General features: G+C 37.4%; 5 protein-coding genes and 1 long non-coding RNA gene across 6 annotated transcripts in view; 2 read left to right on the top strand and 4 right to left on the bottom strand.

Moving 5' to 3' along the window:
- LOC145030431 (O-fucosyltransferase 19-like) overlaps positions 1-1,639 on the top strand; it is a 3,046-nt gene extending 1,407 nt beyond the window's left edge. The window contains exons 7-8 of the mRNA XM_078978800.1: positions 1-411; positions 1,149-1,639. The exon at positions 1-411 is cut by the window's left edge and continues 66 nt beyond it. Of these exons, the coding sequence (XP_078834926.1) occupies positions 1-411; positions 1,149-1,350 (613 nt within the window). The 3' untranslated portion in view covers positions 1,351-1,639. The remainder of the gene's footprint in view (positions 412-1,148) is intronic.
- Positions 1,640-2,667: 1,028 nt separating this feature from the next.
- On the top strand, positions 2,668-3,929 carry LOC145032965 (uncharacterized). Its single transcript, XM_078981931.1, has 2 exons — positions 2,668-2,822; positions 3,455-3,929. The coding sequence occupies exon 2, from the start codon at positions 3,458-3,460 to the stop codon at positions 3,689-3,691; it is 234 nt and encodes a 77-aa protein (XP_078838057.1). The 5' UTR covers positions 2,668-2,822; positions 3,455-3,457; the 3' UTR covers positions 3,692-3,929.
- Positions 3,930-4,019: 90 nt separating this feature from the next.
- LOC145032964 (proline transporter 3-like) lies at positions 4,020-7,633 on the bottom strand. Its single transcript, XM_078981930.1, has 7 exons — positions 7,017-7,633; positions 6,588-6,812; positions 6,404-6,498; positions 6,125-6,314; positions 5,809-5,933; positions 5,516-5,731; positions 4,020-4,427 (listed from the first exon to the last, which is right to left on the bottom strand). The coding sequence occupies exons 1-7, from the start codon at positions 7,120-7,122 to the stop codon at positions 4,050-4,052; spliced, it is 1,335 nt and encodes a 444-aa protein (XP_078838056.1). The 5' UTR covers positions 7,123-7,633; the 3' UTR covers positions 4,020-4,049.
- A 16,895-nt stretch (positions 7,634-24,528) lies between these two features.
- LOC145030430 (uncharacterized) lies at positions 24,529-29,330 on the bottom strand. Its single transcript, XM_078978799.1, has 8 exons — positions 29,312-29,330; positions 29,002-29,148; positions 27,194-27,206; positions 26,755-27,042; positions 25,928-26,654; positions 25,788-25,839; positions 24,921-25,547; positions 24,529-24,833 (listed from the first exon to the last, which is right to left on the bottom strand). The coding sequence occupies exons 1-8, from the start codon at positions 29,328-29,330 to the stop codon at positions 24,529-24,531; spliced, it is 2,178 nt and encodes a 725-aa protein (XP_078834925.1).
- Positions 29,331-31,371: 2,041 nt separating this feature from the next.
- On the bottom strand, positions 31,372-32,547 carry LOC145030428 (putative L-type lectin-domain containing receptor kinase S.7). The gene has a single exon (XM_078978798.1). The coding sequence runs from the start codon at positions 32,545-32,547 to the stop codon at positions 31,372-31,374; it is 1,176 nt and encodes a 391-aa protein (XP_078834924.1).
- A 20,176-nt stretch (positions 32,548-52,723) lies between these two features.
- Positions 52,724-55,683, bottom strand: LOC145032963 (uncharacterized). The gene is made up of 3 exons (XR_013677246.1): positions 55,344-55,683; positions 53,091-53,267; positions 52,724-52,981 (listed from the first exon to the last, which is right to left on the bottom strand). It is a non-coding gene; the product is annotated as an uncharacterized LOC145032963 (long non-coding RNA).
- Positions 55,684-72,089: the final 16,406 nt, after the last annotated feature.

The raw sequence follows: 72,089 nt of genomic DNA, 5'->3' as shown, positions 1-72,089 counted from the left end.
GCTTAAAGCATTGAGGTACGGAGTAAAGCATTGGAAGGTTAAGAATATCAAAAGCATGAAAAAACGACAACAAGGGAATTGCCCTTTGACGCCTCGTGAGTCTGCTATTTTTCTCCAGGCTATGGGATTTCCCTCAAGTACGAAGATATATATTGTGGCGGGTGAGATCTATGGAGAACGTGGACTCGATGATTTTAAGGAAAAGTATCCTAATGTATCAACTCACTCCACCTTAGCAACGGAAGATGAGCTAAAGCCTTTTAAAGACATGCATAATCAGCTTGCTGCATTGGATTATACACTGGCACTTGCGAGCGATGTTTTTGTGTACACATATGATGGAAATATGGCTAAGGCTATCCGTGGACATCGTATGTTCAAAGGGTTCGAGAAAACAATTTATCCCGATAAGTAAGTTTCGGTAATACTCAAAACTACTTTTGACTGTTATACACAATTGATTTTCTCTTATAAATATATAGAGATTACAGAGACTGTTGTTTAGCCGATGTCGTACTCTCACATACAGTGAGGTGTTGCTCATCTCCATATATCTAACCAAGGCAGTAGTGACAATTGATATATAGTTTGTTAGATAGATCGAGTCCTTGATTCTCGTGTGAATATGAAAGCATAGGTTTTTCAAACATATTTTGAACCTAGAGAGATGAAAAATTACCCTTTAAATATAAAAAATTCATTAACTTTTGTATAATAAGAAAGAAAATTATTTATACTAGTTTCTAAATATAACATTTTCAATTACAAAAATTCATATAATGTTTTATCCAAATTAGAAATGCAACTAAAAAGAAGTAAAAAGGTCCTCTTAATTAATAAAGTGCTCCAAGAGATAATGATGTGTGATCTATAATTTATTGAACTCTATAAATTTTAATTACTTCTTCGCATCAATATTTTACTTTTTTTAGATGTATACAATTCTTTAACTATATGAAAGTTCAATGGAGCATATTTTCACAAAAAAAAAAAAAAAAATCAGGTGTTGGATCAACTTAATTCTAATATAACACCCCATTATGTTTGAATCTAATGTATTGGATAATATATAGAAGTGGATGAGATTAGGTTTAATTGATGTGGGATTCAAACATTGACATTTAATTTATATTTGTTATTTGGTGCAGAAGGAACTTTGTGAAGGTGTTGGATCAACTAGACGAAGGACGTTTGAGTTGGGAAGACTTTTCATTACAGGTTAAGAAGTTGCATGCAAATAGAACAAGCAGTCCGCAACGTAGAGTAGCTGGAGTGAAACCGAAAAGAGAAGAGAACTTCTATGCAAATCCATTCCCTGGTTGCATTTGTGACACTAGATATATAGATTAGATCACATAAACTAACAAGATGAGATCCAAGATGAACCAGGGAGAGGATCATTTAATCGGCATGGAGACCGAAAAGGAAAATGGATCAAACAAAAGGGCTACAAGTGCAAACGGTTCTTTGACTCTTCGTAATTATATCATTTATATGAGCCAATGGAATTCTAGAATAGATGAAAAGTGGAGCTGCAATTAAGGGTTGAATATGCTGCAATTAAGGGTTGAATATTGTAGAGGTTTTCATCGTTAATACATTTTGATATAAAGGAGCAAACTAACGAATTTTATTTAAACATTAGAGTCTAGAATCTGGATTTACTTTTAAATATAAGATTATAGATTTATACTTTTGTCATTTTTTTCCATTTGTTTTATTTAAGAATTATTGTCACAAACTCTCTCCAAAAGATCGGTGGTCTCAAGTTCATATATTTAAACCATCACCTAGCTAGTGGATCACGTGATAAAGAGGTAAGGGAGTTTGAAGTTCTTCTAATCATTGGGGCCTCCAATCATATGCAGTGTCATTCGCAAAAGCAAAGGTAGACGTTTCCGTATTTTTTCAGTAAAATGACGAACCAACGAATGCAAGGCAAAACTAGAGGCGACAAAAATTGACACGAGATACTGATCCAAGACAAACTTGACACAAAATAAATGGATTTTGGTAAGAGATTTCAACTCATTTAATTAAACGAGTTGACACGACATGACACATGTATTAAACGAGTAAAGTTAGAGTTGATAATTTCAATTTGATTATAACTCGAAAATGACACATTTATTATATGTAGAAACGATTTAACTGTCTATGTCAAGATTGTATTTTTCATTTTTTTATGTTTTCTCATGACCTCGCCTCTTTCCTCAACCTGTTTGATATTCCTCATTCCAAACTCCTACTCTTTCACATTTCTTTCGAATATTACTATGAATTTCACATTTTCACTTTCAAACTCTTATTCTTTCCGGTTTTCACCTTGTTTAGTGTTTCCACCGGACATGAAATAACACATTTGCTAGTTCTAAAACATATCCCACAATCCGATATGAATTCTACATGAAAATAAACAGAGTGACTCAACACGACATTGATAATTAAACAAGTCGACTTAAGTCACGCTTTCTCAACTTGTTTGATGTTTCAACACAAACGACACAACACGGTCTAGGCAAGACATCTTCATGTCTTCACCAAAATGGAAGGTGAACCCTCTCAGGGTGAGTTTACTCTAAGCGAGATTATCTTAAAATAAGTTTTATCTATTTATTTATTTGCAATATTCCCTCAAACATCAGGGATGCGGATTCTTAAATGCCAAACACTGGAGGACTAGAATGCAAATTACCATTAAAGGTGTAACCCTCTTTCAAAGATTCATTTCTTTGTCATCCGCCTGTACGCGATACACATCAGATCGATCTCTGTTCGTCTCCCCGATTCCACTCTCCTGATCTTCCGATTCCTTAACCCAGGTGAGTTCTTATTCTTCCTAACCAATCTGTGTTTTAGGGTTTATATTACCTCATGGCAAGGTTCAGTTTCTTTATCAACTACAGAAATCATTGTGAATCACATTTAGAAGTTTGATCAATTAGGATAGGGTTTAAATAGACAACGAGAAAGCAAAAATGTTCGTGCAATTTCTCCTAATTTCTTCTACTTCCACAGAACTGAACTCGGTTATGGAAGAAATTGCTCTACTTAATTGACCTTCTCAAATTTTAATAACAAAATCGAGCTATATGTTTGCCTGGATGCATTTGTTGTATCTATAATTGGACGTAAATCAACAGATATAAAATTCCTTCAGATATGATACGGAAGTTACTTGCTATCATATAACGTTTTCCCATCTAACAGAGAAATGCCTTCTGATTTAGCACTAACAGTTCATATTGTTTTGTGATTTGGGTCTGTTATACGACAGTTTATAACTTCAACTTTGGTACAATATCTGTAAATGAAGGAAAAGATAAGTTTTTGAAGTGGACTAACCTATATATATATATATATATATATATATATATATATATATATATATATATATATATATATATATATATATATATATATATATATATATATATATATATATATTATACAGGATATGGGTCTTTGGACGCTATTAGAGGGATGTTTGCTTATAGCAAATGCACTAGCAGTATTAAATGAGGATCGGTTTCTTGCACCTAGAGGATGGAGCTTTCAAGAGTACTCAGGGGTGAAAAGAAATTCCTTCAAAGGACAGATCATTGGTCTCATTTATGCAACCCAATACTTAAGAGTTATATTGATAATGCTCAACTCCCTTTGCATTGTGGTAAAGCTAGTTTCTGGATAATTATCCAAAGTAAGTCATTCTTCAAGGCTTGACCTAGTCACCGAAAACTCAAGTGGATTTCGTTGAAAATCAAATAAGCTTTTCTGTGTAATAGTTGCTTTTGATCCATATTTCAGTTAGTGTATTGAATTTGCTGTAGCATTTGTTTAATTGTGTTAAATCTTCTTCTTTTTTTTTGTTATTGTTAGGTGACTATCCACATTTTTTGGTGAAGCAAGAAATTGTGGTTTTTGTTGTATTGATTTGTGTCAGTGTCACAGTCCAATGCATGGTAAACACAGAACAATAAATGAAAAAGCATTTCTAGGCAATATAGTAATGTATGGAATAGAATAAAGTCTAGAATAAATTTAAAAGATTACATATCAGCAAAAAGGTGATAAGTATTGGAGTGAATAGCAATAAGCCTAAAAGCAGCAGTAGCAGCTGCAACAGCCATGATACCAAAGAAACAAACATTGACCCAATGCCATGACTTTTGTAAAGCAGTGAGTGAGTTTGTTTTGGCCACTAAATACATGTGATTAGCGAGAATAAATGTAAGTGGGAAAGTGCTTATCGCTCCTGTTAAACTCATGAAGTCTCCAAGAAATGGAAATGCTGCTGATACCAAGGTTGTAATGCCAATGTAACCCCCTCGAACAATGATTCTGAAACACAATTTTTTAAGACCCACCACACTTCCTTTTATTCCGTATTTAGTGTCCAAATACTCGTACATTGGACTTGCAAATATCTGAAGAAAACAACACATGAAAAACTATGTTACACAACAAGACATGACAAAACATGTACTAATCAATTGTGTAAAAGGCGAAAATACCACTAAAAAGATTGTACAACACATGAGAAAATAGATTCTATTATGTTTGAAATGCATTGGATTAGAACACAAAGCGGGAAAGTTCATCTCTAGTCTTTGCAAAAGACAGATACCCCTAGAAAGCCTGTGCAAAACATGGTAGAATAGGTTGTACTGTTTTTGACATGCATTATACTATTGCAAAAGTTGGGAAAGGGTAAAGACTAAAGAGTCACTCTTGATTTCTTCTATGCAAAAGACGAAAATACCACTAGAAAGCTTGTACAAAATATGACAGTCTTCTCTTGATATGCTAATGGACTAGGAGAAAAGGTGGGACATGACAATCAAAGAGTCACTCTTGATATTTTTGTCTATAAAAAAGACAAAAATGCACCTGGAAAGCTTGTACAAAATTTTCAAGAAAAAGTTGTATTGCTTTTACTAATTAGCAAAGTACTAATACATCTATCTACTTACTCTCTAACTAAGAGAATGATGTACTCGATTGGGAATTTGGGATTGGAGGTGGGACAAGAACTCGTCTCGGTTTCTTATTTGTGCAAAAGACGTAAATGCCCTTGAAAAGCTTGTCCAATCCTATTCAGTCTTGTTATAAAACTAGAAAGGGTAAAAACACGAGTAAATTACACGAATAGGCCTTATGGTTTGGGGTAATTTGGTCCCTAACTGTTTGTTTTTGTTGCGCGCTTGGTCCTTGTCTTACCTAAAAAAAGACTATTTTGCCCTTAATTTTTTTAATTTATTTAAATAAACACACCCCAACCCCGCTTCCACCTCACATTACCTTACCTTACCTATCCTACCTTATTTAAATAAATTAAAAAATCAAGGGCAAAATAGTCATTTTAGGTAAGACAGTGACCAAGCGCGCAACAAAAATAAACTGCAGGGACTTCCCGAGTTTAAAAAATAAGTTAGCGACCAAACGTGCAAATTACCCCAAACGATAAGGACCATTCGTTTAATTTACTCTAAAAACAATAGATAGAGAAGATTACATGCAAAGCTATAACGGATTGAAAAAAGGCAGATAAGTTGGCAAATGTTTTGACCCAAACTGGGCCATGAACATTGTTAAGCAGATAGGAAGATGCTCCATTGCCATAAGCCCAATACCCCATGAACACAACGGCATAAAGTGGCAAAACTCCTACAGAAAACTGAAAGTAGAGCGCCTTCATCATGTTACTAACAACAGGTGGTCTCACAGTCGCCTACACAATTAAAAAACACAAAAAACATCATTTAAACGTAACAAAAAAAAAAATCACAAATTTCTGAATTTTCTTACCTGTATTTCCGGGAGCATTCCTGTGTTGAAAGCAAAGACAAGACTTGCAGAAGCACCGATGGTTGTAAAGATCTTGCCAGTGTCTGTACCTGGAATGCTATAATCCCTTGGTGGAGCTTCGATTCCTATAAGTCAATCAAAGATTGTGTCGTATGGATAAATTGTTGTTCTTTATGTATTAAATCAAAAGGAGAAAAATAAAAAATAAAAAACATATATGACTTACCAGATTAAGTAATCTAGTAAAAAAGAACACCTTAGCGATAGCATATTATTTTACTTTTGATCACAAATAGCAGAGAGTTGGAAATTATACCATCACGAAGAGACAAGGCAACTGCAACCACAATGTATACTAGAGTGAAGAATGTTGAAAATCCAAGCCAAATTCTTAGAGCTGAGAGATGAGGGATAGAAATTGCAAAAATGCCACAAGTCAACCCTGCTATGGCAATGAAGTACGGGAGCCTAATCGCATTGTCATCCCTGAAAACTATATAAATAGCCTGCAAATTAAATCAAATTAACATCAACTAATTAACAACTACAATTCTATTATATTATTGTACATGACACGTAAATCCTAGGAAAGTACCTTAACAGCCTGACCAGCCAACATGATATAACCCACATTAATCATGAAAAGATTGACATATTGCAACACCCATGTAAGAGCATAAGCCTTTGGACCTAAAAAAAACCTCCATTTTTTATGAGTTATGTTTTCAAGAATGTATAAATCTTTGTTTGGTGAATGGTGAATGGTGATTAGTGATTACCATACACAAAGCCTGCAAGGTCTCTGTATCTGATATGTCTCTTCCCGCCAAATTCATGGAGCCTTGCGATTAGGACATTTGCGTATAGTGATATGATTGTGGCTAAAATTAAACCTGCAACTCCACCTGTCCAACCGAGAGGAACCATGACTGCACCTGAGTACCCCAGCACATAAGCACTGTTGATACCAGTCGTAAGAACAAATCCCGCTTGAAACCACGAGTCTACATCATAAACCCAAAACCGATCAGTCTCATTGAAGACCCTCTTCGAATCAATGGCAATGTTTACCAAAATGAATTCTAATTTCTGTAACTTGTTATAGAATTATAGCCATCAATATCTAATTAGGTGAAGTTGAAACAGTCAGAAATTTAACATATACTGTCATTAATCAATTGAAACGGGAAAAGTGAAAAGAAGAATACCGCTGCTGATCTTATGGGCTGTTTCAGGAATTTCAATGGCTAAATGATCGTCGGAGTGAATCTTCCATGTGTCACTGGGAACAGCGTCGTCTCGTTGGACGTCCATTCATATCACACAAGAATCCGCTGTTTTCTTCTTCGATTAACGCCGTCGACGGATTCTTCTTCTTCCTCTTCCAATTTCACTACGTTTTCACTCGAAACTACAGATTTGATACGTTTCCGATTGAAGAAACTGTGTGCGATTGAAACAAGATCTGAACAGAAAACCGAATGAAATGGAGATTATGGAGATCCGATTAGCGCCACCGTGGACTGTGTGAAAGCACACACATACACTGAAGCAAGGTGTAGTCAGAGAAATACAGACTACAGAATTTTATGGATATGCATGCAATAAGTTTGTTTGTGTGCGTTTATTCATGGAAATGGAATTGTGATTCAGAAAACGAACTTGAGAGAGTTGAGAGCGATGCAGGCGCCTCAAAAATCGTAACAGCTGATCATTTCTTCTTTCCTATTTTTATCTCTATGTGTTTGGTTTATTTTATTTATTGGATTCAATCATTTCAAACATCTGATAATGATTCACATTAAAATTAAAATTTCTAAGTTCTCTCAAGTCTCAATCCATGCACGTAAAGGTCAGATAACTCATAAGCATCGTACGTCTAGATTTACGTGAACAAGTTAAATATAACGTCAGAAGCACTGTTACATATTAAAGAACATGTCAGAATACACCAGACTCAAAGACACAGACGTATGGATTTTGGATCCGAAATCAGTTATGTTTGGTATAGATTTACGTGATCAATGTTTATATGTTGAGAAATTAAATATCTTATTTTTTTTTCCTACAAATCCTCGTACTAAATTAAATGGTGGACATACATAACATTTAATATATGGTGGAGATACATAACATTTAATGTTTAATGTTTATTTAATGAAACATATTGTATATGTATTTCTTCGGTAGTGTATGGACTATGGTGTAAGTGTATCTCATGTAACTGTTTTATGTGTTTGTTATAAATTGGTTTAGTAACATTCAACTGGTTATAGTCATCCCGAATTAATCTAAAATAAAGAGTTTTTGTGAAATATTGGTATGTTTTATTGTTTTTAATTATTATTAATGTTTATTCAAATTGTAATGATGCATGATTCAAGTGATAACTAAAATAATAATATAAAAGAAAAAAAATTATATATTTTGGCTCTTAATAAAAAGTCACTTTTGATTTTTTTTTTTAATTTAATTATTGAAACCGATAAACACTTGCCAAATAATCTTTATAAGGGTTAAATTGCAAAAAAAAAAAAAAAAAAAAAAGACAAAATTGCAAAATTGATCCCTGTGGTATGCATTTTTTTGGGGTTTTAGTCCAAACCTCGACTTTTTTGGATTGATGGTCATTTTGAGCTAGTTTAGATGCAGTTTTGATCCCTGTCCAAACTAAAAATACTATTATACCCTTAATGAATTTAATTTTTATTTTTCTCTCACTTTTTAAAATTATTATTATTAAATATAAAACTGGACCCACCTCCCTACCACTCTCTCTCTCTCTCTCTCTCTCTCTCTCTCTCTCTTCGTCCTCCCCCAGATCACCATAAAGAATCTACACACATATACATACACACACTCGACATATACAAGCAGTCGCCACTTGTTAGCCTTCAATGACTCCGCTCGATCCTCCCACCATCGATTTCATTCAACAACGCATCAAAAGGAAGCTCGAAGATTTCAGACGATGATCGCTCCTCCTTCGACTCAGTCTGCGCCAGGATGAGAAGAAACGATCCTAACCCCACCTTCTCTTCTTCTTCTACCTGATCCGACGGTGGAAGGGCAACGATAGGTGGCTGTGGGCAGCCTTGCTGCTTAAATTCTGTTGGTGGATGCTCGATGAGGGACCAAGACGAAGCAGAAACGACGATGGCGTTTGGTGGTGGTGGGTTACGACAAGATGGAGGCGTTTGGTGGGTTTTGCCAACAGTCACAACGGTAGTGGGTGTTGTAGTAGGTTTTACCAACGGTGGTTGGTGATGGAGTTGTCGTGGCAGCTTCACTACCTTTGTTTCCTTTCTTTTCAGAAGAGCTCGATGAGAGAGAGGGCTGGGAGGAGCAAGGTTATGGTCCGGAGGTATTTTGGAAGGGTGTTTGCTGGTGGTGGGTCACGACATAGGGAGGTGGAAGAGGTGTTCGAAAAATTAAGTGGGTTAAGATGGTGGTGGTTGTTTCCTCTGATCAGTAGCAAGAAGGGGGAAGAACATGGTGGTGTAGGGTGGTGTCTGGCAGCTTGCTCAACAGAAACAGTAAGGAATGGTGGTGGGGCTCAACCAAGACAAACGAGGATGGTTTTTGGTGGGGTTGTGGTGGTCTATGGCGACAATCGTGGTTGTGAGCAGCCTAGACCGGTGTTACAATCACCGGTGCTTTCTTTCTTCAAATGGTGAGATACGAGAGAGAGAGAGAGAGAGAGAGAGAGAGAAAGAGAGAGAGAAAGAGAGAGAGAGAGAGAGAGAGAGAAAGAAAGAGAGAAAAAGAGAAATAGAGAGATGGGGGGGAGATAGGTGGGTCCCACAATTTTTATTAATAAAACTTTATATTAAATAGAAAAAAGCATAGAAAATGTATCAGAAGGGTATTTTTGTCTTTTTAATTTTACGAGAGACCAAAACCACAAACAAAGTAACTCAAAAGGACTGTCAATCCAAAAAAGTCGGGGTTTAAACCAAAACCCCAAAAAATACATATCACAGGGACTATTTTTGCAGTTTTGTACAAAAAAAAAAAAAACATTGATGACTTTTTTGTTAATAAGATTAAAGTTTAAGAATTTTTCTAGATTTTTTTTATATATAGTAAGCTTATTTGAAGAAAACTTATATTTATTTATTAAAAAACTCAAAATAAAGATAATTTTTTTTATTAAAAAACACAATAATGGTAATTTATATATCATTTTTGGAATTTTTTGCGATTCTCTTTAACAAATATTATTAAAACAATAATAAAGATATCATCGATATATCCTACACGACTTAAGATGATTTTGTTGATTTGTCGCAATAAATGCATTTATAGGTCAAATCAACAAAAGATTATTCCAAAATAGAGCTCCGTTATGCAAACTATGTGACCTAGAAACACATTTCTTACGATAAATCAACAAAAAATCGTTTTTATGTTCGTTAATGTCTCATATTTATCAAAAAAAAATTATTTTAACATTTCATCAGGTTTTATATCTTCTTAGTTGGTCAACACTGCCACAAAGCTATCATATTTACAAACACCACCACCACCACACTTTGTCACCACCACCACCATTTGCTACCAATAACATCATCTTCACCACAAAACACCGGTAGTCCCCATCAACACCATCTCTCACCATATCTGGCCAACCCTCCTGCATTTTTCATCTCCTACCCACCATCATCACCATCGTCCACCTAATGTTCTGTAACGCTCGTAGATTCGGACTAGTCAATTTAGAGACGTTAAGTGTCTAAAATGAATTTTTTATAGAAGATTATTTAGATTGAATAATTTTAACTAAGTTGTAGTATATATTACAAGGATTTCGTACATATAAAGAACGTTGAATCCGAGTTATAACGAAGAAGTTATGACATGTCGAAGTTTCGTGACAGAACCAGCACAACGTTGTGTGACGTAAAAAGTGAATTTACGATAAAATGCTTTTTAGCCTTAGTGATCTAAACGAAAGTTGTAGAGTTCATTAAAACAAGACCATGTATAAAAGGAACGCCCAAATCTGACTTCGTATGAGGAAGTTATGATTTTTCTAAGTTTCAGCTTAGCGGTATGCAGCCCGAAACTCGAATATGAGATCGAGCGATTTCTAGCCGAAACAATCTAAACGAGAATCGAAGGTCTCGTTGATAGTAGTGCAACGGTAAAAAGACAGACGACAACAGACATTAGATGAAGAAGTTATGAATTTATAACGGAGTTTTCCTGTCTCGGCCTACTAAAAATAAATAATAAAAATAAAGTCAAAATTAGCCGACAGAGTCTAAACGAAAGTTGTAGAGCGTAGTCTCACCTACGCGTGGATATAAAGAACGTCAGCGGTTTTTAAATAATTAGTATTTATAAATTTCGATATTATCCGACTTGGGGGGGGGGGGGGGGGGAGTCAGCGGCCTTATCCAAACTACGCCCATCTCTCTCTCTCTCTCTCTCTCTCTCTCTCTCTCTCTCTCTCTCCTGTTTTGCATTGTTTTTCATGCAAGAAATGTCCCGAAGCCCCGATATCAACCCCGAGACCCGAAGCCCGAAGATCCCGAGAAAAATAGTTTTTGAGCCGAAGCTCTGCCCGCGTGAAGCCCGATTTTGGAGGAAAACATCCTGGTTTCATCGGAAAAGAGTATTTCAAGAGACGAGGCGCTGTCCAATCATCTTCTAATCAGGTGAGTGTATAGTCTCTTTCATAACACGATTTTAATACAACTATTGTTTGAATGTATTAAGTATATGTTTTGTGTGAGTATGTAGTCACTTTCTTCTAACACATAAATATGAAGTATTTGTTATGAAATATGTGATATGTGTTTATATATTGTTGTTTATTTGAGATGAGTGTGGAATGGATGTTTTATATAGTTTTTAAATGAGTTAAACTGTATATGTACTTTATGTAACGCCCGGGTTTTCAGGGCTAAGCATTTTTGTCAATGTAATAGTCTAGGTCAACTATTGTAACTCTTTTTGAAGTAATAAATATGAAATATTTGAGTATTATGTGAATTATGTGTGTTTATGTGTTTATTATTTAATTATAAATGTATAATTAATAAAGAATAAAAATGAGCGTCAAAATTAAAGTGTGAGATAATCCCGATATCTATACATAAAGTTGTAGAATATGTCTCAAGGTTTCCGTGCATATAAAGAATGCCGAAATCCGAGCTATAAAGAAGAAGTTATGGTCCGCCGAAGTTTTACGACAAAACCGGCACGACACCGGGAAACGTAAATAGTGAATTTACGATAGAAGACTTTTTAGCCTTAGCAATCTAAACAAAAGTCGTAGAATATGTTAAACTAAGAACATCGATAAAAAGAACGCCCAAATCTGACTTCGTATGAAGAAGTTATGATTTTTCTAAGATTCGGCTTAGCAGTGCACGGCCTGAAACTCGAATTTTAGTTCGAGCGGTTTTTGGCTTACGCAACATAAATGAGAGTTGAAGATCTCATTAATAGGAAATCAACGGTAAAAAGACAGACAAAAACAGAGTCCGTATGTAGAAGTTATTAATTTTACGCAGACGTTTAACAGTATAATCTCCTTGTACTGTTAAATTTAAGATCGGTCGAGAATTAGCTGACGGTGTCAAAATGAAAGTTGTAGATCTTATTATTACCTACGCGTGGATATAAAGAACGTCAAAAACGGAGGTCGTATGTGAAAGTTACGGATTTTAGAAGTCGGAAGTGTGCTGTGCGAAAATGGGTGATGTGGCACAATCTTGGCCATTGCTTTCTCCCCAAGGCTTGCCACCAGATGGTGACATGTGGCACCAAGTTCAGCCACATTTCACCCTATAAATACCACCTCTCCCACCCTCATTTTCTTCACACCTTTCCCATTCTTTCTTCTCTTTACTCTCTCTCTCTCTCTCTAGAACCTCTCTCTAGCCCCGAAATCCCCCGAAAAGCCTAGGGAACCTCCCTAGCACGAGGCGGAAGCCCCGGAGTGCTCGAAGGCTCCGAGAAGAAGAGCTTTTCGGCTCGGGAACGCTGCTCCAAGCAAAGCCCGGTTTTCTATAAAACCCGCTGTAAGTGAGCTACGCCTACGCTATTTTTAATATAACTTTTATTTAATTATAGTAACGTTATTAGGAACTTATAATAAATACTTGGGCTATTATTATGGGTTATATAAGTATTTTTTTTGACGCTTATATAATAATAATAATAGCTAGACTATTAATTAGTCTCGACGAATAATAAACTAAACTCTAGTGGTAATAATACTAGGTTTCGTCGAAGAAAAATTCTTTTTAAGAAGCGAAGCGCTGTCTGAGTTCGGAATCACCACCTTTTCCGGTGAGTGCATAGTTACCTTCAACTTACACATAGATATGAAGTATTTTATATAAATTACGTGCTATGTGTGCATATTATCTGAATACTTGCTATCTATGCTAGATGAACGTTGTTATACATGTTTTCAATGATTTAAACTGTATATGTATTTTATATCTACGAAAATGTTGGGGTAAAACATGGGTAGATGTAATAGGTGATGTGTGATAAAATGATGAGAGGCCTCGATGTTGTTGTTGTTGATCCAGTCATCTAGCGGAGTATAGATGACGACCACGGACTCTTCTAGACAGTCCAGTGGAACACTAGCAGGCTCGCAACCTGTAGGTGTTGTGAACGATGTGTTCACCGGTGTACTCCATCCCCCACATGGTTGCCTATTAGGACATTTATTGCTGAGGAATCCCCTTAGCAGTAGTGTCCGTCCCGATGATGATCCTTAGGCTAGGTCCCTTATGATAGGTGTTTAGGGACGTAAAGTGAGGATAACGGGAACGGGTAATCGGGTTATTGTTGATTGATGAAATTAATAAACTTATTGTGGGTTGAAAACCCTATGTGCTCACCAGGCTCCCAAGCCTGACCCACTCAGTTTTATGCATTACAGGTAGTGGCGCATGAGCATAGGTGTGATGTTTTGGACGAGGGATTACGGATATAGGCCTGTAGATATGAAATAATGTAGTAAGGCTTATATTGTATTGTTTATACTTTTGATCTGTACGAACATGACATCCCGAGTCTTTTAATGAAATACATTTCTATGGAAATGCTTTTGATAAATCTTTATCATATTATCGTTTTGGGACAAATTCCGCAACCCTTTTATTAAAAGATAACTCTGATTTTGAAATAAAGTATAAACAAAACCGGTCTTTTCTGGCCGTGATTTTGGGGATGTCACAGTTGGTATCAGAGCATTAGTTTAAGCGAACTAGGAATTTGTAGGATTTCTAGACTTAAACTTAGAATGCTAAGCGATGATTGTGAGGTGTGAGCACTAGCTTATTTTAGGAATTGTGCCTAAAATGCTTTTATGTGCTAAATGTTTTATGCATGATATGCTGTTATTTTGTTCGGGATCTATGGTCTGTTGCCGACCGGATCTGGAACCTTATGTGTTTAGGATTCTAAACGTACGACTACGATATTAGAACTAGCATGTAAACGTTTCGGAGTGATAAGGACGATTTAAAACATCTCTCCTAAATAAAGATCTAAATCCACCTTATTCGGTATATAGATCAAGATGGTAAGGACCCGTAGCGGAAACGTAAACGCAAATGGGAACGGACACCAACCCCCCGTGATCGAGCAAATACCAGTTGTGGAAGCCGCTGCCGGACCAATAACGATGGCCGGAGTGCAAGCGATGATCCAGGCAATGTTGGATCGTCAAATGGAGGAAACCAGGCGTTTGCTCCAGCAAAATCGAGAGGAAGCGACTATTCAGCTCGAACAGCCCGAGTTGAACGAAGGGCAGACTGAAGAAGGAAACTACAGTGGGACTATTGGTCAAGCCAACCCACCGATAGTTAGGCAAAACCACCAGGATGGAGGAAATGATGGACGTGGATGCAAATACAAGGATTTCATGGCATCCAAGCCACCGAGTCTATCCGGAAGCCCGACGCCGGTGGAAGTCATGAACTGGATCTCTGAGATGGAGACAATGTTTGAGAGTTGCGAGTGTAGCAATAGGCAGAAGACTGCTCTTGCAGTTCCTCTATTGAAATCTGGAGTACTAAGCTGGTGGAAGCTATTAGCTGATTCAATGCCCAAAGGTGAAGCAAGCAAAATGTCGTGGGAGGATTTTCTGGTACAGTTGAAGATGCAATACTGCTCTGAGCAGGATCTTCTGGAGATCAGCAACGAATTCCAGAATCTGAAGAAGGGAAGAATGAGCGTTACTGAATACGCTGCAAGCTTTAATGAGAAAATGAAGCTTGTTCCTCACCTCGTCCCAACTGAACTCTCCAAGGTTAACAAATTTGCCCTCGGATTACCAGCGGACTTCGGCCCAATGGTCAAGCAAACTACCACTTTGAAAGCTGCCATCTGGGCTGCTAAGAATGTGGAGACCCAGATACGAGAAAAGGGTCTGGAGAGAGCGGAAGTGGGAGAGAAACGGAAATTTGACGGATCCTCGAGGTCCGGTAAGAAAGGTAGATTCTCGAAGTCTAGTTCGAGAGGAGGAGGATCAGAAGCAAAGTGGTGTGACAAGTGCAAGAAGAAGCACTCTGGGAAGTGTGATGGAGGGGTCACTTGTTACAAATGCGGAAAGCCTGGGCACTATGCCAACGAATGCACTCTTAACCAGAAGGCCTGTTATGGGTGTAATGAAGAAGGGCACATTTTGAAGGACTGCCCGAAGAAGAAGGGGGCAGGAAGACCCAACATACCACCAAAGCCGAAGGCGAGAGCCTTCCAGATGACGCTCGAGGCTGCAAAGGAGGCAGCAGACGTCGCTTCAGGTACCTTTCTTGTAAATGGTTTACCTGCAAATATACTATTTGATTCCGGAGCCAATTACTCCTTTGTATCGCATAAATTTGGTGGAAGATTAGCATTGCCTGTAGAAAAACTAGATAATGCCCTGATTGTAGAAGTTGCCAGTGGCAAATTCGTACCTGTTAGTAATCGTATTAGGAACATCGTCATTAACCTAAACGGAAACGAATTCCATGAGGAACTATTACCCATAGAGTTAAACGGTTTCGACATCGTTTTGGGTATGGATTGGCTTAGCGCCAACGATGCTGAGATATTATGCCGAAAGAAGATAGTTAGGATAAACCCACCCGGAAAGGAATCATTTATGGTGTACGGGGACAAACGCAGAGTGAATTCTGGAATCATCTCCTTGATGAAAGCCAGAAAATGTTTGTCCAAAGGATGTGCATCATACTTGGCATTCGTAATCGATGCTAAGAAGGAAAAGAAAGAGGTGCAGAATATACCGGTTGTGTGCGATTATCCGGAAGTCTTTCCCGAAGATCTTCCTGGATTACCACCTGATAGGCAAGTAGAATTTCGTATAGACTTATTACCAGGAACAACACCGATAGCAAAGGCACCTTACCGATTAGCACCGACGGAGATGAAGGAGCTCATGACGCAACTTCAGGAGCTGTTGGACAGCGGTTTCATTCGACCTAGTTCATCACCCTGGGGAGCTCCGGTGTTATTCGTGAAGAAGAAGGACGGAAGCATGAGGATGTGCATAGACTACCGAGAGCTGAATAAGGCAACGGTGAAGAACAAGTATCCATTGCCGAGGATTGATGACCTATTCGATCAGCTGCAAGGTTCAAGCTACTTCTCAAAGATCGATCTTAGGTCAGGATATCATCAGCTGAAAGTGAGAGAGCAGGATATTGAGAAGACTGCATTCAGAACAAGATATGGACACTACGAGTTCTTGGTTATGTCATTCGGACTAACCAATGCTCCCGCAGCATTCATGGATTTGATGAACAGGGTTTGTAAACCATTCCTCGATAAATCCGTGATAGTGTTCATCGACGACATTCTCATATACTCGAAAAGCCAGGAGGAGCACGACAAGCATCTACGAGAAGTGTTGGAGGTGTTAAAGAAGGAGAAGCTTTTTGCAAAGTTCTCCAAATGCGACTTTTGGATACGGGAAGTCCAATTCTTGGGTCATGTTGTTAACCAAGAGGGAATAATGGTTGATCCCGCCAAGATCGAGGCTGTAATGAAGTGGGAACGTCCGAAGAATCCCACGGAGATTCGAAGCTTTCTAGGATTAGCCGGATATTACCGACGATTTATCCAAGGCTTTTCTTCGATAGCTGCTCCATTAACAGCTTTGACCCATAAAGGAGCTACGTATACATGGAGTGAGAAACACGATGAGGCGTTCGAGAAGCTAAAGAAGAAGTTATGTGAAGCGCCGATACTTTCTCTACCCGATGGAGTCGAAGATTTCGCAGTTTATAGTGATGCATCTGGAGTCGGGTTAGGTTGTGTTCTGACCCAAAGAGAAAAGGTGATAGCATACGCATCTCGACAATTGAAAGAGCACGAAAAGAACTACCCCACTCATGATCTGGAGTTGGCAGCGGTAGTATTCGCCTTAAAGATATGGAGGCATTACCTCTACGGCACGAAGTGCAAGCTCTTCACTGATCATAAGAGTCTCCAGTATCTCTTTAATCAGAAGGAGTTGAACATGAGGCAACGACGCTGGCTAGAACTTCTCAAGGACTACGACTGTGAGATACTTTACCACCCAGGTAAAGCAAATATTGTTGCTGATGCTCTCAGTCGGAAAGTCAATCTTGAAAGAAGAAGGCCGAGAGCGTTAAGAATTGAAGTCGTCTCGACGATTGTGGAAAGTATCAGGAAAGCTCAAGAAGAAGCCTTAGAAAAGAATGACCGAAAGGAAGAACGTTTGGGAAAAACGTTAGTGTTCGGTACGAACAGTCGAGGACTGAAGGTATTCCAAGATCGAATTTGGGTACCTAAGACGGGAGGAATAAGAGATCTTCTAATGGAAGAAGCACACAAGACCATGTACTCGATTCATCCCGGTAGCACTAAAATGTATAGGGACCTAAAACCCTACTACTGGTGGCCGACGATGAAGCTCTATGTTGCGAAGTATGTGGCTGAGTGCGTAACATGTGCGAGGGTTAAGGCACAACATCAGAAACCGTATGGGAGTTTAGAACCCTTACCTGTACCCATGGGTAAATGGGAAGACATCACCATGGATTTTGTGACTAAACTGCCCAGAACGAAGAATGGTCACGACATGATTTGGGTAGTCGTGGATCGTTTCACCAAGAGTGCACACTTCATAGCAGCCAACGAGAAGTGGTCTATGGATAAGCTCGCAAATGCTTACGTGAAGGAAATTGTAAGACTTCACGGTGTCCCTCTTACTATTGTGTCAGATCGTGATAGTCGTTTCACATCGAGGTTTTGGAGGAGTCTACAAGAGGAGTTGGGTACAAAGTTGTGTTTGAGTACTGCTTACCATCCGCAAACTGATGGTCAGAGTGAAAGAACGATTCAGACGTTGGAAGATATGCTGAGAGCATGTACCCTCGAATTCCAAGGGAATTGGGACGAGCACTTACCTCTGGTAGAATTTTCCTACAACAATAGTTTTCACTCGAGCATCAAGATGGCTCCTTATCAAGCCTTGTATGGGCAGAAGTGTCGTACGCCGTCTTGTTGGCTTGAAGCCGGAGAGAAGCAGTTTATGGGCCCCGAGATAGTCCATGAGACTGCTGAGAAATTGAAGGTGATTAGGGAAAGAATGTTAGCAGCTCAGGATCGTCAGAAGAGCTATGCCGACAAGAAAAGACGACCGATAACCTTCGAAGTTGGGGATTCCGTTTTACTTAAAGTCTCACCGTGGAAGGGACTTATACGATTTGGGAAACGAGGAAAGTTGAGTCCAAGGTTTATTGGACCATTCAAAGTTCTTCAGAGGATTGGGAACCAAGCTTACAAGCTGGAATTTCCCGAAGAACTCAATGGTATTCATAACACCTTCCATGTGTGTTATTTGAGGAAATTCATGGGAGATGTTCCCGACATAATTCCAATCTCGGAATTAAGGATGGATGAGAATAAAAGGCTGATCGAAGAGCCTGAGGCAATTATTGACCGTAAGACTAAGAAGTTACGACGCAAGATGGTCGACTTGGTGCTAGTCCGATGGAAACATTCGAATGGGCCGAATCTCACTTGGGAAACAGAGGATGACATGATGAGTCGCTATCCACATCTGTTTGCTGATGCATGATTCCGGGACGGAATCATCCTAAGGGGGTGAGAATTGTAACGCCCGGGTTTTCAGGGCTAAGCATTTTTGTCAATGTAATAGTCTAGGTCAACTATTGTAACTCTTTTTGAAGTAATAAATATGAAATATTTGAGTATTATGTGAATTATGTGTGTTTATGTGTTTATTATTTAATTATAAATGTATAATTAATAAAGAATAAAAATGAGCGTCAAAATTAAAGTGTGAGATAATCCCGATATCTATACATAAAGTTGTAGAATATGTCTCAAGGTTTCCGTGCATATAAAGAATGCCGAAATCCGAGCTATAAAGAAGAAGTTATGGCCCGCCGAAGTTTTACGACAAAACCGGCACGACACCGGGAAACGTAAATAGTGAATTTACGATAGAAGACTTTTTAGCCTTAGCAATCTAAACAAAAGTCGTAGAATATGTTAAACTAAGAACATCGATAAAAAGAACGCCCAAATCTGACTTCGTATGAAGAAGTTATGATTTTTCTAAGATTCGGCTTAGCAGTGCACGGCCTGAAACTCGAATTTTAGTTCGAGCGGTTTTTGGCTTACGCAACATAAATGAGAGTTGAAGATCTCATTAATAGGAAATCAACGGTAAAAAGACAGACAAAAACAGAGTCCGTATGTAGAAGTTATTAATTTTACGCAGACGTTTAACAGTATAATCTCCTTGTACTGTTAAATTTAAGATCGGTCGAGAATTAGCTGACGGTGTCAAAATGAAAGTTGTAGATCTTATTATTACCTACGCGTGGATATAAAGAACGTCAAAAACGGAGGTCGTATGTGAAAGTTACGGATTTTAGAAGTCGGAAGTGTGCTGTGCGAAAATGGGTGATGTGGCACAATCTTGGCCATTGCTTTCTCCCCAAGGCTTGCCACCAGATGGTGACATGTGGCACCAAGTTCAGCCACATTTCACCCTATAAATACCACCTCTCCCACCCTCATTTTCTTCACACCTTTCCCATTCTTTCTTCTCTTTACTCTCTCTCTCTCTCTCTCTAGAACCTCTCTCTAGCCCCGAAATCCCCCGAAAAGCCTAGGGAACCTCCCTAGCACGAGGCGGAAGCCCCGGAGTGCTCGAAGGCTCCGAGAAGAAGAGCTTTTCGGCTCGGGAACGCTGCTCCAAGCAAAGCCCGGTTTTCTATAAAACCCGCTGTAAGTGAGCTACGCCTACGCTATTTTTAATATAACTTTTATTTAATTATAGTAACGTTATTAGGAACTTATAATAAATACTTGGGCTATTATTATGGGTTATATAAGTATTTTTTTTGACGCTTATATAATAATAATAATAGCTAGACTATTAATTAGTCTCGACGAATAATAAACTAAACTCTAGTGGTAATAATACTAGGTTTCGTCGAAGAAAAATTCTTTTTAAGAAGCGAAGCGCTGTCTGAGTTCGGAATCACCACCTTTTCCGGTGAGTGCATAGTTACCTTCAACTTACACATAGATATGAAGTATTTTATATAAATTACGTGCTATGTGTGCATATTATCTGAATACTTGCTATCTATGCTAGATGAACGTTGTTATACATGTTTTCAATGATTTAAACTGTATATGTATTTTATATCTACGAAAATGTTGGGGTAAAACATGGGTAGATGTAATAGGTGATGTGTGATAAAATGATGAGAGGCCTCGATGTTGTTGTTGTTGATCCAGTCATCTAGCGGAGTATAGATGACGACCACGGACTCTTCTAGACAGTCCAGTGGAACACTAGCAGGCTCGCAACCTGTAGGTGTTGTGAACGATGTGTTCACCGGTGTACTCCATCCCCCACATGGTTGCCTATTAGGACATTTATTGCTGAGGAATCCCCTTAGCAGTAGTGTCCGTCCCGATGATGATCCTTAGGCTAGGTCCCTTATGATAGGTGTTTAGGGACGTAAAGTGAGGATAACGGGAACGGGTAATCGGGTTATTGTTGATTGATGAAATTAATAAACTTATTGTGGGTTGAAAACCCTATGTGCTCACCAGGCTCCCAAGCCTGACCCACTCAGTTTTATGCATTACAGGTAGTGGCGCATGAGCATAGGTGTGATGTTTTGGACGAGGGATTACGGATATAGGCCTGTAGATATGAAATAATGTAGTAAGGCTTATATTGTATTGTTTATACTTTTGATCTGTACGAACATGACATCTCGAGTCTTTTAATGAAATACATTTCTATGGAAATGCTTTTGATAAATCTTTATCATATTATTGTTTTGGGACAAATTCCGCAACCCTTTTATTAAAAGATAACTCTGATTTTGAAATAAAGTATAAACAAAACCGGTCTTTTCTGGCCGTGATTTTGGGGATGTCACACTTTATATCTACAAATATGTTAGGTAGAACATGGGTAAATGAGATAGTTGGTGTGTGATAAAAGGATGAGTTGGATAGTGAGATAAGAGATGATATAGATCATGAGATGAGGGTGACAAGTGGAAAATGAGTGAAACCTTTACCCAAACGATGGCCCCCGTCATTCAACAGAGTAGGGACGACAACCACGACCTATTCTAGACAGTCAGTGGAACACTAGCAGGCTCGCAATTTGTAGGTGTTTGTGAACGATTTGTTCGCCGGTGTACTCTAAAAAACCCATTGACATGTATTGCGAGAGGGATCTCGAGAATGATATTGTCAATAAAACAAGATAAACTTGTTATTAGATCCGGGAGTATGGATCAGATCAGGATTTAGGTATAGTAAATTGTCCTTAGTCTGGGAGTATGGGTTGGGCACAATTTTAGATCCGAGAGTATGGATCAGACCAAGAGGTTAGTTTTAGATCCGGGAATATGGATCAGGTGAAGAGATTAGTTTTAGATCTGTGAGTAGGGATCAGGTAAAGAGGAAAATTTTAGATACGAGGGTTTAGATCGTATCGTTGTGAGGATCAATAGGGAGCTGTTTTTATATGGTGAAATTATATAAGTTTGTGAGTTATATATATATATATATATATATATATATATATATATATATATATATATATATATATATATATATATATATATATATATAACATTGTGGGTTGAAAACCCTATATGCTCACCAGTAGTTATGAATAACTGTTATAAGGTCTATTTGTTCTGTTTATGCTTTTGGTTTGTATTGAACATGACATCCCGTGATTTTGTTATATAATAAAAATACATTTCTTTAAAGAAATGCTTTGATAAATTCTTATCATATTTTGTTTTAGGAACAAATTCCCCAACAGTTTTCTTTAAAAGATTACTCTGATTTTAAAAACAAAGCATAAACAAATCGGTCTTTTCTGACCGTAAAATTAGGGATGTCACATGTTCTTTGTCTTCATAACTTGATAAAAAACCCAAAATGGTAATACTTACCTAAATGTAAGGCATTAATGAACACAAATTTGGACTTATAACATAACCACTTATTTCATGTAAATATGAGAGATTTTATGGCAATAACCCTAAATATAAGTTATAATAGTTATAAAAACACATACTAAATAAAATTAGTTGGACTTTTGTTGATTTGTCGTAAGTAGTATGTCTCTAGGTCACATATATTATGAAGCTCTATTTATGAATTTAATTTAGATGATATATTTATTATTGTAGTACTGATATTTATTAAACACAATAAAAAAAATCCCAAAAATGATATATAAATTATCATTATTGTGTTTTTTAATAAAAATATATGAGTTTTTTTAATGAAAATGAATGTAGATGATATCTTTATGTTATGTTATTTAATAACTAAATATAATTTTTCTTCAAATAAATTTAGTATATATAAAAAAAATCTCCAAAAAATTTCTTAAACTTTAACCTTATTAATAAAAAATCATTCATATTTATGTTATTTATTTATTTATTTATTTATTTTTACAATTTAACTCTTAAAACAACCATTAACCGGATACAAGAGTTGTTTTACAAGTGTTTAATGGTTTCCCAGGTTAAATTCCAAAAAAAGAAAAAAAAATCATAAATGACTTTTTTGGTAGTAAAACCAAAATATAATTTCACTAACAACAATGAAAATATATTTTTGTATTTACTTTTACAAAAACATTAGCTATTTATTAGTTACAAAATTAAATGACTATTTGGAAATAATTTATCATAGTTATTGAACATATTTTTGGTAGTTCTTTCTTTCTATTTATTTATTTAATTTATAAATAATTTATTCGAAATCAATTTCTTATAAATAGTTATTTGTTTTACATGTTTTAAGAAAATGTTATTAGCCATTTTTTTATGTAATGATGTAATTATTTAAAAAAATTATGCTCACATTTTTTAAAATAAGGTTTTTGACAACATATTTATGTATCTATCAGTTTACGCCAATTAGGGATGAGAAAAAAAAAAAAAAAACCCTATACATAATGGGGAACCCAAAACTCGCACTCATTTTAATTGGGGAATCTCCAAGTTGACTGGAGATAAGGACGGGGATGGGAAATCATTGAATAAAAAAGTGATGATGGAGATACCCCTAATCCTCGACCATGGACTCGTCCCAAATATATATTAATATATAAAAATAATACAAAACATATATTTCAGTATAATTTACAATACATAAAATTTGATCCAAATAAAATAACTCATTAGCAATTACTTTGTTGAAATTATACTTTTTCTTTTTCTTTTATCTAATTTAAACTCATGTATAATTTTTTTTCTATCTGGTTTATCTATTTTACTTCAAATATCACTTTGATTAAAAAAAAAAAATCGCTTTATTTTTCATGTATTTATTTAATTTTGGTAGAAAATTAGTTTATATTTTTTATGCAATCTATGAATATTTTTATATTTTTGTAAATTCTTTAGACTTATGCTGATAAAATTGAAATTTATAGTTTTATTTGTATAAAAGTTTTCATATTAAAAGAGAAAAAATAAATTTCCGATTCCCCATTAGGATCTCCAGTCCCCGTTGGGGGTGGGGATAGAGGTTTATTTATATTCCCTGATGGAGACGGTGATTGCAATGAAAATTCGAGGATGGAGATGGGGATTGGGGTCCCTTGTATTTCCTCTTCCCCCGACCCGATGGGGATACTTATTCGGTTTTCCAATTCAATAAAAAAAGGTATTTAAGTGGTCTTATTTGTATTGGTTATTTGGATATAATTCTATTTTTTTCTATTGGCAGTAGTTTCAACGTTCAAAAAGGTTAGCATTTTCATGACCAGTGATATTTTTGAACAACTATTTTCAAAAATATGGGAGATGGGTTAATAAAGAGGTAAATGAAATATTTTGTTAGCACAAAAAGAGATATTTTTTTAACACAAAACAAAGGTATGAATAGGTTTTCAATTCATTATCACGTTTCAACCTTTCCTTATTCCACATAACTATCTTATGATATGTTGTTAGTAATGTCATTCTCTATACTCAAGATGAGATGCTCTCGTGGCCACCTACAGGGGCGGACGCAGGAATTAGTAGTAGAGGTTGCATAATTTTTTTTTTCTGGTCAAACATAATATAGAACGTTAACAAAAATCCGGACAAACATAATATAAACCATCTAATACAAATTTTTTTTCTGATTAAACATTATATAACAACTATCTATTATAATTTAAATTTGTCATCTTCGTGCAGACATCTTTTGAAACCGCTCCATTACTTTTTCATCCTCAACTTTCGTAAGTGCTTTCGTCTCGACATTACAAAGCAATGCGTCGTTCAAAAATTCATCGCCAATTTTGTTACGCAAGTCTGTCTTCAAGAGCTTCAACTTTGAAAAACATCTTTCTACACTTGCGGTCGCTACGGGTAATATTAAAGCCAACTTTAAAAGCTTATAAACCAAAGGATAAGACTGATGCTTCCCTGTACTAACCATCATACGAGAAAGGTCGGAAATTCCTTTCAAACTAGTGAAACGCTCATCTTTGATGCAAGAGTGATAAAATATCTCAAGTTGCCCTTCGAGGTCTATCATATCTGAATCATCAAAGTCTTACTTGTATAACTTACCCAACTTCAATAACTTTGATTTGTCAAATTGTGCAAATGAATCACAAGGGCTCAAAGCACCCATGTATTCTAGTAATTGGGTGCTTGTTTCACTAAATCGATCCCGATATTCTGTAAGTTGCATATCTACCACTGTGTTGAAGAGTTCAACCTCAAAATGAAACCTATTAGTCTTTGTAGTCCTACGGTTTCTCGCACCAATATACAACTCTTCCATATCTAAAGTTTTAATTTCGTGTGTTTGACAAAAAGAGGATACTTTTGGAAAAATGCTAGCAAACCCTATGTTTCTAAAAGTCTGCAATGCCTCCATTGTCCCTCTAACCATCGAAGCCGCTTCCAAAATGTCTAGATCTTTTCTTTGAAGTTGCTTTGACAATTTACCCGTGAGGTGTAAAATATCATACATCATATGTAAGTAAAACACGAACTCATATGATTTAAAATATGTTAAGATTCCAGATGCTTGTTGACGGTTTGCCAATGACCCGCCCTCCTTTTTCACAAACTCTAAAACTACAAGAACATCTGCAAACAACTTCATCAAACTTGTGAGTGTGTTGAAATGTGAACCCCATCTTGTTTCTCCCGCTCGAACAAATGTAGTCTCTTGATTTAACCCTCTTCCTGTTTCAAGATCACTACTACACAAGCCTTTTTGCACCCTTTCTCTTGCTTGCTCTCATAGTAAGTCTTTTCTTTTACACGAGGCACAAACAACATTAACCACCAACGAAATTTGCTCAAAAAAGTCACTAACACCATCATGCTTCTTTGCTACAGCCACAACTACTAGTTAAAGTTGGTGTGCAAAGCAATGTACATAAAAAGCCGTGTCATTCTCTTGTAATATCAAAGCTTTCAAACCATTGAATTCTCCTCGCATATTGCTAGCCCCATCGTAACCTTGTCCTCTTATCTATTAAAATTTAAAACAATTAATATATATATATATATATATATATATATATAATTAAATTGAAAAAAAAAAGTAAAGAATAAATTACCTGACTAAAACTCAACTTATTACTTGTAAGTACTTCATTTATGGCGTTTTTGAGGGTCAAAGAAGATGTATCCTTCACGTGCACTATTCCTATGAATCTTTCTTTCACAAAGCCAAGACTATCGACATAACGCAAAACAATAGCCATTTGTTCCTTTTTTGAAACATCACTAGATTCATCAACTAGTAAAGCAAAAACATCTTGACCAATCTCTTCACGAATACTCAAAAGTACTTCTTGTGCAAAACATTGCACAAGTTCTTTTTGAATTTTAGGGGAAATTAGTTGATTGTTTTTAGGAGCATTTTCTAAAGTATTGTTGAAAATCTCTTCACTAGTCTCTCGAATGGCTTTTAACACTTCAATGTAAAGCCCTCTATTTTCCGAGTTAACCGACTCGTCATGACCACGAAACGGTAAACCGGTTTTTAATAAAAGTCTAACAACAATAATAGAAACACGTAATCGAGCTTTATATTTATTGTCCTCCGCTTCGGTTTGCCTCCTCAAAACTACATTAATTGCTTGTTTTTCCCTCATTAAAAACTCACACTTTTCTCTTGCTTTGTTGTGAAAACTATCAACACCACCCACATGAGTTCGAAATGCATCTTTTTTATTCCAAATATCAAAACCTTGGGAAACAAATGCATCTCTCCCTCCTTTTTGTCCCATGAGGTTCCCACACAAATAACAATATAAACAATATGCACAATTCTTTTTCACACTATATTCCAACCAATCAAAGTCATTAAACCATGAAGGAACGAATCTTCTAAATCTATCACCTATTTTTTTTAGGAAAATTATGTGCCCTTACTTGACACGGTCCTTGAAGCAAATATGCTCTTCTTACATCATCTCTTATATTTGAATTGTAACTTGTAATCAATGGCCTATCCGCCGGGTCCTTTGGAAGATCTTTCAAGTCAACGTTATCATTAGGTTGGTTAGAACATGGTGTTTGTGGAGTTGGATTAGAAACCGAAGGGATTGAATGATTGGTGATTGGTGTTTGTGGAGTTGCATTAGGATTACAAACGGAAGGAATTGATTGATTGGTGATTGGTATTTGGGAACATTCTTCACCGCTTTCATTAGGATTAAGTCTTTGTCTTTTGGTAAAAAAAACCACTTAGTTTAACCTACAAAAATATAACAATTACACCTAATCAAACAATAAAACAAGTTGCTTTCACCTAATCAAACAAAAATTCAATAAAAACTTAACAATTACACCTAATCAAACAATGACTTCAACAAAACAAGTTGCTTTCACCTAATCAAACAAAAATTCAATAAAAACTAAACAATTACACCTAATCAAACAATGACTTCAATAAAACAAGTTGTTTTCACCTAATCAAACAAAAATTCAATAAAAACATAACAATTACACCTAATCAAACAATGACTTTAATAAGACAAGTTGCTTTCACCTAATCAAACAATCAATTCAATAAAAAACATATGAATTTCACCTAATCAAACAATCAATTCAATAAAAAAAACATAGCAATATATGAATATAACCTAATCAAACAATATAACTTCAACAAAACAAATCAATTTCACCCAAGTCAATCAATAACTTTAAAAAACACATCAATTTCAAATATCTAAATGAATTGGTAAATGGTAATTGGTAAAACTTACTTGCTTCATTGTAGAAATTGAAAGAACACAGTTAGACTTAGACAGAAGTTGATTGATACTATTGTTGACAACTGCTTCAAGAAATCGATCAAGATTCAAGGCAAACAACAAAATCGATTTTGGGCTGTGATTCACGATCAAGAAGACAGAATTAGGCTGTGACTCGATAGAATATAGAAGTCATCCAGATTCCAGGGGCAATCGACATTGATTAGGCAATCGATTGGAGCCAAGAAGTTGAGTCGACGTCTGGAGATCCACTGGAGGCAACGATCGGGTTTTTTTTTTTTTTTTTTGCTTGTACCGATCATCAATTAGATACTAAAATAATTGGGATGGGCTATCTTTTTTACAAGCAATTAGCAATTAAAATAATTGGGATGGACTATCTTTTTTACAAGCAATTAGCCCAATTGCTAATTTATCCACTTAAGTTTTATTTTGGGCTTTGGGTAATTGGACTATTAGATAATAATCGATTAAAACATTGGATTGTGGGCTCGTTATTATTTTTTTCGTTTGGTAATTCCCGATAGAGTGACAATTTTTTTTATGTAGTTGCACAATTTTTTTAGTAGTTGCACGATTTTTTTACGTAGTGGCATAATAGGTAAAAATTTTAAAAAAATAAAAAAATTTCTACTACGTACGCGGAAGCTAGGTGTTGCCGGTGCCACACCGGGCACCTAGCTAGGACCGCCCCTGGCCACCTGGCATGTTTACCATGACAATGCACACCACCCCAGGGGGTGTTGTGGTGCCATGATCGTTGGCATATGTGGTGTATACAACGCGAGATCACATACCAACAATGGTGTAGAAGTAGATGGTGGTAAGGTGGAGAGAAACCTCACCGCTTGATGTGTCCCCCGTATCAAATGGCCTAATATTCAAAGCAATCTTCTATTAGTTATTTATTTATTTTAGATTAATGTTGATGACTATCTAATTAAATATTTAATTTTCACAAAGCATAAAAAAATATCAAAAGGTAATCAATTGAAATTTCATGCTCACAAAATATTGGTATCTTATAAATAAAAACATGTATTTCGTTACTAGTTTATGGCTTCTGTTTAAATAAGGTGTTTTGTATAAAAATAAATAATTTCTTACTCACCCTAAAGGTTTTGATCTATCGTTATCAGGAGTTAACAAATATGTACAATTCATACTATTGACGAAAGGTGTATATTTAGGACTCGAATAGTTTCTTCTCATTACACTAAGATGGTGTTTGTTTTTTGGCAAAATGTTTTTTTCACCACTTATAATACGGAAAAATGTTTGAGAACAAAAGACATTTTGTAATCCAATTTTGGAAGGCATTTTCGAAGTTGTAATCCAAATGTGATTTCTTTTTCCTCCACCATCACCACTGTCGTTGTCACCATTACCACCATCACTGTTACCTCAACCTTTGTCTTTGTCATCGCCCTCACCTCCAGCACCACCACCTCCACCCTCACATGTGCCCGCACCACCACCTCCACCCTCACATGTGCCCGCACCACCACCTCCACCAACAGCAATTCCACCATCGCCGCCACAACCAGCACCAACGCCTATCCTTTTTATGAAGATTTTAAAAAAGAAATAATTTTTTAAGAAGACTAAAGACATAAAAAAAAATACTCTTATTTCTTAAACATTAAAAAGAAAATCAAAAACATTTTATATCTTCAAAAACGAACTCCAGCTAATCCTTTATTTAATTTCTTTATTTACCACACTTTCCACGTTCCATTGTGTCATTTAGGAACCTCCCTTTTACAGGTTTATTGCAATCAAATCGTTGTTTGCATCCACTTTTTGTAGTGCACACACATTGAAGAATATTTAGCTATTAAGGTTATCTACAATATACAATCGTAAAATATTATTCTGGTCTCAACAACATATAAACCTGTAATACAGATAACGTGATTTGTCAAATTATACTAAATTAAATTCTGTGGCTAAAGTCTAAACCCCACAAGTGAGGAGAGACAAAAAGTGGCAATCTCTACAATGTGGCAAAACTCTGAAGCTGATAAAATGTAGTGTTTCCTAAATCCTTTGTGAATTAATAGCATATACTAATTTGGTGTAGCCACTCTTAATTACACTACAATTTAAAATGATTCTATTTTAACCTTTTGATTAATAATTTTTTTTTCTATTTTCTCATATTTTAACGAATTCAGATTAATTATATCATTGTAAAAATGTCATTGCGATATTTCAGAAGTCTAAATAGAAGAAATAACAATATATTTTCAAAAAAAATTTATGCTTTATACTTTCGAAACATTTACAATCCTTCCTTTATTGATAAATATTTTCAGAAAAAATTTATATACTTGCTTTCAAAATATTTTAATGCACTGTTAATTACACAACAATTTAAAATGTTTCTCCTTTAACCTTTTCATTTTGGTGTAAACGAGCCGAACCCAAATCTAACCATGCTTTGGCTTGTCTCGTTTAATTTTTTTGGGCTCGAGCTCAGCTTTTTGAGCCTTATGGCATGAAGCTCGAGATCAGCTCATGTAGCATAATACAGAATCAGTCTCGGTTTGGGCTCGTATAGGGTATACCTAATTCCTAAAATAGTATTTATTAAATATTTATTTATTTTAATATATAAAAATACATTTAAACTTTATATATATATATATATATATATATATATATATATATATATATATATATATATATATATATATATATGTGTGCTCGTTTAAGCTAGCAAGCCTAATCGGGCTTAGTAACAAAGCTCGAACTCGAGCTCGTTTAATAAACAAACCTAATATTAAGCTCAAGTTCGGCTCAGACTCATTTAAAATCGATTTTGAGTCGAGTTTTTAACAGTCAATCCTAAGTAGCTTGACCTGTTTGCACCCCTACTTTTGATTATTAAAACTGTTTTTTTTTCTCTTCTATATCTATCATACTTTAATGAATTCACATACTGATAAATATTTAACATAAACAATGAAAATATATTTACATCAATTATATCATTGTAAAAATGTCACTGGGATATTTAAATATTTAAAACGGCTACATGAAAAAAATAATAGTAATATATTTTCAAAAAAAAAATTATGTTTATACTATCCAAACATTTACAATCCTCTTCCTTTATTACTAATAACAGTTTTTATTAGGGCATTGCACCTTATACATATTGTGACTAAGAGCAATCTACCATTTTGAATTATAAGAAATATTGCATAAGTTCACATATTTTTATAACATGTCATTATCCACACATGATGTCTAAAATCTAAGTGTAATATTTTCTACAAGTAAAAATAAGAGTAAACTGCAAATTTGGTCCCTGTCTTTAGCAAAAACTTGGAGGTTTATCCCCTTAACCAAAAAATTTGCAAATATCGTTCTTATGGCCATATTTCATTGTGTATTTGGTCCTGGTCCAAAGTAAATTACTCATTTACCCTTCTGATGGCTACCATTGCTTATTAATCCTTAAAGACTTTCTGGAAATTAAAGATATCTGCTTGCACTCATTTTTTTAAAGCAGTTGAACATTTGCTTGCACTCATTTAATCCAGGAAAAAAAAACTACATACTTAAACATGATGTTAAATTGAAATACAAATATCATTAGAGCCCGAACAGTTTACTAATTAAATGGTAAAATGTTCAAAACAGCCAGAAATTCAAATATGTTTGTGGATTCCCAGATGAGCAAAACTTTGAACTCCACATTCAAGATTTACATAATCAGAACCTAACAGAACAACAACGATGAGTTAACATACCAGATCATCATCATCTCTCTACTTCATAGCACTTTCTGAAATGTTGTTGGCTTCAAGAACACCAATCTTTTCATATTTGAAATCAACAGGGTGCACAGAAGGCTCCCCTTGAGCTTTCTGCTTATCAGCAACAAATGCCCACAGGAAGAACAAAGCCAAAGCTGCCAATGCTCCACAACCTGTAGCAACTATGAACCCTGAAAGAAAACTAACTTTTTTCTTATAAGTTTTCACATCATGGTGTTGTGTTGAAGAATCCAGCGGAAAAACCGGAATTGAATGCATCCATTTTGGAATATCTTTAATATCAGAGTTCCATGAGTACACAGTTGTAATCTGCTCAGGTTTTTCGTTAATTGATGCCAGACCTAATAAAACCTCTTCTCCATTCAACATTTCCCCCAAATTTATGTGATGCGAAATCAGTGGCTCAACAGGCCTCGAATCACCTGATTTGCTTACCCTAACATCTAGCTGATTTGATATCGCAAAGTAATTTACCCACGACGTTAAATTCACTCCGCTCTTCAAAACATTATTATTTTTCGAAACGTTGCTAACCCTAGAAGATGAAATTTTACACACATTTACATCAAACTCGATACCGAAGAATCGATTTACATCCTGGAGCCCAGACGACATGTTCCTGGCAAATTTAGAAGGAAAATCAGCGGGAATGATTACCAGCGCAACGCCATTACCGATCTCGAACGTGAAGTTTGAGGAAAACGACGTCGAAGAACTGAATTTGTAAGGCGAGCTGTGTAACATGATACCGAAGCTTAGAGGCGTTGTTCGACTGAGTTGAACAGCATGTCCACCATCGACGAAGTGAGCGTCGCCTAATAGCGAATGTCCGGTTTCGGCTGGTAAGTTGGAACTGAAAAATCGGAGTGAGATCGAGAAAGTAGGAGTTGCATGTAGAATTATTAGACAGACGATTAAAACTGAAAACCAAGTCATCATCAATGGCGATTTTGCAAAGAATCTCTCGGTCTTCTCCTTGTTCCTCTTCTCAAATTGGTAAAGTATACCGAGAAGAGCTGGATTCTTAATTTTGGAGAAAGACGAGTATGTTGTACCCTTCGCATCGAAAAGTGCACTGGGGTTATTCTCGCTATATTTTGTATATTGGTAATTTATTTTAGAACGGCGTGTATGCCAGTATGGGTAATAAAAGAGTATGTTATACATTTTGTTTTGGTCTTGTTCTTATTTTTTTTTTTTTTAATTTTATTAAGGAAAATTCTTTTCATTAAATCTGGTCAGAGAGCTTCTACTAGATAGCTACTACTAGTCGGGTACTTAGCAGGGCTTCGTCGGGATGCTAGAAAACTTAAGGAAAATGGGACACGGGAAGGGAGAACTGAGCGATAGAGGCTGTAGGAACGAAATATGAGGAGCATATACATAATGGAGCTATTTATAGGATTTTTGAAATGCACGTCACGCATATATCAGGTGTGTGTTGCACATCTAATCGGAAGGAGTGACGTATCACTTTCTTATTGTGTCAGATGTGGCGATTTGGGTGGTGTGTCAGTTTCGCATCGCGCTCCTTGTTCATGCGTGCGACAGCATGCGAAAATTTATATTTTCTTCAAAAGTTCATATCTTCTTTGTACGACCTCCGTTTTCAACAGGTTTTATATCTATACGTAGCTATTGACGAGATCTACAACTTTCATTTAAACTTTGTAGGATATTTTTGACTTTATTTTTAAAGTTATATTTTTAACATGTCCGTATAATTCCTAGTTTTCATCAAACTACTCGGTAAGATAAGCTACACTCTTTCTCTTTCAATGTAACTTATATTTATAGTTATAAATCATTATACTGAATGATTTACTTACGGGGATGATGTCAATGCTGGATTTTATGAGGTATTTAAAGTTTGTTTTCCAAACAGTATACTCTATATACCAAAAAGATCATACCTCCAATATGATCATACATTGTTGTTTCTTACTTGATAGATATTGATGTAGACTTTGGGATTATTAGACTATTAATTAGTCATAAGAAATAATAAACTAACACTTAGTTATAATTAAACCTAAGTCACATCAAAGGAAATGATAAGTGCTAAAGCAAAATGCCACCCAACTTTCTAGTGATCCACTTTAACAAGTGAGTTTATAGTTACTTTCAGCTTACACATAGATATAAAGTATCTACGCGATTAAATTATATGTGTGCATATTATCTGAATTACTTGATATATGTGTTAGATAACTTATACAATTTTACTTGGTTAATCATATATGTATTGTCTTATATATTTGTATAAAATATGTTGGGTAGTAATGGGTGATAAAAATGATGAGAGGACTTGACTAATGATGAACCAGTCGTATAGCAGAGTATAGATGACGACCACAAACTATTCTAGACAGTCCAGTGGAAACACTTGCAGACTTACAACATTTAGGTATTAATGAATTATCTATTCATTTAATGTACTCTATCCATTTGGTTGCCTTATTAACATATATTGCTAAAGGAATCCCCGAAGCAATATTGTCTACTCGTTGATGATGATGATCCTTAGGATAGTTCATTTGAGGTTAGTATTTTAGGATCAGTATGTGAGAATAACGGGAATAGGTAATCAGGTAAATTATTGATGTAAAATATATAAAGAACTTAATTATTGCAACTAAGCCCCAAGTCTGACCCACTCAGTTTTTTTGTAAGGCACAAGGATGTTGAATGATTTATGGATAATTGTAGGCCATAATGTAATAAACTATTGTAAGGTCTGTAATATTTTTGTTATGCTTATGTTTCTATATTGACGATGACATCATGAAGTTATTAATGAAACACATTTCTTCGGAAATGTTTGGTAATGATATTATCACTTTATTGTGAACAAATTCCATGTTATAATTCTTAAAAAGGATACACTAAAATGAAATAAACATAATTAAATCATCTTTTTCTGGCCGTGAAAAAAATTGGGATGTCACATGCGCATCAATTCTCAATATCATATTAACTCTTAACTAACAAGTCTATTTAGAGTTGAGCAACCCAGAAGGTTGAAAAGGAATAAAAAAGGTGGTGGCCGCTAAGAAGGCTTATGGTGGGCGGACAATATGGTCAATTTATTTATTTTATAAATATAATTATTTTAAAATATAAAAAATAATTTTCAAATTAATATGAGTAAATATGATAGATGAACGTTTATGAATGATATATATATATATATATATATATATATATATATATATATATATATATATATATATATATATATATATATATATATATATATATATATATATATATATATATATATATATATATATATATATTAGACTCGTTAAATATGATATTCGTTAAATATGATATTTTTATATTTAAAAGGGATATATATAAAATACTCTTTACGAAAAATTAAATTGCTTTTACCTTTTGTTCCTGCCCATATAAGGTATTGACAAGTAGAATATATTAATTCTTTATTCTAATCATCTCTTTTGATAATTAAGATTTATGAGTGGTTCTAAGTCATTATATTGATTGATTTACTTACGGAAGTGATGTCTAGGCTGGATTTAGTGAAGTGTTTAAAGTGAGATTTCCAAACAGTATACTATGTATACCAAACGGACCCTACATTCGATATGATCTTACCTGATTATTCCTTACTTGATAAATCTTGATATAGATATTGAGATTGTTGAAAAATTTAGACTATCAATATATAGTCCCTAGAATATTGAAACTAGACTAAGTCTTAGTACTTTATACGTTTAGGTCTTTGAAAAATGTTAAGGCGAAGTGCTACCCTTACCCCCAAGTCACATAATTTTGTCATGTGAGTACATAGTTACTTTCAAAAACATAATATCAACTCTTGCATTGATCTAATAAATCTGAAAAAATCTATAGAACAAAAAGTGAAGTGTATTTGCTTTCTCCCTACTTAAGAGATACAAACTTTATTAGAAGAGAAAATGACACAACAACCTTACTATATATTTTGACTTTACCCTTTCACTCCCTAAAGTTTTTTTCATGCCTTTTTATGGAACAAATTGCTACCCTTACTATGTTGGACCCTTCCTGTTTGCCCATTTAGGTTGACGAAGAAGAACAACAACACTGAGTCTTTTGAATTTTTTGACTTTTCAAAGTCAATGATAAGGAAAATGGGTCATGTCTATGTGGCAAATGGGTAACCGGTTTACCTTTTCATTTTGTCCAAAGTGACCAAATCGACCCGGAAAAAACACCTTTTTTCCCTTAGAAGACAAGAAAAAAAACTTTAGAGACTTAACTTCCTCTCATGAAGTCAGATTTGTGTGTTCTATATATGCACGCTCTTGGTTTTACGATCACTACGACTTTAGTTTAGACTACTTATGCTAATAAGTGATCTGTCTTTGATTCACTATTTATGACACTCGAGTTCGCACCGAGTCGAACCCGAAACTTCAACGAGTCGTAACTTCTTCGTTCTACGCCCGATTTGAGCATTCCTTATATCCCAAGAATCCTCATCACGACTACTTAGAATTTCATCAAGGTTATTCGTCCTAATTATTATTCTATTTAAGATGCGTATTTTATTTCTTCTTTTATTATATCGTTTTAAGTACGTATACTACATATAACTACACATAGAACACATAATACGTTATAATTCTCTTTATTTAATTCATATAAAGGTTACAATTGTTGACAATTACAGTATATCATCTTCTTAATGTCTATCAAGAAAACACTAGCATTACAAATCTCTCATTCTTAGGATGATTCCGTCTCAGAATCATGCATCAACAAACAGATATGGGTAGCGACTCATCATGTCACTTTCCCAGACGTATGTTTTCATAACACTAGCACAAAATCAACCATCTTACGCCGTAACCTCTTCGTCTTACGGTCAACAATCGATTCGGGTTCTTCAATTAGCCTCATATTTTCATCGATCCTTAACTCTGTAAGGGGAATTATATCGGGAACTTATCCCGGGAACTTCCTCTAATAAAATACATGAAAAGTGTGATGAATGTCTTCCAATTCTTTTGGAAATTCTAGCTTATAAGCTTGGTTCCCAATTCTATGAAGAACTTTGAATGGTCCAATGAATATTGGACTCTACTTTCCTCGCTTTCCAAATCTGATATGTCCCTTCCATGACGAGAATTTAAGCAACACTTGGTCTCCGATTTCAAAAGTAATCGGTTGTCGCTTTTTGTCAGCATATCTCTTCTGACGAATTTAAGCTGCTAACATCCTTCCCTGATCACTTTCAGTTTCTCATCGGTCTGATGGAAAATCTCAAGACCATAAAGTGTTTATCTCCAGTTTCAAGCCAACAAGACGACATACGACGTTTATGACTGTACGACGCATGATAAGGTGCCATCTTAATGCTCAAATGGTAACTATTATTGAGAGTCTTCTGAAGTTCACACTTGGGTAAAGACGAATTACTTTGGAAACGAAACATGAACCAATTTAAGCGATTCCGGCTTCTTATTGAGCGTAGTGAAATCAAGGTTTATGAGAAAGTCGGCGAAGTTTCTATGATGTTCTACCTTTGCGTAGTCTCGGTCCACAGTGACAGTGGAAGGCTTTGTCGGAAAATTCTACCAAAGGTAGATGCTCATCCCAGATATTGGGAAATTCTATTATATAAGCTCTTTATGTATCCTATAGTGTTTGAATTGTCCTTTCACTCTGACCATCAGTCTGCGGACAATAGGTTGTACCTAAACACAACTTTGTACTTATCTCTTCCTGGAAGCTCTTCCAAAATCTAGAGGTGAAATGACTGTCATTGTCTAACACAATTGTCAAGGGAACACCATGAAGTTTCACTATCTCTTTCACGTAAACATTTGCAAGCTTGTCCATAGACCATCTATCATTAGCCGCTATAAATCGTGCACTCTTTGTGAATCAATCCACGATTACCCTAATCGTGTTGTGCACTCTTTGTGCTGGGTAAATTGCTCACAGAATCCATGGTGATGTCTTCCCATTTACCCATGGGTATATGCAGGTCATGCATTCAACCACATACTTTGCAACGTCGAACTTCATCGTCGGCCACCAATAGTAAGGCTTTAGATCCCTAAACATCTTGCTATTACCAGGATCGAGTACATGGTCTTGTAAGCTTCTTCCATGAGAAGCTTTCTCATTCCTCCCGCCTTGGGCACCCAAATCTTATTTTGGAATACCTTTAATCCTTGACTATTTGTACCGAACACTAATGTTTTCCCTAATCATTCTTCCTTTCGGTTGTCGCCCTCCAAAGCTTCCCCCTGGGATTTCTTGTTACTTTCTACAATCGTTAAGACAATTTAGTTCTTAATGCTCTTGGCCTTTACATTTCCAGGTTCACTTTTCGACTTAGAGCATCAACTACAACATTTGCTTTACCATGGTGGTAAAATATCTCGCAGTCATAATCCTTGAGTAAATCTAGCCAACGTATTTGTCTCATGTTCAATTCCTTCTGATGAAAGAGATACTAGAGACTCTTATGATCAATGAAAAGTTTACTGTAATGACCCGAAAACAATACTAAAATTGTTCATTTAAAAACTATTGATTTCATTCATTGATTGTACCAAAAACCATCAATCATTACAGTATTCCAAAACATCAAAGTAAAAGTATATCAAGTGTAGAAATCATATTGGGAGGATGATGTGCCATCATGCAGGACCATTCCCGTTTGAACTGCAAGTACCTAAGACCATAAACATAAATTGCAAACCTAAATCTTAGTGAGCTTCCCTAAATACCAAATATAGCATACATATAACATAACAACACCTGGCTGTGTTAGGTCCGTATCAACCCAAAATAATAGCAAGTAAATGTGCCAGGTCCGAATCAACCCCCGAGTCCATATCAACCCCAAGTTCATAATGACTACGAGCGCAGACTAGCTCAATACATAAATCATACAATCACATCATACAAAATTATACGACAACATACAATTTTACTCATAAAATACAATGGGTCGGCCTTGGTGAGTTCGGCCCACTTATGGTGGTAAGAAGACTTACCTCATAGACAGACGGAAAACTACAATGACATGTTGCTATAAAAAACATGTTATTGGTCCCCTTTACAATTAACAGTAACCAAAACTCATACTACCATTCAAATGCTTAAAATACCCCAAGGTCAAACCCTAGTCAAAATCCATGTCAAAGTCAATCGAGTCAACCACGTTTACTAAGTCAGTACGCGTGGCGTACTCCTTGTATATGTGGGGGTACTTCGTAGTTGAGAGAGGATCGGGGAGATGACCTTATAGGTGCAGCGTACCCCTCGATACACCCAACATACATGACTGCTCACCACCCCTCTTATTAAGTGCTTAATCCCTTAAGCACTTACATCCAAATTTCAAATCTAGGTAACAAAGGGTGTTCTTAATCATAAAGTTTCCAAGTTTATGGTTTAGCATGGATATTACATGGATATTAAGACCTTAACTCCAAAAACCCTAGAATATTAATCCATTAAGATAATCTAGCACTTGCATGGAGAGAAACTAATGATCAAAAACCCAATTTTATGACTTAACACCTCTAAAAACCTCTGGAAGGACAACTTAAATGCCTTGGAGTACCTTCTCCTCACAAGGACCAAGTTTGGGACAAAAAGGGAACAACTTTGAGCTAAAACTAGATCCATAAGATTTCTACACCAAGGTTGAAGCTTTTTATCTCCACAAGGTGCACAAGGGAACAAGATGTTGGATCTAAAGCCTTAAGTGAAACACCACAACCCTAATGTTCTTCCTTCTACTCCAAAAGCTTCAAATAGAACCAATAATGGCTCTACAAGCTTCACATCGCACCAACACTCTTTAGGGTTTCGAAATGAGAAAGGAGGTTGAAGATAAGAAGGTGTATGTGGCCATAAATGTGTTTAGATAGGGTTTAAACACTAAAATTTAGGGTTTGTGCCCCTGTCTCCGTACGCCCTGTGTACCAGTGTACGCGCATTGTACTAATGCGAACCTGGGTATGCCCTGCATACAAAGGTGTACGCCCAGCATACCCAAGCTGACTCCGGAATTATGAAATTGCCATCGGTGACTAATCTTGCAAATAAAATACAAATCAAGGGTTAAAATGAGTACATGAATAATATATGTTACAAATATCCTCCACTTGAACTAGACTTCGTCCTCGAAGTCTGTTGTTGCAAATAAATCTAGGTAATGCTCTCGCATCTCCGCCTCAGGCTCCCACATCCATTTGGAGCCTTTCCGATGTTGCCACTGGACCTTGACTGTAACACTAGTCAAATTTTGGTCAAAACTAAAATGTTAGATAAACTTGATTTGCATAAATAAAGTGGTAGTGATCATGACGTGGATTCCGAAGTTATAAAGAATACCAAAATCCGAGTTATAACAAAGAAGTTATGGCTTATCGAAGTTTCGCGACAGAACCGACACGACGCACTATGTCGTAAAAAGTGAGTTTACGATAAAATGCTTTTTAGCCTTAAAAATCTGAATGAAAGTTTAAGTATACATTAAACCAAGAATTATTTAATGTATACTTAAACTTAAACTTTCATTCAGTCCATTAAGTCCTTAATGTATACTTAAACTTTCATTAAGTCCTTAATGGACTAATTGAGAAAATACTAATATTTGAGAAATTATCAGGACACACACAAGAATTATTTAATAAGTGAAATATTAAATAATAATCATTGGCAGAAATTTATCTAAGCAATAATGGACTTAATGGATTAAGTCCTTAGTGGGTTAAGCCCTTAATGGGTTAAGTGAGATACACTTAACCCTAATTGTCATGTTATGTGAAACCCTAATGTCACATGGGCCTTAAGTTGGGATTTTCAATTGGGTAATTGGTAATTGGGCCAATAATGGGCCATCCAAGAATGATTATGGACTAGAATATTTAGTTGGGCTATAAGGTAAGGCCCTAATGAAGGATTAGGCCCAATTTGGAAAATTGGGCCATAGATGGGCCATAGTTTGGGCCTATATGGTTGTATGATATTGGGCCCTTAGAATGATACATGTTGGACCGGACTAAGCAATTGGGCCTTAAGGGAAGTCCATGTAGAGGTTTGGGCCCAATTTAGAAAATTGGGTCATATGTTGGGCTTTGATCCCTAGTTGACTTTGGGCCTAGGGTTTGGACCTTGGGCTTGGGTAAGCCAAGCTTGGGGAATATAGTAATTATCCAAAGTATGTAATTATAGTTATGTAGTGGAACCCAATTTTTAATTGGGTGTTATTTTGATGTTGACAGATCGGGAATCTGTCATCTAGCAATTGGGGTTGAGTATGCGGGACTTCAGCAGAGTGGGATTGAACCTGCGGGACTTCAGCAGTGTGAGTTGAGTTTCCTTCCAGTAGGAACGGGTCTAAGGCCACAATGCCGACCCGTTTAATTAGTAGTAGTTTCCGGACCTCGGTCCGATGCAGTAGTTAGAATGTTTGATGCCTTCGTGGCTCATACAGTGTTTATGTGTTATGTGTTCCGGGCTACGACCCGATGCAATATGCAGTTTATGTGTTCATGCTATTTGATATGTTATGCTATGCTATGTTATGCTTAGTTAGTTTCCGAACTTCAGTCCGATGCAGTTAGTTCCGGACTTCGGTCCGATGTAGGGGACAAGGTCCCAGTTAGTTCCGGACTTTAGTCCGATGCAGTTAGTTCCGGACTTCGGTCCGATGCAGGGGACAAGGTCCCAGTCAGTTCCGGACTTCGGTCCGATGCAGTGGGCAAGGCCCAATATGTGTTTATATGTTATGTGGTAGTTTGGGGGAGCTCACTAATCTTCGTGCTTACGGTTTTCCGTTTTGGTTTCAGGTACTCAGTTTTCAAAAGAGGAGCTCGGGAAGATTGCAGCGCACACACCATTTGTTCATCCTTGGATGTTTATACTCTGATATATTTGACAGTTGTTAAGATATTTTGAGATACATTCTTTATGATTCTTATATGACGTTTGATGAATATGGTTTTATTACTAATTTAAAATGAAATTTTCAGACTGTATTTTTGGGATGTTACAAATGGATGCTATTCTCCAAGGTACTGATGAAAAAGGTCAATATGAAAATTGTAGCACCTGGTTCCCGCTATGTAAATCTTATTTGAGTATTTCACATTTTAGCCTTGGACTCGGCGAGTCATAGGTCCGACTCGCCGAGTAGGGACGAGACTCAGGACACGTTTAAGTTGGCGACTCGGCGAGTCCATATCCTGGACTCGGCGAGTCACCGCTGCTGGATGAAACCCTAAATTTCAAGGGTTTGCACCTTATTTAAACCCTCATTTCCACCCCAAACTCGCCCCCATTCACCCTCAGAGCTCCCAACTTCGTTTATACCCTTATTTCCTTGAGAGATTGAAGTGTTTTGGTGTATTCTTGAAGATTTTGAGGAGAAGGAAGAGTAGATCAAGAATAGGAGAAGGAGGCCAGGCATCTTTGTGTCATCTCAACGTTTTCCTTGAGGTATAACTCGTTTCCCCTCTGTTTTCAAGCTTGTAGTCTCTTTTAGCTTCATGGAAGTCCTTCTTGATCTTTTCCCCAAGCTTATTTGTGCATTGTGGGTTGTAATAAGTTGTTAGCCTTTAGATCTAGGCATGATTTAGTCCCTGGAGCTTGGATCTAATGCCTTTATGGGGTCATATTGCATGAAAGCCCTAGATCTACCTCTTTTGGTGCACTTTGAGCCCTAAAATCCATATTGGTGAATATCTACACGTAAAGTTGGAAACTTTACATGTGATTCGTGTCCTAGAAGCCCAGATCTGTGAATGGGATGGAATGGAATCGAGCAAATCGGTGTATTTGATGGATGCATGGCGACGACTCGGCGAGTCGTTTATGTGACTCGGCGATTCTGCTCGCGAGTCACCGAATTGGTCCTTTTATGATGTATCGAGTTTGAGCCGTGAGTCACAGGGGGTGACTCGGTGAGTTGGAAGCTGAACTCACCCATGTTAGGACTCGGCGAGTCAATGCCCTGACTCGGCGAGTCCAAGGCAATCTTCATAGATCAAGAACAGACTCGGCGAGTTGTTCATACAACTCGGCGAGTCTAAGCATGAGTGTTCATCGGATGAAGATGAACTCGACGAGTTGTTCATACAACTCGGCGAGTAGGACGAAGAAATTCAATGTCATTTTAGAAGAAGAACTCGTCGAGTCTTAGCCTAACTCGACGAGTAGAATCAGGGACTCAGGACAATCGTCTGGATAGGAACTCGGCGAGTTGGTGAGCTAACTCGGCGAGTCGGGTCAACTGAAAGTTGACTCTGACTTTGACTTAGGGCTAGACCAGGGGTAAAATGGTTATCTTACCCAAAGGACAGTTAGCAGTGTGTGATTGAGTATGTTGTGGGAATTGCAGTCGGAGGAGTTCCGGGGCAGCAGCAGTGGTCAGTCAGTTCCCGATCAGTTCAGCAACTACTTTGAGGTGAGTTACCTTCCAGTAGCGGTGGGTCTAAGGCCACAATGCCGGCCCACCAGTAGGAGATGTGTGATTAGATGATTGTCTTTGTGATATTCATCTAGGGTTGCTAGACTATGTGATATATGTGTTATGTGGTAGTAGTAGGGGGTGAAATAGTCCCCAGTATCCGGTCGAAATGACCGAAGGGGAGGCCAGCACCCAGATATGCTAGGCAGCATCCGGTCGAAAGGACCGAAGAGGAGGCCAGCACCCATATATGCTAGGCATTATCCGGTCGAAAGGACCGAAGGGGAGGCCAGCACCCAGATATGCTAGGCAGTATCCGGTCGAGAGGACCGAAGGGGTAGGTCGGGCACCCAGATATGCCTGACAAATTTATGTATGTTATGTGATATGTGGTATGTGGTACAGTGAGGGAACTCACTAAGCTTTGTGCTTACGTTTTACAGTTTTGTGTTCAGGTACCTCTTCACCGAAGGGGAAGGAGCTGGCGCGGTAGCGACACATCATACACACACTCTGGTTTCCGCATTTACGAGATTCACTGGGATTTGTACTCTGATATTTTGATGGGTTGTATGGTTTGGCTTTTAAACATGATTTGCGTTGTGTTGTGGTTTGATCAAACAATGTTTTAATTATTAATGTTTTCTAAAGTAATGTTTTAAAACGAAATTTTCGGACGTGAAAATTTGGGTCGTTACAAAAATGAGGGTAATCCTGAACTTGAATTCACTGAGGGTGATTCAAGTAATGTTCTCCCAGAGATAGTGAAGCTGAATCTAGAAAGTATAAGAGACCTACTTGAGGCAGGATATAGCATGGCAGAAATAAAGAGCATGAGGGGGGTACAACTTGAAGTGGATGACATGCCACCAATTGAGATGGTTACTTTCACTGTATCTGCGACAATCGTCAATTTCCGGTCAAGTCAAAATCAAATAAAGTTAACAGGTCAAACTGGTTAACTCATCTAATGTAACGCCCGTGTTTCTGGGATAAGCATTAGTATAGTGATGTAATAGTCAGGTCAACCATTGTAACCTATATTTAAGTAATAAAGATGAATTGTTTGAGTAATACGTGAATTATGTGAATTTATGTGTTTATTACTTGCTTATAATGATATAATAAATAAAGGATAAAAATAAGCGTAAAAAAATAAAGTGTTAGATAAACCTAATATCAATTAAAAAAGTTGTATTGGTCGTGACAAGGATTACGAACATATAAAGAACGCCGAAATCCGAGTTATAACGAAAAAGTTATGACCTGTCGAAGTTTCACAACAAAACCGGTACGACGTTGTGTGACGTATATAGTGAATTTACAATAGAGGACTTTTTGGCCTTAGTAATCTAAACCAAAGTTGTAGTATACATTGAACCGAGAGCATGCATAAAAAGAACGCCCAAATTTGACTTCGTATGAGGAAGTTATGAATTTTCTAAGATTTGGCTTGACAGTGCACAACCCGAAACTCGAATTTTAGATCGATCGGTTTTTAGCCTATGCAACCTAAATGAGAATTAAATATCTCATTAATAGGAACTCAACGGTAAAAAGACAGACCAAAACAGAGTGCGTATGTAGAAGTTATGAATTTTACGCGGACATTTAACAGTATAATCTCCTCGTACTATTAAATTTAAGATCGGTAGAGAATTAGCTGATGGAGTCAAAATGAAAGTTGTAGATCTTCTTTTTATCTACGTGTGGATATAAAGAACATCAAAAACGGAGCTCGTATGTGAAAGTTACGGATTTTAGAAGTCGGAAGTGTATTGTGCGAAAATGGGTGACGTGACACAATCTTGGCCATTACTTTCTCCCCACAGTCTTGCCACCAGATGGTGACATGTGGCACCAAGTTCATCCATTTTCACCCTATAAATAGAACCTCTCCCACCCTCATTTTCTTCACATATTTCTCATTCTTTCTTTCTTTACTCTCTCTAAAACCTCTCTCTTGCCCCGAACACCCCGAAAAGCCTAGGGAACCTCCCTAGCACGAGGCTGAAGCCCCGAAGTGCTCGACGGCTTCGAGAAGAAGAACTTTTTGGCTCGAGAACGCTGCTCCAAGAAAATCCCGGTTTTCTATAAAACTCGTTGTAAGTGAGCTACGCCTACACTGTTTTTAATATAGCTATTATTTAATTATAGTAACGTTATTAGGAACTTATAATAAGTATTTGGGCTATTATTATGGGTTATATAAGTATTGTTTAACGTTTATATAATAGTAATAATAACTAGACTATTAATTAATCTCGACGAATAATAGACTAAAATCTAGTGGTAATAATACTAGGTTTCGTCAAAGGAAATTATTTTTAAAAAGCGAAGCTCTGTCTGAGTTCGGAATCACCACCGTTTCAAGTGAGTGCATGGTCCCTTTCATCTTACACATAGATATGAAGTATTTTATATAAACTACGTGCTATGTGTGCATATTATATGTATACTTGCTATCTATGCTGGATGAACGATTTTATACGAGTTTTATATGATTTAAATTGTGTATGTATTTTATATCTACAAAAATGTTGGGGTAAAACATGGGTAGATGTATTAGACAATGTGTGATAAAATGATGAGAGGTCTCGATGTTGTTGTTGATTCTGTCATCTAGCGGAGTATGGATAACGACTACAAACTCTTCTAAACAGTCCAGTGGAACGCTAGCAGGCTCGCAACCTGTTGGTGTTTGTGAACGATGTGTTCACCGGTGTACTCCATCCCCTACATGGTTGCCTTAAGGACATTTATTACTGAGGAATCCCCTTAGCATTAGTATCCATCCCGATGTTGATCCTTAGTCTAGGTCCCATATGATAGGTGTTTTAGGGACGTAATGTGAGGATAACGGGAACGGGTAATCGGGTTATTGTTAGTTGATGAAATTAATAAACTTATTTATTGTGGGTTGAAAACCCTATGTGCTCACCAGGCTCCCAAGCCTGACCCACTCAGTTTCATGTATTACAGGTAGTGGCGCTCAAGCATAGATGTGATGTTTTGGATGAGGGATTACGGATATAGGCCTGTAGATATGAAATAATGTAGTAAGACTTATATTGTACTATTTATGCTTTTGATATGTATCGAACATGACATCCCGAGTCTCTTTAATGAAATACATTTCTACCGAAATGCTTTGATAAATCTTTATCATATTTTATTTTGGGAACAAATTTCGCAACATTTTTATGAAAAATATTACTCTGATTTTCAAACAAGCATAAACAAAATCGGTCTTTTTTGGCCGTAAAAAATGGGGATGTCAAATCTAACCCTTGTATATTAGGGTTTACATTGTGTTCCTATTGTACAACGTACTCGCTATTTTAATAAGAAGTTATCACTTGGAAAGTTCGTATGTTCATAAATTCTAAACCCTAAGCGGGGTAAGTGATTAAACTATTCGATAAAACATTATTCGATACCCTGGGGGCATATAACAATCATAACGAAGCTTAACGGGGTGTACGAACCTTGAGTTGTGAAGCTAAACATCCAAAAAGGTCACAAACGAAGTCTCTCTCAATCTCTCTTTATCAATCCCTCTCTCCCCAAATCTCTCTCATAACCTCCCTTAACTTTTTATAATGATGTGGGGGAATCCCGACCTTTAACTTAGCCAAAAACTATGCAAAACGGGAAGTTTATACGAAAAACAGCCTTAAAGGACCGAAACCTCTCTATTAGAACCGAACCCTCTTGGATTCGAAAAGCCTAGGACCAAAATGCTACAGGATCGAAGTTGGCAAGAACCGAACCCGAACCCTGCTGAACCGAACCCGAAGGCCCCTTCGGACCAAACTCCCTTTCGGCCTATTTCACCTTTGTTCCCTTACCCGACCAGTTTGCCTTCGGTCCTTGCTACTGGGGGACCGAACTTCAGCCCAATCCAAGAGGCTTCGCTGAAATGCATTTTTCACCTAGTTTTCGACCCCGAGTCCGTTTTAAGCCTGTTTTTCATTATTTTAATGTGGGGCTTTCACCCAACTTATATTTTGACATATAAGACCCCATATATTCATAAATTAAGCACATTTTGAGGGAAATCTTTATTCAAGAATAAAATCTAATGGGTAAGATATTAGGGTGGAGTGTTGACTTTCCTATAAAGATATGACACCACCAACCCACTATTCATGCTTTATGTTACTATTCACATCATCCCTCACCTATTCATTGTACCTTCCACTCTTCTTCAACAAGTTTACCACCCCTATCATTAATCAAAGGCTAGGAAACTTTTCCTTTTCCACTAAGACTTCACTTTTCACCAAAAAGTAAACCCACTCCTCTCTCTCACTTCCTCTCTCCAAAACTCAAGATTCAAGGTTTGTTCTTGAAATCTTTCTTCACTTTTGGTAAGTATATTTATCTTACACTTGGTTATCTTACATCCCTTCACTCAAATCAAGGGTTCTTTACACAAATCTCATCATATTTGTTAGTAGATTTTTGAGTCCTCAAGTATCTCCCAAGTGTTCTTGACTTGGAAACTCCTTTTCTTCATCATCAATCTACTGAAATCACCCAAGGTGAGTTAATACCCCCACATTTATATGTTTCTTTAAGTTTTAGGGGAGTTGGGGAGGGGGAATACAAGTTAAAACACAAACAACATAACTAAATTCAAGCATCAGCTTTCACCAGAAAAGTTGAGTTCCATTCACGAACTGTTTTGAACATCTTAAACTTTTAGTTTTCAAAACTATATTAGATGCAAATATTTCAGGTATTTAACTTTAAAATGACTACTTTCACAAGTTCATACGATTTTTCTACAATTTATGGTGATTTTTACAAACTGTCTATCAGTGTAGCTACGAATTCGGACCAGTATGTGAACATGGACATTTTCACACAAGTTAGAGACATCTAGAAATCATAATAAAAATTATGAACAAACTAGACACATTTTCTAAACTCTCAGAGTTTACGGATTCAATTTTCAACTTCGTATGATTTTTCTGTGATTTTTCAAAGCAGTGCATAAATGTTAAAAATAGTTTAACAACTTACAACTTTCACCACACTTTGTAACATGTTGAGCAAAGTGTTAATCTTTATGACTTCATATTTTACATGTGTTTTCTGTTGTGGTATAATTATATAACAGAAAATACTCACTGAATTGTAAGAGTCCTCTATGAATACAAATAATACAAGATAAGGCATGATAAATCCGGCTTACACAGAAAAAGGGTTCATATACATAACAAACAATTTTGATAAACTATAATAGGTGTAGTTTATGTTTCATTTACATTTTGAACTCATTATAAAAGGTTTTTCAGCTCGTATAAATGGGTTATGAATACAAAGTACCAGGTTTATACAAAAAGAGGTTTTCAGATCGCTTTACGTAAATCTGTTAATGAATAAATTTGTGAGACATTCGCTTCACGTTACTTCCAAAGTAACGAAATCAAAAGTCCTGTAAATTATAACCAGAGTATCTTGTAGGGAGAGTGTGATATTTATGTATAGATCTATATTGGGTCTGACAAACCTGAGTTGCGTGCAACAGCTAGACCAACAGGTCTGAGGTGACAAGTGTCATTTAACTTTGCGACGCCTGAAGAACGTCGTATTACGAGGCCGACTAAGTCTTAGCATGGTTATAATAACTCAGATGGGTTATTAACAAAACATAAGATTTACGGGATTTTCCTTAAATTAAATGAGTTTATGTCGATTTAAATTTGCATAGTTTACAACTTATATGGAAAATACTAGTACATTATTCGTCTTGACATTTAAGACTACACAAACATTTTGATAAACTCTAATAGGTATAGTTATGTTTCTTTTACCTTTCGAAGTCATTAGAAATGATTTTCATTTCATATAAACAGGGTATCAATACAACGTACTGGGTTTACACAAGATGATTTTTATGATATTAAAACTACAATTCATCTAGAATTTGTTAGTTTCCGGCTATAATTGCCAAGTGTATGTGTTATAGTTATATAAGAATTTAGTTGCGATCGACTTAGAATTGGTGGGCCCGCCTTACCACCTGTTCCTTGTTTGGTTGTGGAATTATGGTAGACCCATTATATTCGACGGTTTATTTAACTTAAATTTTATATAACTTATATACACTGGGTGATTATAGAGGGAACCTATGGATCTTTATAGGGTACATTATTGCATAACATAGGAGCTTTCATTACACAATTTATAAAGAAAATTTTGGATTTTCTGGAATCATATTCATTCACTTTTAAAAGGAAAATGACATATTTATCAAATAAAACTCTTATGAACTCGCCAACTTAATTGTTGACACTCTTTCAAAACTACTTGTATTCTCAGGAAATCAGTAAGACAGGAAATCAATGGCTTTTGAAAGACTCAAACTTTCGTATTTCTGAAAGACCCAAACTTGCATACTTCACAATATTATTACTCAAATACATGCTACTTTCATATTAATAAAAGCAATATTTTACATTAATAAAGAGGTTACAAACTACTGGATACAAACCATCTATTACAAAGTGTTATATATTACATAACTACCCAAGATATTGTAATTTATACAAACATAAGCTGAAGTAAAAAAAATATTATTACAAACTATTCTAATCTTTCAACAGTATATGATCATATTGGTTACTTATCACCTGCAATTGTTAAACATTGATAAGGTAAGTGGTGACGCTTAGTGAGTTCAATAATAGATACAATATAATGTTATGCCATATATATATACATCAATATGGCAGAAGCAAAGAGGAACAACAAAGACATATGTGAAATCATGTGATAGGCGTTCATATCAATCAAAGACTTTATTCAAAGATATACTTTTCAATGCTTGATATACATCAATAAAGTTCAGCCCAAATGGCATAGAAGATATACAAATTTCTGAATATCATTTTGCTAGCATATAAATGCTTTTAGCCCTACCTAGCCCATTACCAATATCAAAAGTTATACGAGACATGCTTTACATGGCCAAAGGCATAAAGCCAATACCAAAATAATACAAGACATGCTCTACATGATCAAAGGTATAATAGTAATACGAGACATGCTCTACATGGCCAAAGACTCAAAGTCAATACCAGAATATCACAAGAAAGCACCTTGTACATATAACACATAACATACAATTGTTCCTATATATTGAACTCACCTTGAATTAACCGGGGGTCAAAATAGTAATTTGGGCAGCACTTCGTTACTATAAATAGCTTTCTTCTATAAAAACCGATAGATATATTGAAAACCAGGCTCTGCGAAGGTAGGGCTTCAAAACCAAAAGAAAAAATTTTCAGGGTCTTCGGGCACTCCGGGGCGTGTTTTGGGTGTTAGAAATACTACTAGGATTTCGAGGGAAGTCAAAATACTAAAAATATTGAAAAAGGGTGAAAAAGTGGCAATTTCTCAAAATTACCCGGAAAATCTCGCAACCCTCCCTTTTATAGGGCGAGATCCGAAGTCGGCCGAGAGGGAGTCAGCAGCGAGGGGACACGCGGCTGCTGGAGCGAAGGCCACGAAGCGAGAGGAAGGAAAGAGTTGGCGCACATGCGAGGCGGTACGGTGGAGGGGCGAGGTTCGGATACGAGTGCGAGGCGTGTCGGAAGCTGGTTGGGCTGCGGCTTCGGACGAATCGGAAGTCAAAACGCATCGGATCCGGGTAGAGAGGCTACTGTTCATGCGAGGTGACGTGGCTGAGTGCTGACCATGCGAAAATTTCTGATATTATCCACTTATTTCTCGGTTTTTGAGCCAAAATCTTCTAAAATCCATAACTTTCGCATACAGGCTCCGTTTTTGACGTTCTTTATATGCACGCGTAGGTAAAATTACGCTCTACAACTTTCATTTAGACTTCATTGGCTAATTTTGACTTTAATTTTTATATTATTATTTTTAACAGACCGGGACAGGTAAATCCGTTAAAAATTCATAACTTCTTCATCCGACATCCGTTTTCGTCAGACTTTTTGCCGTTGTACTACAAATGACGAGACCTTCGATTCTCATTTAGTTTGTACCGGCTAAATATCACTCGATCTAAAATTCGAGTTTTTAGCTGTCTAGTGCTAATCTGAAACTTAGAAAAATCATAACTTCGTCATACGAAGTCAGATTTTGGCGTTCTTTTTACCGAACTTCTCGGTTTAACGAATATTACGACATTCATTTAGATCACTAAGGCTAAAAAGTAGTTTATCAGAAACTCACTTTTTACGTCATTCGGTACCATGCTGGTTTTGTCGCAGATCTTCGATTGGTCATAACGTTTTCGTTATAACTCGGATTTCGATGAGGTTTTCGCCTAAATGTTTCTAACGAAATTATCTACAAATTTAAATAATAAAGTTTTACTTATTTTAAATTTTATATTTTCACTAAATTTCGCTATTTGACTTTTAATTGGAATCTCATAAGACTTCCAATATTTTCTGAGTGATTCTAAACATAGTTTTACTTCAGTTCTAGTAAAAAAACTATTTGTTAGAACTCAATAATCAAATTCACATAGTATTTCATAATATTATTTACTTAAAACACGATTTCAAAACGTGTATGTTACAACTTTTGAGGATGGGACGCTAAAGCATTAAACATTTCATTTTTGTCAACATAATGTAATTGATTTAGAAACTTGAAAACTCATACTATGGTGTAAAATTTTCAATTTTGTTATGTTGGTTGTTTTACTTTGAGCATTATTATACTTGTTGTTGTGATACTATACTTGAAGTCCTCTACCCCTGGACGTTTCCGCCATCCTTGGTTTGGGGGTGTGACATTATCATTTTCATATGTTGATGGTTTAAAACTATTTATATCCTTTATTAATAAGTATTTTTTTTTTCAAATTTTGATTAACAAGATGTAAATGAAGTTGAGGCTATTCCGTATGTTGATGGTGTGGTGGAGGAAAATAAGGGTGATAGTGATGGTGATGGAACTGTTGATGGAGTCGGGGAGGATGATGGTGAGGGGGGTGTATTTTTTTATGGAGTTGGTCAGGGTGATGGTGATGTTGAGACTGATGGTGAGGGTGATGGTAAGGATAATGAAGCAAATATGGAAGAAATGATGTTGATGATGACAGGCACGTACAACTCAGAAGGACATGAAATCCCCCAGAGAGGATCATCCTGCAAAAGCTAAAGAATCCTTGTTTCAGAAAAAAAAAAAAAAAAAAAAAGGGGAAGGGGTTCCACGTCTAGCTATCTAGTAGATTTTGAGTAGTTAGATAGGTATATGGGGGCAAATGGGGATGGTATAGTTGGGAAATTATATAGGTAACCTTTTTAGGTACATGGTTTGGTATAAACCCACTACTTGCAACATACATCCATTTTTTTAGTGTTACATTATGTCTTTCCTTTTTTGGATATTTTTTAGGCTTTTGAGTACATGTTTTGGAATACAAAATAGATGGCTGCTACATGCTAGTAAAACTTATATAATAGATTATTTTTATTTAATTTTATAATGGATGCCCTTAATTATGGTAACCATGGTGTTTTTTTTTCTTGTGGATGTTAAGGTTTTTCTGGTAGGTATGTTGGTGTTATAATTAATTACCATTCATATGACCAATTTACCCTTACAGTTCATTACTATATAAGCATTAACAATGTACTTTCATTTTCAATGTAACCAAGTGTACTTTACCCTTAATACCATACCATTAACAAGTAAATAACATTATCAATTGATTACCATTAATGGGACCAATTTATCCTTGCATTTCATTACTATATAAGCATTAACAATGTACTTTCATTTTCAAATGTAACCAAGTCTACTTCACCCTTAATACCATACCATTATCAAGAGATCAAGTGTAACATATAAATAACATAGCAATTAATTACCATTAATACTAATACATTAAAAAGATGTAACAATTCTTGATTACCCTTAATACATTGCCAATAAATGAAAAAGGTATTCATTACCCTTCATACATTACCATAAACAGATTGCAAAACAAAACTACATCTTATTAACCATTATTGGTACCATCATCAATATAAGCACTAACAACCCTATGATCACTTCTAACAATGGCTCGATCTGCTTTGTATGAGACATCTCCATTTCTTGATCTAATTCGCCATCCACCCATTTGAAAAAATCACAGTTGCCTCCTTCCACCTACAACACACAAAAATTTAGGGTTCTATTAGATATGGTCCTCTTTGGAAACTTAGGGCAACCCGAAAATTTTAAGGAGAAATTAGTACAAAAATATAGAGGTTTTTACCTGATAATTAAGGTAACCCCAAAATTTTCGTCTTGGGTACTCAGGGGTTCATGAGACTGATATACGACAAACATCACCACAGTCACATGTGATTACCCTCTTCTTCGTCCTTAAACCACCATTGAAGCTTGATCTTGCAGATTTTATCATTGTAGAAGGAAGAATCTGTAAGACTAACTGTGAGGGTGGAAGAGGTCAAATAGAGATATGTTTGAATTTGTCTACATAAAGGGATTTAATGAGCCACATATCTTCCAAATAAGCAAGTGGTAACCGGCTCATTAAAGGGAAACCAGTTAATAGGTAAAAACACAACATTTAATGCAAGTTTGAGGCAAAAACAAACACAAATTTGAACTTTGGGTAAATCCGACAATATTCGTGCAAACTTAATGGTTTTTATGGCATTAATCATGTCTTTTAAATTAGTGTTTTTATGTTATTAAAAATTATAGTATTTATTTTTCATACATTTTTTATTTGTTGTATATATATCTTTCTTAATACAAATTTTATAATAAATGTTTTAGTGTTTTTTTTACTAAAAGTTGTAGTAATTATTTTTTTTTACATTTTGTTATTCGTTATATATAGATCATCATATGTTTGATATATAATTTATATAACATTAAACGGCTTATAAAATTATCAAATAATGATATACATCACAATAACATAAAAGTTAAAATATAATGTTTAATAAAACTAATATGATAGTTATATATTTGCTTTACTACTAATATTGAGATTCAACGTAAAAATATTTAATAATAAGTTTGCTTTAACTATATAATTTTCTTCTTTGTCAAATGTGTAATGAGGTTGATCGGCTACATGCGCTTTAGAGGCTAAAAACTTGCATGCCTACTCATATTGTGCAAGATTTCTTACATTTAAGCCTTTTTAGAATACAATAAATTAAAGATTTTGAAGTTCCACTATTTCTTAATGTGCAACTTTAGTCGATTTTTTTATTGGTAATTTAAAACTGTTTTTAACGATTTGGTAAAACTTGATCACGACTTTTAGTAAAAGTTCCTAAATAAAAAAGAGTTCATATTTAATCACCATGTGAAAGATTCCCTTTATTTTTGAAATTAGTATCAAAGACTTAAAGTTGTTGAAAAGAAGCCCAGAATTCATTGGATTCCAAATAAAGTCCCTCAAATCTAAAAACTCATGTGGCGTTGGACTCCCTTTCTTAAAGGGCTTCACTCCTTTTATATGCCCATTGTGTCTTGAGTGGCCTATCCTACCTTTTCTCCCATGTTCATACAATCAGAATATCACCAACTTCCTTTTAGGGATTAATACCTCGTTTAATTTATTTTATCCTATAAAACTACAGATAAACTATATTGGGAGGATAGAACTTGTGTATTTTTTATTATTTCATAGATAATTAAAGATGTTTCATTGAATTCCCTAAAGATTGTCTTTCCATACACATGCTACAACCACACGATCGATGCATTTGATTCAAATGTTATCCATACATCGTTTTTGGACTTGTCAAACGAGTTCTAGTCACATGGCAACATGCGTCCATCAAAGCAAACGAGTTTGAATTTCTTATGTTAATGTCGACAAATATCCTTCCCCACCGCTATTTGACATCGATAGTTGTCTTGTCATTTTATTCGTTGGTTTAAATGATGTCTAACTGGTTTTTATTCGTCGGTTTCTTAAGGAGCATTGTTTCAAGAAAAATCATTAGTATATGAAGTTCATATTCTTTTGCATGATAGAAAGACTTAGACTTTAGTTGTGATCGTGTTTACATATGAAAGCAAAATAATCGTTAGAATTATTCAAATTTAGTTTTTTAATCATTTATTATGTGATGATATAAAATAAAAAATGGAAACAAACTAATTGTATATATTTATTTGTTTAGATATATGTTCATCGATCATAACATACTTCTAAAAGTATTATAAGATGTATCATGACAAAAAAGATTATGCTGATAATAAGCCTTACAACCTTCTCAGTGGGAAATTTACGTTCACACACAAGAAAAAACTTTCATAAAACTTTGAACTTCATGTAAACCCGCTTAAGAATAACACGAAGAAAAACTAATTTTTATATGGGGTTCTTTTGAAATGAAATACAATAAAAACCCCATACAAAAATTACACACTTACAAGATTGTATCAGCAACATACAAATTTTAAGGGCATTGTGACATAACTCTTGAGGTGAAATTAATCAAGAGTTAAAAGCTTAAATAAATGAAAATATACTTACTTGTACTTGGAGAAATGTCCACCAATATACTCTCGTTTCCCCCCCTCTCTCAGTACTCTTCAAGTTGCTTGAACTTTCAATCGAATAGTTTAGTTTTGCTTATGAAACTGAAAGATAAACTTCACGTTCTTTTCCATCTACAAAATTTCTTGGAGCAGATAGATGATGTTTGTAAAGCTTGAAGCAACCAAAGGAGGAATCCAAAAGGATGACATGATCCCAATTCGATACATACATACACAGACACAAGGCATATAAGATTTGGGATCAATGCGATCCCTTTGGATGCCTTCTTGAGCTACCATCATGGTCTTCATAGAGGAGGGAGAGAGAGAGAGAGAGGGGGGGGGGGGGGGGGGGTGGGGGAGATGAAGAAGATGAAGAAGAAGAAGAAAGACTTAGAGAGAAATGGAGGATGGAGGTTCAATATAAGAGATTGCCAAAGTGATTTGTAACAAAGACAACTTTGCTTTCATCTTTAAAATTTTGGTTTTTCAACTTCTATTAAATTTGCTTTTGCTATTTGCGTATCATAAATCGTGCAATCTATATATAAAAAAACGTCTATCGTCTAATACAGTAAAAATCATAAACGCAAACGTAAAAATTCTTACGAAAAAAAAATTAACAACAAAAACAACTTAGTTTTTATTCATTCAAATATGGTTTTGGAAAAAGGACATTTGTTAATTAGGTAGACCCCATATTGTTTATACAGCCAAGCACATGGAGAGGTCTCACCAAAATAGTGGGTCACCCTATTCGTCGTTAGAAATTCTCACCAATTTGGGGGTGCATATTATTAAATATTTCTTATTTTCCTTAAAATAATAATTATTACATAATTTATATTCAAAGGATGTGGCCCTACGCATGTTCATGTCTTTTTATAGGTTGGAAAATTTCTGTAAGAATATTTTTTTTGTGATTCATATATTTATGTGTTTTCCTATATCAAAACAAGAACATTAGATTAAAAAATGAAAAGGTTTCAATTGTTTATGTAAATATAATTACAATTAATTTAATAAACTAAAAATAACATTTAAAATATGCATGTGGTAATGTGGCATAAAACTAATAAGAGAATTGAATCATACTGATAAAATGAATTGGCGATATGCTTGTTTGGGAAGCAAAATGGGGCCTTTTTCACCATGAGTGTGTAGCATGTGGGAGTTTTTATTAAACAAATATGATTAATAATTATGTAATCCAACAAAATCAGTCCAGAAATATATTCAGATCTTCATGGTCAAAGATACGTGATTTAAGGTGCTTCTCTTGGGCACATGTCTTCATTAGGCCAGCAGAATTCATCATTATTATTATTTGCGGAAAAGAGAGAAGTATATTATTGATTATGTTCTTATAAAAGTATACGAGATTTTTTTATATGTGCAAAAAATATTATTATAATTAAATTCAAAATATTATTATAATAAAATTCAAAATACATTTATTATTAATGAGTTTCATATTTAATTATGATAATATTTCATATACTTAATGTATTTTACACTTAATTATGATAATATTCGCCATTTTTTAATGTGCCCTTAGAGCACATATTAGAAGATCCCAAAGTATATTACAAATATCATATTATTGGTGCATTAGTTTTCATATGCCCTATGATCTACTTTTCTATTGACCTCAAGTTCATTGTATGTTTACTATTTATTATTGAAGTACTTAAAAAAAACATCGGTTATGGAAATGTATGTCTGATTATATGATATCCAAGTTATAACTGATTTTGCGTATTTTTGCTCTAAATCAATGATTCTATTTCCAATCTCTCCCTAAGCCGACATTTCTTATCTATGGCCTAAACCCTACGTAAGGCTCTTGTCAACATTCTCTTTCACGCCACTCTTGTCAAATAAAGGCACCACAGTCTCATCCAAATATTACAAATATCAAAGCCTATGTCACCCTCACGCTAGACTTGGATGAACGAAACCATAAAGTGTGATGTGAGTTATTTGGAACCCACTGCTTGAGTTTTGGCGTCCCCGATCACCTCCACGAAGCCACACCGCATGCTTCTAACCAAAAATGAAACGAGCTTGATCCGCTAGTCAAGCTATGATCTATGGAACCATGAGCAAATAGCAAACCCTTAATCCAGATAATACTAAGAAATTGTAAAAGCATTAAAACCTTTTCCGTGAAAACAAAGAAGCATGGGCAATGCAACTTGACAATGACCTTTAGGACATTGAGATTAGTTACCTTTCCATTGATAATTACTATTAATGATTCAAGGTCCTCTTCGATCTCCTCCCAAACATTGACGAATCTATCTCAGAGAAGAACTTAGTCACCTACATGATCAATGGATTAAGAGAATATATGATCATATAACAAGTGTTATATTCACCATTCTCATATATACGTGTTCCTCTGAGATCGATTGATGCTCCTACTTAAAGAAACCTTATTCAATCATGTTCGCTTACCCCATGCAATAGATTTCAACACTAGATCCTATCCCATCATTCTCTATAATGGAACTATACTCATAGTAAACTCACGTTTAAGTATAGGTTCAACAATGAAGGTTCTCTAAACATGTATAAAGCTCTTATTGTTGCCAAGGACTACAGTCAATAAATGGGTATTGATTGTGTTGGTACTTTCATTCACGTGGCTCAACTAACAACCATAAGAACCATCCTCGACCTTGCTATTTCCAGATAGTGGTCGGTAGATAAACTAGATGTGAAGAATACGCTTATTCACGATCATATATCATGTTGAGTGTAACACACATGACTTGAGGTAATGCTAAATATTTAAAATTTTGTAATTAGTTATTTGATTATGAGATTAATGTTGAATTATCGAGTTTGGCCTTTATTGACTGGGTCGTTATATTTGTGGGTCGACTGAAGACGTACGATGGGCGTAAGCCTAGCGTACACGAGGCGTCGTGGCATCATTAGATACGAGGGGTTGATGTGGGTACGCGCAACATACGTGAGCCGACCCAAAACCCTAATTTTTAGGGTTTAAATCATGTAAATACATCATTATTTCCCAAACCCTAGCCTCCTTACCAGCCTCTCAAACTCAGAAACCCTAGAAAGCCTAACATTCTTCATATTTGTGTGATTTTGATCTTGTGAAACCATTTTGGTGGTTTGGAGCTTGGAAGGAGAAAAAAGAAGTTGGTGAAGAAGAACTTGTGTAGCTTGAGCTCAAGGATCTGAGATATCATCATCATTTAGTACTCATTTGAGGTAAAAAGCTCACAAATTGCCTCATGTATGCTTAGATCTATAGTAAAAGGTGTTTTGGACCTTTTTGGACCCAAGAATGGATTTTTATGGTCAAAATCCGTTTCTACGCTTAGGGTTGCCACCCTTAGTGCTATATGAGTCCCAAAGACAGAAAAGTTGCCATATTGAAGTTCTTAATGTGGCCATGCATGGGTTTTAGTCATTTCTACGGAAGTTAGTTGCCATATTTCAAGTTTGGGTCCATTTGGTTGTTTGCAAGCCACCACATAATTGAATTTACGGGTTAAGACACTTTATTGGACTCAGATCTATGTTTGGAGCTTAAGGACTTACATGATTAAGCCTTTTTGGAGTTTATGGCTTAACAAGTTAGTAAGTTGCGCGTACAAGCCCATACACGTAGCGTACAAGCCATGCAAGCTGTATGCTTAGCATACAGAGGAGTACGCCCCGCGTACTCACTGGATATTGTTTTTCGTTATTTGGGCCTCAGTTTGGGGCGATCCTTGGACTTCTTAGCTATTGGGCCTTAGTGGGCCATCAGAAGTCATTTATTAGGCTAAGGACATGTTTAGGCTTAAGGGAAGGTCCATTTGAGGAGTTGGGCCCAATTTAGAAAATTGGGCCATAAGTCGGCCATTAGTGGGCTTGGAAAGGCTTTATAGAGTTGGACCATTGATTTTATGGATTTGGGCCTAGGTTATGGTCCGAGTTAGATTAGGGGTAAAATGGTTGTTTTACCCTAAGAAGGATTTTTGATTTTTAACTAAGTGTTATTTTGCACTGATAGCTTGGGGAGTCGTCAGAGAAGCCGTTAGAGATTTCGTACCGTGAGATTCTACATTCATCTTTGAGAGGTGAGTTCTCCTCCTGTATGAACAGGTCGAAAGCACCAATGTTGGCCTGTATATGTATGCTAGTATGTTCCGGACCAAGGTCTGATGTCGGGCAGTGCCCGATGTAGGTTTATAAGTTTCCAGATCTCGATCTGATGCCGGACGGTGCCCGAGGAATGTTTTTATGCTTGATGTCTTCGTGATTCCTACATATGTCTGTATTGTATGTTTCGGATTACGGTCTGATGCCAGGCAATGCTCGAGGAATGTTTGTATGCTTCCGGATTTCGGTCCGATGTCGGGCGGGGCCCAAGGAATGTTTATATGTTTATGTTATGTGATTATTTATATGTATTTGTTGATATGTTTATATGAATACCGAGCTTTTCTCGATGCTGGGCATGGCCTGATGCCAGGCGGGACCCAATGTCGAACTCTACTCGATGTCGAGTATGACCCAATGAAGCGAGCGGGGCCCATGATATGTTATTATGTGATTATGTGTATGGTATGTGGTAGTTTGGGGAGACTCACTAAGCTTCATGTTTACATTTTTCAGTTTTGGTTTCAGGTACTTCCCGGTAGCAAGGGGAAGAGCTCGGGATGACTGCATTGCACACACCATAATGTTAGCCTGGGATGTCTACTCTGATGTTTTGATACTCTAATTTGATGTTTGGAATACTATGACTTATGTTTTGATGGAATGATTTTAATAACTATGGTTTATTTAATGGTTTAAAAATGAAATTTGGTCATGATTTTCGGGATGTTAGAAGTTGGTATTAGAGCCTTGGTTTGAGGGATTCGGGCACACTTTCGGGTGTGTCTGAACTCAAACTGAGCACTTGGTATGAAAGTTTTCAAAAAGAAAAACATTTTTATAAAAAAATATTTTTAAAAACAGAAAAAGGTGTGGTGCATGCAAACAACTGAGCTTAAGTAAGTTCTTCCAAATTACTGATACACGTTTATGTTATGATATGAATTGTGAATATGTGAACTGTATGTGCGATTAGGGATAAGGATCTAGGAAGGATGCCTTGTATGCATACTATACAAGCTTATTGAACTACATGCTAGTACTCATTAGTTAGTGATATGATGGCCTGATTAGGGTATGCTTGATTATGGTTACTCAATGCTCGAATGTTGCTTGCTTTGTGCTTTTAGGAGTTCTAGCTATCTTTAACTAACAAGTAAACGAATACGCAAAGTTACATATTGCGATTACTAAACAATTTCTGAAGGTTAGGTTTAGCCTTATTTCGCAGCTCTTGTTTGAGTCCAACCATTGTACGGAGAGACCTCTCATTCAAATAATCATATGGTCTTAGTAATATGTAATGGTATTCGCGAGCTAGTTAGGGAAAGGTAGCAAGGACTTCTTACAGAGCTAATGGTGGAGAGTGGGTCGGAGATTACACTAGGAAAAGCCTAGGATGAGATTAGCGCAGAAAGCATTATTAGTGAAAGGAACTTGGTGGAGTCAAGGCAGTTCTTAAGGAAAGTACGGATAAATGTGGAAGATAGTATGGGTCCGTACTACTGAAAGTGGAGGATCTGTACTCTAATCAAGGAAGGCTGAGATGAACCCAGGGAGCTTGTAGTATGTGAGATCCCTCGAGTTATGATGAGTATTCTGATGTTCGTTATGGTGTATTTTCGGTATGGTGACGCTATGCACTAGACTAGTTGGCAGTTCTGGTGCAGGTGAGGGATCAAGCTCAGGCTCTGGAGCCGGGCAGCTCAATGATCAGATGAGGGAGTTCATTTCATCTGAGGTCACACGCAGTATCATTGACCAGAATCCTATGATCTTTGGTACTATCAAGGAGGGCATTTTGGAGATTCTTGATGAGAGGTTGGGTGCATTCCGTACCAAGATGCGGCCATGTTAGGGGCGCGCATGATGAAATTTAGGGAGTTCCGAGCATGCATAGATCAAGACTACCATGGGGCTAGGGACCCCATTTCTGGCAGCAGGTGGTTGGCGGATGTCCCCAATGCCTTTCGCACCAACCGATATATCAACTGGGACAATGTCCGACTTGCTTCCTGCCTCCTGAGAACATGGTACAGGATTGGTGGGAGGAGGTTGGACGAGCTATTGGAGATGATGTCGCTATCGATGCGATGAACTAGAGTGATTTCTCGACCAGGTTCATGGCTGAGTTCGCACATGTGATAGAGGTGCAAAAACTTGTGCAGGAGTTCCAAGATTTCCAGCAGAAGACTGAGACGGTGGTCAAGATCACCGCCATGTTCTGGGAGAGGGCCCTTCTTGTTCTGCAGTATGTGGCGAATGAGGAGATGAAAAAGGCCCGGTACCATGAGATGTTGAGGAGCGATATTCGGTAGTTTGTGAGCCAATCCATCTGCAAGATGCCGGAGGATATTATAGCGAGAGCTCGGGAGAGGGAGATAGATTTGGAGATGGGGAGGAAGAAGAAACCAGATGGGGTTCAGACAGGGTGTTCAGGCAAAAGTCCCAAGGTATCAAATCATAGATCGAGAAGCCAACAGGGTCACAACCGTTGTGGCAAGTGAATCAAGATGCATGAGGGGACATGCATGGTGGGTAGTTCGGGCTGCTTTAAATGCGACCGAACTGGTCATGTCAGCAGGGATTGTACGGCCACCACCACCACCACAATATTAGATCTAATTTGCTTCCAGTGCAATCAGAATGGACACAAGTGGTCCCAGTTCCTGAGTTTAGCAGCAGCAGGACAGTTGGTGGCACCCACTCCTGCTACATTGAGGATTACCTATGGCCGACAGGGTCGGACGGAGGCGCCTGTGGCGAAGAGCAGGGCCTTTCAGCTGACAGCAGTGGAGGCACGTGTAGCTCCCGATGTTATGACGGGTATGTATCTTCTCCTTATCTCTGTATTTATATTGATTTGTCACTTATGTTTATGTGTTTTGTTATAGGATCGTTCTTAGTGAACGGAATATCTGCTCTGGTATTGTTCGATTCGGGGGCTACCCGATCTTTTGTGTCGCTTGCACTTAGCAAGCGATTTATTGGAGCTCCAAGGGAGTTGGGTTGTCCTCTTGATGTAGAGATTGAGAATGATAGGATGGTACGAGTTGCAAGGGTTCATCGAGGATGTACACTGCAATTGTTTGATTAGTAGTTTTATGTGGATTTAGTCCCTATTCCCATGCGAGGGAATAAGGTTATCGTGGGTATGGACTGGTTGAGCCCTAATGGGACAGTGATCGACTGCGAGTAGCAACTTGTGTGAGTTAGGACCCCAAGTTGGGGAGGTTTGGTGATTCAGGGCGAAAGGCCGCCGTATGGACCAACTTTGTGTTCATCAGCGAGGGCAAGATGCTACCTACAACAGGGTTGCGCAGGTTATGCCGCCTATGTCATGGATACCCGTGATAAGGGTAAGCCAACTGTGGATGATGTACCGATCATACGAGAGTACTCAGACGTATTCCCGGAGGATTTTCCTATATCGGTTGGCTCCTCCCGAGATGCAAGAGTTGTCTACACACCTGTAGGAGCTGTTAGACAAGGGATTTATTAAACTGAGCAATTCGCCATGGGGATCCCCAATCCTGTTTTTAAACAAGAAGGATGGGTCACATCGGATGTGTATAGATTACCAGGAGTTGAATAAGGTAACGGTGAAGAACCGTTATCCCCTCTTGAGGATTGATGAATTATTTGACCAGCTTCAGGGAGCATCTTGATTCTCCAAGATTGATATGCGATCGGGTTATCAGCAAATGCGATTCAGGGATGATGATGTGTAGAAGACAACTTTTCGGACTCACTATGGTCATTATGAGTTCCTGGTGATGCCGTTTGGGCTCACCAATGCTCATGCCACATTCATGGATCTCATGAACCGTGTGTGCAGACTAATTCTGGACCGGTCTGTGATAATCTTCATCGATGATATCTTGGTTTACTCCAAAACTCAAGAGCAACATGAGGAGCACCTGAGGGAGGTGCTGGAGACACTGAGGAGTGAGAGACTTTTCGCAAAGTTCTCCAAGTGTGAGTTCTATTTACGGGAGGTGCAGTTTCTGGGGCACCTTGTTAACCAGAAGGGTATTCTGGTCGATCTGACCAAGATAGAGGTAGTGATGCAGTGGGAGGCTCCGAGGTCTCCATCTGAGATTCAGAGTTTTCTTGGTTTGGCGGGTTATTATTGGAGATTTATACAGGATTTCTCCAAGATTTCTGTTCCCTCGACACGACTGACCAAGAAGTTGGTGACATACCGTTGGAGATCTGAGCAGTAGGAAACTTTTGAGACTCTCAGACAGCGGTTTTGTGAGGCAACGATTTTTATTTTGCAAGAGGGCGTCGACAATTTCATGGTTTACTGTGACACCTCGATCATGGGTATGGGTGCAGTGCTAATGCAGCGGGGTCACATGATAGAGTATTCTTAAAGGTAGTTAAAGCCTCATGAGGCGAATTACCCAACACATCATTTAGATCTGGGGACTGTGGTTTTCGTCCTCAATATTTGGTGACACTACCTCTATAGGTTTCGTTATACCAGTTACATGGACCACAAAAGATTGAGGTACCTGATGGATCAACTGAATCTAAACATGAGGCAGCGCCATTGGTTGGACGTGGTAAAGGATTACGACTGTGAGATCCTTTATAACCCTGGGAAGGCCAATGTGGTAGCCAATGCTCTTAGCTGCAAGGAAGTGGCGGCTCCGATTCGAGACATTTTTATGAGGATGACTGTGATAACTCCGTTGTTGGAACGGATTCGGGAGGTGCAGGTCGAGGGTATGAAGGAGGAGCACCGGAAGTGTGAGCGGATCATTAACCAAGTGGCCTCATTCGATTATGACAGCCATGGGTTGTTGACCCTGCATCGGAGGGTTTGGGTTCCTTACTGGGGTGGAGTGTTGTAACATCCCAAAATTACAGTCCAAAAATTTTGTTTTTAAATCATTTATAAAACCATAAACATCATTATCATATAAAAATCATAAACCATGTATCTCAAAAATATCATAACAACTGTTAATGTATCAAAATCTCATATCAAACATCAGAGTAGATATCCCAGGCTAGAAGCGGTGGTGTGTGTCATGCGATCATCCGAGCCCTTCTCTTTGCTAGCGGAAGTATCTGAAACCAAAACTCAAAACTGTAAGCACGAAGCTTAGTGAGCTCCCCCAAACTACCACATACCATACACATAACATATAACGTATAACATAAACTTTGTGACTCCGCCCAGCTGCATCGGGACGAACCCAACATCGAATTACCCAACATCGAGCTTACCCTGACATCAGACCACATATGGCATCGGGTCTTGCCAGGCATCGGGCATGCCCATGCATACATACAACATATCATATATCATAAGCACATAACATAAGCATATAACATAAGTATATAACATACATCGGGTATGCCTTGGCATCGAACCGAAGCTCGAAACACATAACAAATAATATATAAGCTAACACGTATCGGGCGTGCCCCGGAATTGGACCTAGTCCCGGAACACATAACACATAACATGCATGAATCACAAATACATAAAGCAGACATATACACTTCTCGGGACCACCCTGGCATCGGACCGAAGTCCGAAACACATAATCTACATCGGGGCACCCCCTTCATCAGAACAAAGTCTAGTATATGAAAACATACATAAACGGGTCAGCATTGGTGCCTTCGACCCGTTCCTACTGAAGGAAAAATCACCTCTCAAGCTGACTGATGAAAACTTGTGCGAGGGTATCTCTGATGGTTGCTCTAACGACTCCCTAGCTATCATGATCACAATAAACACTCAGTCAAAATCCATAATACTTCTTAGGGTAAAATGATCATTTTACCCCTTGGTCTAATTTTGCACCGTACCCAAGGCCCAATTCCATCTTATCTTTCCCGAACCCACTATTAGCCTATTAAAGGCCCGCTAATGGCCCAATTTTCTAAATTGGGCCTAACTCATTAAATGGCCTTTTCACAAACCCAATAAATCCTTAGTCCTAAAATAAATAATTCGAATGACCAAATTGGGCCCAAAAGGCCCAACCTTCCTTATCCTTCTATCCTCACATCGTGAGCTTCATCGTCTCACATCGTGAGAGTCAATTCGGCTTGGGTCGACTAGGGAACTGTTTTGTGAGCATTAAGATCTTAATCTTTTAAGATGAGCGTTAAGACTTTCCAGAATACCTTATTTAGTCTAAAAGACCATAAAAATCATATCTTTTCAGCCATGCATGGCCAATGCATGACTTAATCACTAGCTAAGTTTAAAGTTGATATAATCATAAAGATTCAAGCTTGGGGGCCATAACTTGCACCAAGGTCCAAATCCATGCGTTCTAATACAACCAATGACTCAATGGTTCATAAAGTTGCTAAACTTATGAACCTCATGCTTGGTAAGCCAAGATCTCATGCAAAGAAGGTGGCCAAAACCTAGATTTAGCAACCTTATGTGAAAAAGGTAGGATCTTTATACTATACGGGAGCTCACAAGTTCAGCTAGTCCACAAAGATGAGCTAGTCCTGCCAAAATGAGTCACCAAAAGAGCTTCTTCTTCTTCTCCTTCAAAGAAAACAAAGCACCTTTAACACCATCACCTCTAAAAAAGGCTCAAGGGCTCAAAAGGATCAAATTTAGGGTTTTCAGTGACTTGAGAGTGAAATAGGCTGAGGGTGGGCAACCCTAGCCTCCTCATTTTGTTTTATACCCGATTTTTAGGGTTTGGGAGCATCAGGCCTGACTCACATCATGAGAAATGATGCCTCACTTCGTAAGGTTCGAGGACGCTGGTCAAATAGTCAATTTCCATACCCACGATGTGACCACTATGGCTCACGTCGTGAGCCTCTTCCGAGTGTAACAACTAATATTTTATACCTCATGATTCGGATGTTAGAATTCTCCCCCACTTGAATTAGACTTCGTCCTTGACGTCTGCTACCTTGAATATCTCCAGATAGTGCTACCTCATCTCCTCTTATGGCTCCCATGTCCACTTCGAGCCCTTCCGGTGTTGCCACTACACATTCACCAACTATACAACCTTGTTCCTCAGGTCCTTCATGTTCTTGTCGAGGAGGCTACTGGCCGCTCAATGTAGTTCAGGCTGTCGTCCACCTGAATATCCTCTAGAGGTACCACCGTGAAGTCATCTACCAGGAACTTTCACTGTTGGGAGACATGAAAGGTACTGTGGATCTGGCTAAGCTCGGCTGGCAGATCTAACCTATACACCACCTTGCCCATCCAGGCTGCAACCCTGAAAGGGCCAATGTACCTAGGGCCCAACTTGTCTTGCTTCCTGAACCAGATGCCACCTTTCCAAGGTGACACCTTTAAGAGAACCATATTCCCGATCTGGAACTCCAGGTCCGATCGGCGTCTGTTTGTGTAGCTCTTTTGCCAACTTTGAGTACCACTTAGGTCCTCCCCATAACCCTCTGTCCAACCTTACTCCAGCATATCGGGAATCTGCACTTCCTCCCGTATAACATCTTGAAAGGAGGACAGTTAATACTCATGTGATAGCTATTATTGTTGGAAAACTCTGCCAAGGGAAGGTAGGTATCCAATCTACCACCGAAGTCCAGGATGCATGCCCGTATTATATCCTCCAGAGTCTGGATGGCCCGATCGCTCTGACCATCTGCCTGTAGGTGAAAAGTCATGCTAAAGTGCATACGAGTACCCAACTCGTCATGAAATTTCTTCAAGAATCTGGAAGTAAATCGCACGCCTCGGTCAGGAATCAAGGAAACTGGCACTCCGTGTCAAGCTACTACCTCTCTGATGTAGATGTCGACCAGCTTCTTGGCCGAAATGCTCTCCTGGATCGGTATGAAATGGGCAATCTTAGTCAACCGATCTACGATGACCCAAATCGAATCCAGTCCCCGTGCGGGCCTGGGACACTTCATGATAAAATCCATAGTAATATCCTCCCACTTACACACATGGATATCCAACGGTTTCGTCTTGTCGTGAGGCCTCTGGTGCTCTGCCTTGACCTTCCTGCAGGTCAGGCATCTCTCAACGTACCAGGCTATATCTCGCTTCATGCAGGACCACCAATAATCAGGACAAAAATCTCTATACATCTTCGTCACCCCGGGATGGATGGAAAATCTGGACTTGTGGGCCTCATCCATCAAAATTTGTCGTACTCCTCCCCAATACAAAACCCAGACCCTCCCGTGTAGGTTTAGCAGTCCACGACTATCATGGTCAAACGAGGCCACCTGGCTTATGATCCACTCGCAATTCCAGCGCTCCTCCTTCATACCCTCAACATGCGCCTCTCAGATTTGCTCCAAAAGTGGAGTCACCACAGTCATCCTCAAGCAAATGTCTCTTATCGGGGCCTCCATGTGGCTAAGCGCATAGGCCACTACGTTGGCCTTCCCCGGGTGGTAGAGGATTTCACAGTCGTAATCCTTCACCATATCTAGCCACCGACGCTGCCTCATGTTCAGATTCGGCTGATCCATGAGGTATCTCAAGCTCTTGTGGTCCATGTATATGGTACAATAGACCCCATAAGGGTAACGCTGCCAAATCTTGAGGGCGAAAACAACTGCCCCGAACTCCAGATCATGTGTCGGGTAGTTCGCCTCGTGGAGCTTCAGCTGCCTCGAGGCGTAAGCGATGACGTGCCCCCTCTGCATCAATACTACACCCAAAGTACTTCATGCCCTCTGGCAGGGATAGGATCGGTGCCTCGTACAACCTCTATCTCAATGTCTCAAACGCTGCCTGTTGCTTAGTCCCCCAACAAAAAACCACCGACTTCTTGGTCAGTCGGGTCAAAGGAACTGCAATCTTGGAGAAGTCCTGAATAAATTTTCGGTAATATCCTACTAGACCCAGGAAACCCTGAATCTCAGTTGGAGACCTCGGAATCTCCCACTACATCACGGCCTCTATCTTGGCCGGATTGACCATAATACCCTTCTGGTTGAAAAGATGCCCAAGAAACTACACCTCGTGCAACCAAAACTCACACTCGGAGAACTTCGCAAAAAGTCTCTCCCTCCTCAGCGTCTCCATCACCTTCCTCAGGTGCTCCTCATGCTGATCCCGAGTCTTGGAATAAACCAAGATGTCATCAATGAAGACTAATACAGACCGATCCAGCATCGGTTTACAAACACGGTTCATGAGATCCATGAACGCGGCTGGAGCATTGGTGAGCCTAAACAACATCACCATAAACTCATAATGACCATAACGAGTCCTAAAAGTTGTCTTCTACACGTCCTCATCCCTGACTCACATCTGATGTTAACCCGACCGTAGATCAATCTTGGAGAACCAATATGTGCCCTACAGCTGGTCAAACAAATCATCGATCCTTAGGAGGAGATAACGGTTCTTCACCGTTACCTTATTTAGCTCCTGGTATTCTATATACATGCGATGTGATCCGTCCTTCTTCTTCACAAATAGGACCGGGGCTCCCCATGACGAACTGCTTAGCCTAATAAATCCCTTGTGTAGCAACTCTTGCAGGTGTGTAGACAACTCCTATATCTCTAGAGGAGCTAGCCGATATGGTGCCTTGGCTATTGGAGCCGCACCAAGGACTAGGTCAATCCTATACTCAACCTGTCTCTCCATAGGTATCTCGGGTAAATCCTACGGGAATACGTCCGGGTACTCTCGCACTACTGATACATCATCAACTATCGCCTTACCCTTATCCTGGGTATCCATGACATAGGCGACGTATCATGCGCAACCCTGCTGAAGGTGACGCTTCACCCTGGATCACTAGCCCTCCCCTACTAGGAGTGTAAACCCTCACTAGCTGCTACTCCTAGTCAATCACTGCCCCATTAGGGCTCAACCAGTCCATACCCACTATAAACTTATTCCTACGTACGGGAATATGAACCATATCTACTAAAAACTACTGATCGAATAATTGTAATGTACATCCTCTGTGAACCCTCGCAACCCTGACGGTCCTATCATCTGCTATCTCCATATCCAGTGGACAATCCAGCTCCCCTGGAGCTCCGGAAAATCACTTGTTGAGCGCGAGTGACACAAAAGATCGGGTGGAACCCAAATCAAAGAGTACCAAAGCTAATGTATCGTTCACTAAGAACGATCCTATAACAAAACATATAAACATAAGCAACAATCAATATCAATAAAGAGATAAGGGAAAGATACATACCCATCACCACGTTAGGAGTTTCCCGTGCCTCCTCTACAGTAAGCTGAAAGCCATGCTCCGCTCCGTAGGCGCCTCAGCCTGGCCTTAACGGCCATCTGTAATCCTCAATGTGGCAGGAGAAGGTGTTGCCACCTTCCCTGCTGCTACTAAACTCGGGCACTAGGACCGCTTGTGTTGCTCTGATTGCACTGAAAGCAAATCAGATATGATGTTGTCGTGGTGGTGGAAGTGGTTAAGCTCAGATGACCAGTTTGGCCACACTTGTAGCAGCTCAAACTCCCCACCTTGCACGTTCCATCGTGCATCCTGCCGCATTTGCCACAACGGTTGTGGCTCTGCTGGATCCGAGATCTGTGATCTGATACCTTGGGCTTCTTGCCCGAACTTCATGAATGACCCCCCTCGGGTTTCCTCTTCCTTCCATCTCTCTCTCTCTCTCTCTCGCCCTAGCAATCATGTCCTTTAGCGTCTTGAAGTTAGAGTAGCTCACAAACTGGTGGATATCACTCTGCAACATCACATGATACCGGGCCTTTTTAATATACTCGTCTGCCACGTACTGAAGAATGAGAATCACCCTCTCCCTAAACTTGGTGGTGATCTCCGTCACTGTCTCAATCGTTTGCTCAAGATCCTAAAACTCCCCGGCAAGTTGTTGCACCTCTATCATGGGTGCAAACTCAGCCTTGAACCAGGCCATAAAGTCACTCCAAGTCATAGCATCAAGACCTGCATTATCACCCATGGCATGTCCGACCTCCTCCTACCAGTCACGTGCCCCGTCCTTCAGAATACAGGATGCAAGTCGAACCTTGTCCCCCTCGGGACATTTGCTGGTGCGGAATGCATTGGCGACATCCACCAACCATCTGGTGCTCGCAATGGGGTCTTGATCCCTATGTTAGTCGGGAGCTCCACAAGCTCTGAACTCTATGAAAGTTAGTGTGTGCGACCCCATCATGGTCGCCACCTCTCGTGCGGAAAGCACTCAACCTCTCTTTCGAAAGCTCTAAAAAACCCTCCTTGATCGTGCCAAAGATCACAGGAGTCTGATCCAGGATACTGCTCGTGATCTCAGAGGAGATGAACTCCCTAGTCTGGTCGTCTAGCTGACCGACTCCTGAGCTGGAGACTGATCCGTCACCGGCGCCTGAACTGCCGACTGGTCTAGTGCGTAAAACCACCATTCTGAAAAACACATCATAATAAATAGGGGTGTTCGTTTGGATGGATCGGTTTGATCCGATCCAATCAAATGAATCCAAATTGATTTCGGTTTTCAAAACATGGATCCGAATAGTCCAAAACTAAATTCAAATCCGATCCGATTCAATCCAATTACAATTCAGTTGGATCGTTTTTATAATTCGGTTTTCAAAAACCGAAACATTTTAAAACGACATATAATAATAATATTACCTAACTTTACACAAGAAGCAAAAATAAATTATTTAGTTGTAATTAGAAATTTATAAACAATTAATACGAAGATATATTATAATTAAATATTTTATAGACAGAAAACTTTTGAGAGAAAATGCATATTAATGTTTTTTTTATCGAGGTGAAATGTTTTGAACCTATTTGAAAAAATAAATTACAAAATAGATAAATAATAAATGTTTTATTCGGTTTTTTTTGGACTATTCGGTTCTAATTTTATAAACTCAAACCAATCCGAAATCCAAAATAATAATTTGGTTTTGTTGAAAACCAATCCAAAAATCCGAATATCCGAACCAAGTAGTCCAATCTAAATTGTCCAATTGTATAATCCGGTTTTATCCGAATAGTGAACAGTTCTAATAATAAACATTAGAATACTAATCATCTCTTGAGGGATCATTCATCTACTACAAGTTCCTTCGATTCATCTTAGCTTTCCTTGACTCGAGTACAGATCCTCTGCTTTCAATAGTACGGGCCCATACTACCTTCCATATCTATCCGTACTTTCCTCAAGAACTGCCTTGACTTCACCAAGTCCCTTCTACTACTAATGCTTCACGCGCTACTCTCATCCTAGGCTTGCCCTAGGGTAATCACCATCCCACTCTCCGCCATCAGCTGCATAAGAAGTCCCTGCTATCTTCCCCTAACTAGCTCGTGAATACTATTACATATCACTAAGACTAGATAATTCTTCGAATGAGAGGTTCTACCCTACAATGGTTAGACTCAAACAAGAGTTGTGAAATAAGGATAAACCTAGCATTCTTAAATTATTTAGTCCTCACAATATGTAACTTAGCATATTTGTTTAATAGTTAGTAAAAGATAACTAGAACTTCTAAAATCACAAAGCAAGCAGCATTCGAGCATTGAGTACACATAATCAAGCATATACTAATCAGGATATCATACTTACTAATCTGTACTAGCATGTAGTTCATAAAGTTGATTCACACATAACAGACACATAATGCATCCTTCCTAGATCTTTAGTCCTAATCTAACATGCAGTTCTC

The sequence above is a fragment of the Lactuca saligna genome, chromosome 2 (assembly GCF_052625555.1).
Source record: "Lactuca saligna cultivar CGN05327 chromosome 2, ASM5262555v1, whole genome shotgun sequence".
Classification (NCBI taxonomy): Eukaryota; Viridiplantae; Streptophyta; class Magnoliopsida; order Asterales; family Asteraceae; genus Lactuca; species Lactuca saligna.
Note: the sequence above shows the minus strand (reverse complement) of the source record. Positions and strands in the feature narration are given on the sequence as shown.

What these genes read in the sequence shown, in the direction of transcription:
- LOC145032965 (XM_078981931.1), top strand. Translation starts at nt 3,458, where the DNA reads ATGGGTCTTTGGACGCTATTAGAGGGATGTTTGCTTATAGCAAATGCA.
- LOC145030430 (XM_078978799.1), bottom strand. An exon ending in ATAAGTTGAGTTTTAGTCAG is followed by an intron (nt 25,840 to 25,927) that starts GTAATTTATTCT and finishes AAATTTTAATAG; the next exon opens with ATAAGAGGACAAGGTTACGA. An exon ending in ATCAAAGTTATTGAAGTTGG is followed by an intron (nt 24,834 to 24,920) that starts GTAAGTTATACA and finishes CTTGCATCAAAG; the next exon opens with ATGAGCGTTTCACTAGTTTG.
- LOC145030428 (XM_078978798.1), bottom strand. Translation starts at nt 32,547, where the DNA reads ATGTATAACATACTCTTTTATTACCCATACTGGCATACACGCCGTTCT.
- LOC145032964 (XM_078981930.1), bottom strand. Translation starts at nt 7,122, where the DNA reads ATGGACGTCCAACGAGACGACGCTGTTCCCAGTGACACATGGAAGATT. An exon ending in TGGCTGGTCAGGCTGTTAAG is followed by an intron (nt 6,315 to 6,403) that starts GTACTTTCCTAG and finishes TTTAATTTGCAG; the next exon opens with GCTATTTATATAGTTTTCAG. An exon ending in TGCCTTGTCTCTTCGTGATG is followed by an intron (nt 5,934 to 6,124) that starts GTATAATTTCCA and finishes ATTGACTTATAG; the next exon opens with GAATCGAAGCTCCACCAAGG.